The sequence below is a fragment of the Dendrobates tinctorius genome, unplaced genomic scaffold (genome assembly GCF_039654945.1).
Source record: "Dendrobates tinctorius isolate UK_male_01 unplaced genomic scaffold, ASM3965494v1 ptg000152l, whole genome shotgun sequence".
In the NCBI taxonomy this organism is placed as follows: domain Eukaryota; kingdom Metazoa; phylum Chordata; class Amphibia; order Anura; family Dendrobatidae; genus Dendrobates; species Dendrobates tinctorius.
In genome coordinates, this window is record NW_027361819.1 from 1,634,789 (window position 1) to 1,706,877 (window position 72,089).

At 45.7% G+C, this 72,089-nt stretch overlaps 2 protein-coding genes, 1 long non-coding RNA gene and 1 pseudogene across 3 annotated transcripts in view; 3 read left to right on the forward strand and 1 right to left on the reverse strand.

The window, feature by feature from the left end:
• The window catches only part of LOC141050696 (uncharacterized), a 4,671-nt gene extending 3,370 nt beyond the window's left edge, over nucleotides 1–1,301 (reverse strand). The window contains exon 1 of the long non-coding RNA XR_012220523.1: nucleotides 1–1,301. This exon is cut by the window's left edge and continues 1,300 nt beyond it. This is a non-coding gene — a long non-coding RNA (uncharacterized lncRNA).
• Nucleotides 1,302–14,838: 13,537 nt separating this feature from the next.
• On the forward strand, nucleotides 14,839–16,978 carry LOC141050636 (tripartite motif-containing protein 75-like; annotated as a pseudogene).
• Nucleotides 16,979–27,190: 10,212 nt separating this feature from the next.
• Nucleotides 27,191–29,456, forward strand: LOC141050697 (E3 ubiquitin/ISG15 ligase TRIM25-like). The gene has a single exon (XM_073547289.1). The coding sequence runs from the start codon at nucleotides 27,682–27,684 to the stop codon at nucleotides 29,248–29,250; it is 1,569 nt and encodes a 522-aa protein (XP_073403390.1). The 5' UTR covers nucleotides 27,191–27,681; the 3' UTR covers nucleotides 29,251–29,456.
• A 32,915-nt stretch (nucleotides 29,457–62,371) lies between these two features.
• LOC141050698 (E3 ubiquitin/ISG15 ligase TRIM25-like) lies at nucleotides 62,372–65,106 on the forward strand. Its single transcript, XM_073547290.1, has one exon. It carries the CDS (start codon nucleotides 62,606–62,608, stop codon nucleotides 64,373–64,375), a length of 1,770 nt encoding a protein of 589 aa, XP_073403391.1. The 5' UTR covers nucleotides 62,372–62,605; the 3' UTR covers nucleotides 64,376–65,106.
• Nucleotides 65,107–72,089: the final 6,983 nt, after the last annotated feature.

Below are 72,089 nucleotides of genomic sequence, written 5' to 3' on the forward strand. Positions count from 1 at the left end.
TCCATCAATTGTTTCACCAGCTCTGCATTTTTAATGGGCTTCGAATCTGTGAAAATATTAGCGACTTTACCTGCAGCGGCTCTACACGCCTCAGTGAGTGCCTTCAACTCTGCCTCCTGCGCCGACATGTGAGGAGAGAGTGGTTCCGCTCGGATTACCTCATGTGAGGATACTACTGCATATCCAGTGTAGAATCGTCCATCCTGGTGGTATCTGGGGCCATCTACAAAAAAGAAACTCAAAGTCTGCATTAGGAACAGGTTTTTCATGAATGTGTGCAAACCCAACTGTCTCCTGACTCATCAGTTCTATGCAGACATGTTCATGCGTCATGTCACAGTATCCTTCCTCACTTGCCAATACGGTCACCAATTCCCCCTTTTCTGAATCCACAGGCAGGAGGGTGGCTGGATTCAGAACGTTACATCTTTTGAGGAGTGACATACTCAGGAATTAGTAGAGCACACTCAAGTCAGAGCTGTCTGGCCATAGACAGATGTTTTGGTTGAACTTGTAGGAGTATGGCATGGATGTCATGTGGGGAATAGATTGTCAAAAGAAACGTCAGTGTCATCTCACATGCCTTCCCTATTACGTCTCCACTTTTTCCCTTGTGCTCCAGCATACATGACAGGTCGTTTTATTGTCCTTGTTTGCTCAATTTCTTTAGCTACCTTAAGGAGGTCTTTCGGATCTACATGTCTCCATTCAGGTCTGGCTGTCTGTACTGCGTCTCGTAAGTCTTTGTTCATACCGTCAATGAATGCATTCACCAGTATTCTAACATCAAGTGGGTTTATGCAAATGTACCCCATGTCTGCCCATTTCAGCTGTAACCGTCCAAGGTATATCTCTACTCTCTCTCCTCTTTGCTGTGTCACATTAGTCAGGAGTACAGACTGCTCTGATTGTTCCACTGCAGCCCATTGTCTTAGTGACTCACAGTACGTCTCCCCAGATCGTGCAGATTTATCATCCATGCCCCAAGCCTGATTCTTTGTCACATCTGTGTGTCTTAATTATATGATCTAGTGCGTCACCTGCCTTTAAACTCACCAACCTCTCTAGGTCTGCCCAGGTACACTTATATGTTTGCTGCACTTCCTTTATGTGTCTGTAAAACGGGAATGGTTGGTCTTCAGGGGCAGGCAGCTGCTTCAGCAAAGCTAGCTGGTCAGAGGGGCTCCAGGGATAATACACCTGTATCTTTCTTATTCTAGTCACACTTCTAGGTCCTGATGGGGTTGGCCATCTGATGTCTACTGTCAGCTTACTCCTCAAGGGCCAATGTCCCCACTACCCACTATCCACACTATTATTATGTCAGCTTCTTATGATCTTGTCTGGATAGGATTTAGTGCAATTCTCTTAGGTCAGTAGCACAGGTCACACAAGTAGCTATTCAGTCTGGATTTGTCTGAGTCTGACCACAGTGTTTACAAGTCCATCTGTTTTGTCTGGGTCTCTGGTTACACTTTGTCAATCAAACATTCATAATACACCTTTCACACTGCTGCACATTCTCAAGCATCATTTATTCACTTGCTATTTTCTTCCCTTGTCTGTGCCTTTTTGTACATCCAAACATTCACACTCTGGTATTTTTGCCTTTTTCAATGTTTGTCCCACTTGTTTTACTGCTTCCTTCCTTCTCTGTCTTTTGTAATTTGACACAATTTGCTATACAAATCAATCACACAACTAGAAGAAGGTTCAAACACATTAATGACCAAGCAATCACTTACAATTCCCTTCTAAATTAGGCACCATATCTTACTTTTAACTTCCAATCTTCAATTAAGTACTGTTGCTTTAAAATGCACAAATCTTTCAGCGTGTACCTTACGGATAGAATTACAGAGAATTTTGAGCACAGCTCACACTCAGCAGAGATAAGAGCGAAGGGAGAAGAAAAACTACGCAGCTCCATCCTTCCCCCCTCCCGTCAGAATGCAGCGTCGTCCTTCACAGAATTCTGTAGTTCTTTAGACTTATCAAAATCAATTTCTACAAAGAAACTCAAAATCACGGGATTTCACTGTAAGGGCAGATAACTGTATAATGAGATTAACCATGCCTTGCCCTTTTTCTGGCCAAATGCATTCAGGAAACTTTACAATGTAATGCCACATATAACACGAACTATATCATTACTCAATTCATTCAGTCTCAGATGTAGATTTGAAATATCTATAACGCATCTGTCCGGGATTCCACCACAACTAGAAAGGTCACAAATCTCTTGACACAAAAACGATGTGTGATGATTCATTCATACGTGCTCATTCACTGATTTTTTTTTTTTTTTTTACTCAATTACTCATCTCTCATCTTATTCAGAGGTTCTCATAGACATATATACAAGGATTCACACAGCCTGCCTATCTTGCACTTTGGATTTGATTAATACTTTTTCCAGGTTCTTTGCTGCACTACTTCCATATCTATCCTCAATTATATCACATAACCGATTTCCTTCTTCAGGTATCTTTCCCTGACTGTTCCCCATCTTATCTTTTATTCTTATCCTGTCTCTCTTGTTGTCTTCCTGTTAGTCCCCTGCCTTAGGTGGTGTATTGGGTAAGCTCAAGACTAGGCTCTACTATACCTCGTTACCTTCTTCCTAAGGTGCTAACAGGCTAAATGGAGTGTCTGTTCCTCGGTGTACTACGTGTTTCGTGTACTTATATGCTATGTAGCATCCGAACAGAAATACTCCCACAACACACAGGATTGTAAATAAAGTGTCCATCTTCTGGGGTTCTTCAGTCATATCCTGTCACAGGCTCATTTCACGGTCCTGTGCTCATTCGGTCACACTCTTATCTGTCACAAGGTTTATTCGTAAAGGGTGTTGATTTAAGCTTAGGCGGTGACCTCCCCGAAAGGACGCTGTCACATGACCCAGTTAGGCAATATCACCACTCTTTGAACGAATACCTACTGTGCAGCTTATTTGTCTACTTTTCACAGTCCTTCAAATCAAGGCAGTCACTCAACAACCTCCTCTATTCCTAGTGCGGAATCGTCTATTGTGAAAAACTTGTCCGTCCGGGCTGCGCAGTATGAACTGTTCACCCAGCCTTATATTCCGTAATGTCAGACCTCTCCCATTTTGATTTGCATCAGCTCTTTTTCTAAAAATAGCTGTGCACACACAGAACCTACAGTAACCTCTCATTCGAGCAGAAATTACATATGCGTGTCACACCCGATTTCCTCAGAGTTCTTATATGGACCTGATTTTACGGCCCCCTCCTCTACTAGATTCCCCTTTATACGGACCTTAGTTATAATGATAGATTATGAAGAGCAGAGAAGAGAAAAATTGATCTCTTACCTGGCCAGGTGTTTAGGTCTGCTGTTCACAATTTCATCAGTAACTGGAGTGGTCTGTAGATCGGGTAGTCTTGGAGAGGTGCCTATATCAGGTCCCTGTTTCGGGCGCCAGGAAACTGTCGGGATCCCTCAGATTACTCTTTCATCTGAAGGACCGATGTTCTTGGGTGTGAAGCATCATATGTCTCTAATTAAATCAGCTCCGTGGAGAAGAACTACACAGACACCAGCTGTATGGTACAACTCAGGATGCCTCCAAGACGCCTCTGGCTTATCAGTTAGGCTTCCGTCTTTTATAGTAAAGAATTTAAACATTTTACAGACATGCGCAGTACAAATGATTTTACAACTTGTTTTCGACAAAGAAAGTCATTTAGGCGAAAAAGCAGAGGTATTTGACCTTGGTTCACAAGGGAGATGTCTGAGACATCTCCTCGAAGAACAGATAAGGTTTTAAACAAGAGAATGCAACATAGACAGAACTCAATTTAACTCCTTCAGTTCCTATCATAATAAATAACCATAAAAAACCATAACATTGAAACCAATAACCAGTTATCACATAAATATAAAAGACCCAAGGGCTGGGCGATGTTCCCACAGGCCGCGCTCCGACGAGACGTGGCCCTCAGGACCCCACAGCCCCTTTCATCATGGCCTGAAAATCTAAATGAGAGATATCTAGAGCGGTGCCGGACAGACGTCCCCGATCTCTTCTGTGTGACCCCGGAGTGAGAAAACCATCAACCAGAACCATACAGCTTTCTAATGCTTTGTTATTCCTTTTCCTTATTTTTTCCATGAATAAAAACCCTTTTTTGACCAAATTATTCTGGGGATTTTATTCGGAAAAGACGAAACAAGTAAAAGGAAAAACTCCACTTTAATGAGCTTTTTATAGTGTAGAAAAGCTTTGATTCTGCCGTTTTTTACCTGCATTTTTTTAGTCTCCACATAGAAGACAAGAGAGAAAAAAAAAAAGCACCAAAACCGCACAGTGCAGCCGCGTCTTTAGACCACAGGGGGCGCCGCTCTCATGAAATCACACTCACTTTGCTGGAACTGCAGAATTTCCGTGCAAAAAAAGCAAAAACGCATCAAATATGGGAGAAAACGCATAAAAGAAACTCTGCAAACACGCAGTAATCAGAGGAGATTGTTATTGCGCTGTGTGGTGCAGACACCTGCCGAAAAAAACGCGGCATTTACGCTACGGTGTGAACACGGCCTCAGCATTACACTTTTATTACATTTTTAATGGTTTTTGTAGAGCAAAAATATCAATCGCAGCATATGTTTTACACCATTTACCGATTTCTGTGAATAATCTGATCGCTGTGTTGTGCTAGTCGTTACAGGGACACCATATATATCCATGTTATTGACCGATTCGTTATGTTTATTATTTAAAAAAAAAAATGCTAATTAATACTGACATTATTGTAATTGTTTTTCATTTTTTTTAGTAATTTTATAGGAAGAAAACAAATCTCTTTTATTCTCCGTCTAGAATACAGAGACATAGAGAGACACTGCTATGTCCAGATGTATCTCTATGTAATCAGCCTGCAGAGTCTGAGCCTGCAATACAGATCACGTATAAAAACAATTATCCCAGGGACATCACCAGAGCCTGTGGTGCAGTAGCTTTAGCTGTTGCCGGTAATGTTGAAGGTTGTGTATTTGAGACCTTGGAAGACTCACAAAAATAGAATTAATTTTTATAACTGCTTTTTATTATTTTTTTGTAGTTTTATTAAACAAAAAAAATCTGACTTTTTCTTCCCCTCTGTATAGAAATACAAATACAGTGCTGTATATAATGTACATGTATAATCTGCTTCTAGGGTCACTTCCTGCAATATATTCTCCTGAATGTATCATCATTGGTTTTGGCTCCTAGCTAGAGCTGCTGCTTGAGAACATGGAGATTTGAGTTGGAGTCCCGGGGAGACCCGATCACAGGAAAGGAGAACAAGTGTTAGGCCGGGGTCACACTTGCGAGAAACTCGCACAAGTCTCGCGTCTCAATCGCCGGCAATCGGACCGGAGCACTCAACTACATGCAGCCGCACACTCCAGTCCTGAGTGCCGGGTATTGAGACTCGTGTGTATTTCTCGCAAGTGTGACCCCGGCCTTAATGTTATAATTTAATTTACGTCAGTGCAGTGAGATTATACCCCCCATCCCGATGAGGAGGAGCTACATAGCAACTAGAAGAATGGAGAGAGGGTGAGTAATAGAAGCGGGGACAAAAGCCCAGACATGGTGGGACTAAGCGCCCAGATCGTGACAGTCCCGCTGAATCCGGTACGGTTGGGAGCTATGTTGTTGCGCATTACAAACACCCAGGGTCGGTATTTCTCATTTGTGTCTCTTCTATTCAGCATTGAACGTTCCCGTAGCAGTTTTGCACCTTTGTCTCATTATTGGGCCATGTTCAGTATTTGGTCAGTATTTTACATCAGTATTTGTAGCCACAATCAGGAATAGAAAAGTCTAATAGAAACTCGTCACCACTTCTGGATTTATCACCCACTCCTGGTTTTGGCCACAAATACTGATGTAAAATACTGACCGTGTGAACGAGGCCTTAGGGTGAACATAAATTGGTTGTAAGTGAAGGTAATAAATGTTTTGATTCCGGTATTTCTATCACCATAGCAAGTTATAAAGGGGCAGCAGCCGATTATTGTGAAGTAACAGATAAAACCTAAGATGGAAACAACATGAACATATCCGCTGCTATAAGTAAGTAAAAAGCAATAATGCAAATAAATAACATGGGGGGCTCGGTAATCAGTGTTATTGATGACACCAGCGACAAGGTGCAACCAGTCGGGACGGTCCTAACTTCTAGTATTAACACCTTACATGTGAGCACTACGTATAATGGCGTTACGCATAATGGCCAGTGTGAACATGCACCTACATGTTGCCTCTATGCCAACTTATACTCCAGCTCATTTCTTTTGGTTTTTATAGTGAAGAAACATACTAACTCCACTGATAGAGAACTTAAAGGGGTTGTCCAGAATTGGGCCACATTCACATGATGAGATTTAGATTTTGGGGATAGGTTTAGCGTTGGGGCGATGGTTAGTTTTTTTCCACAAATAAATGCAAGTCATATCGAAGAAATTTTCCCACTATCATGACGTACAATATGTCACAATAAAACTCAGAGTCACCGGGATCTGTTGAAGCGTTCCAGAGTTATTACCTCATAAAGGGACAGTGGTCAGAATTGCAAAAATTGGCCCGGTCATTAAGGTCAAAATTGGTTCTAAGGGGTTAAAGGGATCCTGTCACCCCCCCAGGGCGTTTTTAAATGAAGAGCCACCTTCAGCAGCACTAAGGCCGCATTCTGTGAAGGTGGCTCTTATGTTTCTGATCCCTAGTAATGCCGAAATATAGACTTTTATAAATTCCCCACCATACCTCTTGTGTGTCCGGGAGGTTTGTTTTCTCCCCCGGTGTCCAGCGTCTTAGAGCCGTCCATCATCCCCCTCTTGCGTTGTTGCGCCGCCTCCTCAGCGGTAGTGGAAATGTGAGAAGTCATATATGTCTTTCTTGTAATCTCTGCAGCTGAGTCCTGGCTGGAGAAGTTGTCATGTTGGTCTGGGCCAGATGGAAAAGACGGTAAAAGTGAATGTTTCCTTTAGAAAGAACGTCAGCTGTAAGTCACCATCTATAACTGTACTGTAATCTGCTATATGTTCTGCAGAAGTGGTATCTACCGCACCATGTGGCGGTAATAAGTGTTTTTTCTTTTTATAGAGATTAATTTTCAGTAATGCCATGATTAACGGCTGAGGTTCCCTTATGCCTAGGGCCGGCATTAGGAGTAGCCAGACCAGACAGCTGCCTAGGGCCCCCACTCCTCTAGGGGCCCTAGCCAGTGACCGCTATGGGACCCGTGAGTAAGAGGGGCCCGGTGCTGCCCCCTTCCCCCGCATTCAACTTATCAGCATAATAGATGCTGATACTGTTGAAAGCAGTGATGGAGGAGAGAGCATCACATGACACTCCTCCCATAACTCCACCTCTGCCTCAGTGTGTGCCAGCAGGGGAGCTGAGACGCTCTGCAGAGTGTAGAAGCCATGCAGGGGGAAACGAGTATACTGTCTGTGTGAATGCATTCTAGTTTGTGTGTGTCTGCTGCACTATACTGTGTGTAGGAGCTGCATTATACTGTGTGTGGGGCTGCATTAAACTCTGAGGGGACTGCATTATACTCTGAAGGCGCTGCATTTTACTGTGTGTGTGGGGCTGCACTATAATGTGTGTCTGTTTGTGGGGGAGCTGAATTATACTGTGTGTGTTTGTGGGGGGGCTGAATTATATTGTGTGTAGGGTGGCTGCATTATACTTACTTTGTGGGGCTACTTTATACTTTGAGGGGGATGCCTTATACTGTGTGTAGAGCTGCACTATATTCTGGGGGGCTGCATTATACAGTGCGTGGGGGGCTGCATCAAACTGTGTTTGTAGGGGTGCATTATACTATGTGTGTAGGGGGGGTGCATTAAACTCTGTGGGGGCTGTAATGTAAGCAGGAACATGGGATGCAGTGACGGGCAGGAGGCAAAGCAAGGGTTAACAGGTATATTATCAGGGAATACTCCATGCAGGGAGGCAATGGATTAAACGGTAAAAACAGTACAGTTAGCAACGGATATGGTGAGGTGAAGAAATAACGGTTCAAATACTGGCAGTTTTGATGAGTCAATGATTCCTAAGTCCATGAAATGGATAGCACTGACAACAGCTGGTGCGGTATCTTTTCCAGAAAGGTCCTGTGGGCATCATTGCCCCGTCTTCTGGTGGCAGCGGTCGGTCTCCGGTACCTTCCGCTGAGCCCTAGTCCATATACTGATGTGGCCGGAGGAGTGTTGGCCACGGCACTGTCTGAGCCCGATGTGTCCCCTGCACAACTCTTCTCACAGTCTCTGTCAGCGGTGGCGGTCGTGGTGCTTGGGTGTGGGCCTACGCTGTACGGATGCTCTGGGACTGAAGCACTCACTGGTCCCTGCTGTAGTGTCTGACAAGGGTACGTGCCACAGTCCTGTACGAGCCCAACGTGGCTCGGCATATATTTACTGGCACAGTCAGAGTGCAAGTGTCTGTCCTGTCCCCGGTCACTCTTATGGGGCACGTGTGTTGTACTCATGGACATGGAACATTCTCTGCTTTGCTTTCTGGTAGTCACTGGCACACTGCACCTCTCTCTGTAGTCACCAGGCACACACTGCATGTTCCTCTCCCTCTCTGGTCTGCTGCTCATGCTGGACACACAGATCCCTGTCCTTCAGGTCTGCTGCAGCAAGCCTGGCCCTTCTCTGTGCTGCGGCCCCTCTGCAGGTGGTGGGGCCTGTCACAGCGCTGGTACTCTCTGGAGGGATGGGACATGACGCTCCTCTTTCTGTGTGCTGCCCCAGTTTCGCACCAAAACTCCCCTGCTTTGTGCGCTTTTCCTCACTCTCTCTTCGCCTCCCCAGGTCAGCAGAAAGGTCCGCCTCTCTCGGCCTTCACCCAGGCAACAGGGGAAGGTCCGGCACACTAAGGCTTCCCCCCCGGAAACTGGGGATGCAGCCTCAACATTTCTGGACCCGGCATGCAGGTACCCGCGGTCCGGTCGTCCCCCTTACAGTATTATACTCTGAGGGGGCTGCATTGTACTCTCAAGGGGCTGCATTACACTCTATGAGGGGACTACATTATACTCTGAGGGAGCTGCAGTATAATCTGCGGGAGGCTGCATTATACTCTGTGAGGGGGGCTGCATTATACTCTGTGAGGGGTCTGCGATATACTATATGTACTATATGGGACCTGCATTATACTGTTTCGAGGACTATCTGTACCCATCATTCTTCCTCACCGGTGTAAAGAGGCAGGGAAACAAGTGTCGAATGACTTAAATATTGTCGATCACACTCATTTAGCGGCCTGAACTCAGCGCATGTAAATACAGCATAAATATTTCTTTGTGATAGTGCACGATGTGAGCATTTGGGGCCCCACTTTAAACTTTTGCCCAGAGCCCTACTTTGTCTAAAAGCGGCCCTACCTATGCCAACAATTAGGGTGCCCCACCATCGTTTTAATCAGGGTTATTTAGAGGCCCAGTCAGATGTTTTGCCCTCCCTGAGCTAAACCCCTAGCCATGCCTTTGCTCAGAAGAGAACACTTTTCTGCACACCTAAAAAGACAGACACTGCCAGATCACAGGCCAGACGGCATCCACAGTGCCTCCTTCTGCCTCATTATAGGGAATCTTCCGCCAGGGGTTCTCACTGAATCATGTATTTTCATAGATTTACATGGAAACCCCGGTGTAAGTGCTCAATGCAGAGCGCAGGATAAATGTGCACCGAGCCTTACTGAGATCTTTAGGAGGCAGAATGAAAAAATCAACAGCAGGTGAAGAGTTGGTTTTATTTATTTTAATGCCATTCCTTGCGCAGTATAAGTGATTAGATAACTTTCTTCTTTGGGTCAGTATGATTACAGCAATACTAAATTTATATAGTTTTTTTATGTTTTGGTGCTTGTATACATTAAAAACAATTTTATATGAAAAATTTTTTGCATCGCTTTATTCTGAGAGCTATAGCTTTTTTATGTTTTAGCTAACAGCTATATGGCAGCTTGTTTTTTGAGGGACAAAACGATATTTTCAGCTATACCATTTCAATTTCCATTCGACTTTTTTATCGCGTTTTATTCCACTTTTAGTTCCGCAGTATGATGATAAAAAAGTGGCAAATAAACGATGCTTTATTTTTTTTTCGGTATTCATGGAAAGGATTAACCAGTAGGGCAGTTTTATAGGTTGGGTCGTTATGGACGTGGCAATACAAAAAATTTTTTTTGTATAAATATTGTATGTGCATTTATTGGTAGAAATTTTTTTTTTTTTTGGTTATTTTGTGATTTTGTTTTTTCAAATATTTTTACAATTATTTTTACTTGGTTCCTCTATAGGACTTTTTTTTACTCTGATCACTGGTATAGCACACTGCAATGCATTATACCCGTGAAAGCTGCACAGAGAGAAGCCACTTGGACCATGCTCCTAACATGGCCTAACAGGCTTGGTATAGCTGGCTGAACTTGAGGTCGTGGCAACGATTGGGCCCTGGTGATGACATCATGGGGACGCCGGTCAAAAGGAAGAGGGAGTCACCTTCCTTTCCCAGCCATCTAAGTGCGGGCAATGCTCCTGGCAATGACAGCCAGGTTCCGCTTTAACTTAAAGAAGTTGTCCTTTACTTGGACAACACTTTTCATCCCCCACGCTTGGCCCCGATAAAATAAAGCCTACACTCCCCTCTCGTGCCGGCGCTGTTCCCATGTTGTCAGCACTCGTTCTCCCCGAAACTCTCATGCTGTTGTTGTGACACGTGACCCAGGCACCCAATCCACGCTGGCGTTACTGTCCTCGCCTCCTGTCGAATTGAACATGAAGAAGTCAGAGATCAGCTACAGCCCGGACTTCATCATGCTCAATTTGCCCGAAGGCAGAGACAGTGATGCCTGCGCTGATTGGGCACCAAGCTAACTTGTCACAAGACCACTCGATAGTCCCAGGACCATGAGTGCCGACACCACTGGAAATGCATCGGCATGGTAGGTGAGTATAGGCTTTTTTATTTTATCGGGGCCAAATATTTTCTTCAGTAAAGTGTTGTCCTTGTAGTGGACAACCCCTTTAAGTTGAGCTCCTGGTGGCAACCACGGGGGGCACATCTCCTGTGTCTCCGCACAACTGCCATGACATCAAAAGGCGTGAAGGGGATAACTGCCCAAACTCCTGCCTGCTGTGGGTCTGTGCAATTTTGGTGCATTTTTTTTTTTGACTAGCCTTAAAAAAACATGAAACATACAGGGAAAAACTGTAATTGAAAGATTTACACCTGTTCTGTGCTTTGGAGTTGCTACTTGTTTTGGAACAGAAATACTGATAAAATTCTGATTAAAAATACTAATGTGTGACTGAGGTCTAATATGATCAGGTGGAGTCACTACAACTCCTAATCCCACACCAGATCCTCATGGCTGATCAGTAAGGGGATGTGCAGATGATCAGTAATCGGCAGCGCTTTGGACGCAGCTCATGTCCGCTGCCGGCTATAGAACGCAGGTGAATCCCCATGTGATCATAGAATCATAGAATCGTAGAATTGGAAGGGACCTCCTGGGCCATCTGGTCCAACCCCCTGCTCAAAGCAGGATTCGCTAAATCATCCCAGTTAGATGTCTGTCCAGCCTCTGTTTGAAGACTTCCATTGAAGGAGAACTCACCACTTCTCGTGGCAGCCTGTTCCACTCATTGATCACTCTAACTGTCAAAAAGTTTTTTCTAATATCTAATCTGTGTCTCCTCCCATTCAGCTTCATCCCATTGCTTCTAGTCTTTCCTTGTGCAAATGAGAATAAAGTTGATCCTTCTACAATGTGACAGCCCTTTAGATATTTGTAGACAGCTATTAAGTCTCCTCTCAGTCTTCTCTTTTGCAAACTAAACATTCCCAAATCCTGCAACCTTTCCTCATAAGACAGGGTTTGCAGACCGGTCACCATTCTGGTCGCTCTTTTCTGAACTTGCTCCAGTTTGTTGATGTCTTTTTTCAAATGTGGTGCCCAAAATTGGACACAATATTCCAGATGAGGTCTGACCAAAGAGGAGTAGAGGGAAATAATTACTTCACGTGATCTAGACTGTATGCTTCTGTTAATACATCCTAGAATTGCATTTGCCTTTTTTGCTGCTGCATCACACTGTTGACTCATATTCAGTCTGTGATCTATTAGTATACCCAAGTCTTTTTCACATGTGCTGTCACTTAGCCCTATTCCTCCCATTCTATATATGCTTTTTTCATTTTTATTGCCCAGATGTAGTACTTTGCATTTCTCCCTGTTAAAAACCATTCTGTTAGTTGCTGCCCACTTCTCCAGTTTATTTAAATCTTTTTGAATCCTCTCTCTCTCTTCTCTAGTATTAGCTATCCCTCCTAGCTTTGTGTCATCAGCAAATTTAATCAGTTTACACTCAATTCCTTCATCTAAATCGTTGATAAAGATGTTGAACAATACAGGGCCCAGGACAGAGCCCTGTGGTACCCCACTTGAGACATTCTTCCAACTGGATGTGCAGCCATTTACGACCACTCTTTGGGTCCGATCACTAAGCCAGTTATGAATCCACCTAACAGTTGCCTTGTCCATTCCATACTTAGTCATTTTTTCAATAAGGATTGTATGAGAGACTTTGTCAAATGCTTTGCTGAAGTCAAGATATACTATATCTACAGCATTTCCTTGATCCACCCAATCAGTGATACCGTCATAGAAGGAAATTAAGTTAGTCTGACATGACTTATTAGTTACAAACCCATGCTGACTCTGTTTAATCACTTCATTCTTATTCAGGTATTGACATACATGTTGTTTAATAATTTGTTCAAAGATCTTTCCTGGTATAGAAGTCAGACTCACCGGCCTATAGTTGCCTGGGTCCACCTTCTTCCCCTTTTTGAAGATAGGAACAACATTTGCTCTTCTCCAGTCTTCTGGCACTTCTCCTGTTCTCCAAGAATTTTCAAAGATTATGGGGAGGGGTTCAAAAATTTCTTCTGCTATCTCCTTCAGTACTCTGGGGTGTAATTCATCTGGACCTGGAGACTTGAATACATTTAGGTTAGCTAAGTGTTTCCTCACTATCATTCTGTTTATAGATATCCTGGATTCTTCTATTCCCTTAATAGGATAGTGAATAACAGTTGATGTTACATTTCCTTTCTGAGAGAAAACAGATGCAAAATAGGAATTTAAAAGTTCAGCCTTCTCAACATCCTGTCTTACCATTTCATCATTTTCATCCTGTAAAAATCCTATAGCATCTTTGACTTTTCTTTTACTTTTGACATATCCCCAAAATCCTTTATTATTGCTTTTGACATCTCTTGCAAGCCTCAATTCATTTTCAGCTTTAGATAATCTGATTTGTGCCTTGCAGGTTCTGCAGACAGCATTATATTCTTCTTTAGATATGCCTCCTTCTTTCCATTTTATAAACATTTTTTGCTTCCTTTTTAGCATGTGCTTAAGTTCTGTGTTCATCCATCCTGGTTTCCTTAAATGCTTCCTATTCTTCCCTCTTCGGAATTGTTAACAACTGTGCTTTGAGAATTTCATTTTTCAAGATTTCCCATCCTTCCTGGACATTTTTGTCTTTAAGGATATCCAGCCATTGGATCCCTCCAATTCTCTTTCTGAATCCCTTAAAATCTGCCTTTCTGAAATCTAACCTTGACGTCTGAGTCTTCACAGGTCTTCCGCCTCTAGTTATCCAAAATTCTAAAATAGCATGGTCGCTACCTCCTAGGGTCCCAGCCACTTTTACCTCCTCAACCATTTCCTCCCTGTTTATAAGGATTAGATCCAAGGTAGCAGTTCCCCTTGTTTTCTCCTTTACCTTTTGGAAGATAAAGTTGTCAGCAAGAGAGGATAAGAATTTCCTTGACCTGTTAGTTTTGCCTGAGAGAGATTCCCAACAAATGTCTGGATAGTTGAAATCTCCCATGACAACTATGTCATATTTTTTGGAGAACTTGGCCATTTGATGCATAAAGAGTTCATCCATATCTTCAGCTTGCACAGGCGGCCTGTAGTAAATGCCTACAATGGTGTCCTTTCCATTGTTCTGTCCTTGTATTCTTACCCAAACAGTTTCCACAGAACTCCCAGTCTCTGAAGCTTCAATCTCTGTGCAGATATACGCATTTCTAACATACAATGCGACACCCCCTCCTCGTTTATCAAGTCTGTTTCTTGCAAATAAGTTGTATCCTTCTAGTCTTGTATTCCAATCATGTGTATTGTCCCACCAAGTTTCAGTGATTCCAATGACATCATATTTCTTTTCCTGTGTTAGTAGTTCCAATTCTCCTTGTTTGTTGCCCATGCTTTGTGCATTAGTATAGAAACATTTTAGTTTGTGATTGGTTTCTCTTTCTCCAATATTTTTTTTTATTAGATTCTTTCGTCTTTGTTCTTCCTTTCCACTTCTAATAGCAGAGTTCTCAGTAGCATTTGTCAGGTGTATGGCTTTTTCTGGTCTTTTGCTTCCCTTCCCATGTTGTTCTAGTTTAAAGCTCTCCTTACAAGTGTAGCAAGGCGACTTCCAAATACATGCTTTCCAGTCTTCGTAAGGTGCACCCCATCTCTAGCAAGTAGTCCATCGTATAAGTAGTTCACTCCGTGATCCAGAAATCCAAATCGTTGCTGACGGCACCATCGACGTAGCCAGTTGTTCACCTGCAGAATCTTATTCCACCTCCTTGTTCCATGGCCATCCACTGGGAGGATGGAAGAGAAGACCACCTGCGCTCCCAGTTCTTTCACTTTCTTGCCTAAGTCTTCAAAGTCTCTGCAGATGGTTTCCAGGTCGTTTCTTACGGTGTCATTTGTGATCACTGAATGTGAGGAATCACCGCATCCAATACATTGTACAGGTGAAATTTATCTTGCGGAAGCTCGCGTCTCTGCAAAATAGACTTACTGTGGTCTGGAAAGACACACCGCATGTCCGTCTCCGCAGGTAGCCACAGGTATCGGTGCACGCTTAGCGGGTATAGGATTTCTTGAAATCCCATCCACTATGCTGTAACATCTGGACGATGTGGATGTACGCAGTGTCTAACCCGCAGCGTTTACTGACCGTGTGCCCCTACCCTAAGTGCTTTCTTCCTAAATATGGATCAGCATTCAGCAGTGATCACAACCAAGGAGCTGTAGGGGTTAATGATCCTGCACAGACTCTCCGCCTTCCTACTGAGAGGAAACTCTTTCACTTTCAGTTCCTGCTCTTCCCACTACAATGGTGTCTGCGGAGCTGAGGAATGAGCTGAACTGCTCCATCTGCCTGAGCCTCTATACAGATCCCGTATCCCTGAGATGTGGACACAACTTCTGCCGCTCGTGTATTGTGAGTGTGCTGGATGCCCAGGAGGCGGCTGGAGGGTATTCCTGTCCTGACTGCAGAGCAGAATATCCGGAGCGTCCGGCCCCGGAGAAGAACCGAAAGCTGGAGAACATAGTGGAGCGTTTCTCATCTACTCAGCCTGATATGGAGGAGACCAGGATCTTCTGTGCTTACTGTACAAAGTCTCCTGTACTGGCTGTAAGGACATGTCTACAGTGTGAGACCTCTCTATGTGACGACCACCTGACAGCTCACAACAAGACAATGGATCATATATTAATAGATCCTACATGATCTTTTGGCAGCAAAAAATGTTCCCATCACAAGAAGGTTCTGGAATATTACTGCCCGCAGGACGCGCAGGTTGGTGAACACCGAGGACACCAGGTGGAACTTCTAGATGAGGCTTCTGAGAAGAAGAAAAAGGAACTGAGGAGATATCTGGATGAACTAAACCCACAAAAAGTAGAAATTCAGACAAGAGTCCAGAATCTGCAAGATCATAAAGAAAATATCCAGGAGAAAGCCTCCGATAAGAGGAAGAACATCAGTAAGATATTTATGGACATTAAGGAGCAACTGGAAATGGCAGAAAAGAAAGCGCTGAGCGAGGTCTCCAGGCAGGAGGAGAAGATTATGTCCCAGATATCTGATCTGATCAAGAAACTGGAAATACAGGAGGACGAGCTGTCCAGGAAGATGCGTCACGTGGAGGAGATGTGTGGTGTCACCGACCCAATAAGACTCTTACAAGAAAGTGACATTACAGTATGTAGTCATGGAGGTGATGAGGACATAGGAGGAGATGGTGGAGAGGTCAGTTCTGAGGAGGATCTGGATGAGGTTCTGATCTCACTGACCTTACACCGATCTATGAGTGATATTGTCACCACTGTAACATCAGAGCTCGGGGTCCATGTCCCAGACATATTGCTGGATGTGGACACTGCTTACGAATGTATGAAGGTATCAGAAGATCTGAAAACAGCAACAATATCAGAAGAAAAACAGGAAATGCCAGAATCACCAGAGAGATTTGTGGATTACTCCCAGGTGTTAAGCAGATGTGGCCTCTCCTCAGGACGACATTACTGGGAGGTAGAGTGGGACCAGATGGGAGACTGTGCCATCGGATTGTCCTATCCCAGTATAGAAAAGGATGGCGATAAGTCTGCTATTGATTCTAATGATAAATCCTGGTGTTTGGATGTGAATAATGAAGAATATAATGTATGGCACAACTCAGTTGTATTAACCATCAGTGTAAAGCCAACATGTCCAACACTTGGGGTCTTCTTAGACTATGAGGCCGGGCGTCTGTCCTTCTATGAGCTGTGTGACCCCATCAGACACTTACACACCTTCACCGCCTCCTTCACTGAACCCCTACATGTTATCATCTATGTGAGTGATGGAGCCTCTGTTACAATAAGAAGCTGAGGCCGATGTCGTCCTCGTCACATTATAATGACATTATTCCTTGTCACATGGACACATCTGTATATAGTGAGTTATCAGCGGGACCCTCTAATAATACAATGTATATGGCGGAGTCATGGGGGGATTGTTCCTATTGTTTTTTCCTCTTCCCTGTAGAAGAGGAAGAATCAATGATTGAGCAGAATGTAAAACTGAATCACTGAATTGTTGTGACACTGATAATTGTTCAGTAAAGGGTTAATCCTGGTATATAGCTGGGATATGTCAGCACTCTCTTACTCCTGGGACCCCAACCGATCCTAAGGCTGAGTGCAGACGGACTTTTTGGCCCTGCGGATTTTTCCGTGCAGAATGGAAGAAATCCGCAGGTCAAATGACCCGCATTTTTCCTACGGATTTCTTCCATTTTTCATGCCGTTTTCTTGTGGTTTTTGTGCCGTAACATGCTGTGGATTTTGTACCACGGAAAAATCCGCAGCGTCTGCACAATGTTTTTTTTTTTTTTTTCCATTGATTTTAAGGCTACTGTACATCACAATGCAGATATGCAACGTTTCTAAGCGGTAAAATCCGCTGCGGAACCGCTTCAAATCTGCATGGTGTGCACACAGCCTTCGACTAAAGGGGCTGCAGCATTAATTCAGCCTCCTGCACATCGGAGCTCTGGACTCCCCCGATGCAGGAGCTGCAGTACGGCCGCAGTGGATGGGGGGCACATCGGGGGTCCGGAGCTCCACACTAAATCAGCACTGTGGCTCCTCCATTCTCGGGGTCTGTGGGGTCCGCACCAGTCAGACACTGATGGTATACTCTAGCTATATACCACCATGTGAAATGTCCTGTAATCTCCCGATGTCTCCAGCAGTGTTACAGGACCCCGGTGACGTCTGATCTGTGTGATCTGATCGCCCGGACTGTGGAGGATGATGGGAGTTGTGGTCTCCGTTGTGTATTTTTTATTAGATCTTCTCAGAATTATATGAAATTAAATAAAGATTTCCTTTAATCCCACCAGAAACATCTCATATATAGGAGGAGGTGTGATCAGTAATCAGGGGACGAGGGCAGGGACCCCAGTGATCCTGAGATCGGGGGTCCTGTGTGCGCTCAGCCGCTTCTCTATCCCCCTGTATCTCTGTAGTCACTAAGGCGCCGTACACACAGCAGAGCCGGATACACGGAGGCCGCACAGGCTCTGGTGGGGTCCTATGTGCAGAGATCCCCCATAGATGCAATGTGTGCTATATCCAGACTGCAGACAGATCATCATGGCGCCGCGGGCTCTGAGCTTCACACTGGTTCTGTGTTCTGGTGGTTCTCTGTTGGGGGATGTTCACACCACTTCTTTTTCAGTCGGGTTTGGAGCCGGTTCACTTCTGAAAATTGCCTTAAAAAGTGCTGAGAAAATGCTGCGTAGAATGGACGTATTTCTGCTGTGTGAACACGACGCGCGTCACGTGCTCAGGAATTTCCGGCTCTTGGGTTGGGTGAGGGCTTATTGTTTTCCGCCTTGAGGTGACTTTTGAATTGATGCCATTTTGGGGCAGATTCGATGTTTTGATCGTCTGTTGCACATTATTGCGGAAACCAAACAATGTGTAATTCTGGGAATTTGATTTTTTTTTTTTCTCTCCTTACACTGTTTAATTCTTTAATCAGTCATGAAGGGGTTAAATGGCCTCTATCAGCGCAGAACAACTGTTCACACCAAGTCCGGGCGCTCGGGGCATCATGGCGGCCAATCATTTATAGTGAACCCTCCCACCTGCTTGTTTTCCCGCTATCTCCGCCCCTTCTACTTTGATTGACAGTTCTGACTTCATAGTGCTGAGAAGGACGGAGATAGATGGGAAGCTGCACGGAGCTGGCTGGCCGCCATGATGGAGCCTGGGCTTGGTGTGAACAGTCGTTCGGTGCTGACAGTCGCCCTTTAGTGTTACATTTACATGGTAATACGGTAACCAAGGTAACCAGGTGACTTCTCTAAGGTAACAGGGTGAATGGTAACCCATAGCAACCAGCACAGGGTAGTCTCGGAGAGCCCTGAAGAGAACCATGGTAGGTGGCATCACACCTGGTGTCAGGAGGAGGATGGCGGCTCATTTCCATCTCTTGCGATGAGGTTTTCTTCCATGTATCTGACAGATTCACAGACATTTCCTCATATCGATGGTGTAATTGTGTGTTCAGAGCTGATAAATGGCGCGGCCGGCTGTGTGTTATGTGCAGGAAGAGGCGGTTGTGACCCCTCACACAACAGCTGAGACGCCATTTCAGGAGCAGAATCCTGGTCGGCCATTTTGTAGCTGTGCTCGGTGTAACGGAGGCTTTATGGTCAGTGACAGAAATGATCTCTGAGGAGACAGTTTGTGTAGGACGGAGGCCGGCCGCCATATTACAGGGTTTCCAGAATTCTGTGTCACTAATCGCTTTATGTGAAGGCGCTGGAGACCCCGGCTGTACGGAGCGCGGGCAGCCATGCTGGATCTCCACAGGGAGATGAGCGCACCAGGGTGACACAGACGTCTGACATCGATGACCTATGTGAGGAAAGTTAGGGCCGCACACCCTTAGTGTTAATGTACAGGTGACCAATACACGGCGTGGCCACAACTTCCTGTCAGCGGAGCTGTGTGACGGCTGTGTCTGCTGGGACAAGCTGTGGTTTCCATTGGTGTCTTTCTGGGGTACATGGGACTGTGTCATCACCTTATATTAACCCTGTAGAGGCCAAAATAACAAAAAACAGCAATTTCCGCCCGTTTTTGTTGCAGATTTTTCTCCAGTCACGGTAACACAAATCCTACATACTAGATAAAGAAAAGACCTGATTGGGGTAAAAATCAGTCACTTGGATTATATTTAATAAATAACCATAAAAACCCATAACATCGACACCAATAACCAGTTATCACATAAATATAAAAGACCCAAGGGCTGGGCGATGTTCCCACAGGCCGCGCTCCGACGAGACGTGGCCCTCAGGACCCCACAGCCCCTTTCATCATGGCCTGAAAATCTAAATGAGAGATATCTAGAGCGATGCCGGACAGACGTCCCCGATCTCTTCTGTGTGACCCCGGAGTGAGAAAACCATCAACCAGAACCATACAGCTTTCTAATGCTTTGTTATTCCTTTTCCTTATTTTTTCCATGAATAAAAACCCTTTTTTGACCAAATTATTCTGGGGATTTTTCTCAGAAAAGGCGAAACAAGTAAAAGGAAAAACTCCACTTTAATGAGCTTTTTATAGTGTAGAAAAGCTTTGATTCGGCCGTTTTTTACCTGCATTTTTTTAGTCTCCACATAGAAGACGAGAGAAAAAAAAAAGCACCAAAACCGCACAGTGCAGCAGCGTCTTTAGACCACAGGGGGCGCCGCTCTCATGAAATCACACTCACTTTGCTGGAACTGCAGAATTTCCGTGCAAAAAAAGCAAAAACGCATCAAATATGGGAGAAAACGCATAAAAGAAACTCGGCAAACACGCAGTAATCAGAGGAGATTGTTATTGCGCTGTGTGGTGCAGACACCTGCAGAAAAAACGCGGCATTTACGCTACGGTGTGAACACGGCCTCAGCATTACACTTTTATTACATTTTTAATGGTTTTTATAGAGAAAAAATATCAATCGCAGCATATGTTTTACACCATTTACCGATTTCTGTGAATAATCTGATCGCTGTGTTGTGCTAGTCGTTACAGGGACACCATATATATCCATGTTATTGGCTGATTCCTGATGTCTATTATTTAAAAAAAATGATAATTAAAACTGACATTATTGTAATTGTTTTTCATTTGTTTTAGTAATTTTATAGGAAGAAAACAAATCTCTTTTATTCTCCGTCTACAGTACAGAGACATAGAGAGACACTGCTATGTCCAGATGTATCTCTATGTAATCAGCCTGTAGAGTCTGAGCCTGCAATACAGATCACGTATAAAAACAATTATCCCAGGGACATCACCAGAGCCTGTGGTGCAGTAGCTTTAGCTGTTGCCGGTAATGTTGAAGGTTGTGTATTTGAGACCTTGGAAGACTCACAAAAATAGAATTATTTTTTATAACTGCTTTTTATTATTTTTTTGTAGTTTTATTAAACAAAAAAAATCTGACTTTTTCTTCCCCTCTGTATAGAAATACAAATACAGTGCTGTATATAATGTACATGTATAATCTGCTTCTAGGGTCACTTCCTGCAGTATATTCTCTTGAATGTATCATCATTGGTTTTGGCTCCTAGCTAGAGCTGCTGCCTGAGAACATGGAGATTTGAGTTGGAGTCCCGGGGAGACCCGATCACAGGAAAGGAGAACAAGTGTTAGGCCGGGGTCACACTTGCGAGAAACTCGCACAAGTCTCACGTCTCAATCGCCGGCAATCGGACCGGAGCACTCAACTACATGCAGCCGCACACTCCAGTCCTGAGTGCCGGGTATTGAGACTCGTGTGTATTTCTCGCAAGTGTGACCCCGGCCTTAATGTTATAATTTAATTTACGTCAGTGCAGTGAGATTATACCCCCCATCCCGATGAGGAGGAGCTACATAGCAACTAGAAGAATGGAGAGAGGGTGAGTAATAGAAGCGGGGACAAAAGCCCAGACATGGTGGGACTAAGCGCCCAGATCGTGACAGTCCCGCTGAATCCGGTACGGTTGGGAGCTATGTTGTTGCGCATTACAAACACCCAGGGTCGGTATTTCTCATTTGTGTCTCTTCTATTCAGCATTGAACGTTCCCGTAGCAGTTTTGCACCTTTGTCTCATTATTGGGCCATGTTCAGTATTTGGTCAGTATTTTACATCAGTATTTGTAGCCACAATCAGGAATAGAAAAGTCTAATAGAAACTTGTCACCACTTCTGGATTTATCACCCACTCCTGGTTTTGGCCACAAATACTGATGTAAAATACTAACCGTGTGAACGAGGCCTTAGGGTGAACATAAATTGGTTGTAAGTGAAGGTAATGTTTTGATTCCGGTATTTCTATCACCATAGCAAGTTATAAAGGGGCAGCAGCCGATTATTGTGAAGTAACAGATAAAACCTAAGATGGAAACAACATGAACATATCCGCTGCTATAAGTAAGTAAAAAGCAATAATGCAAATAAATAACACGGGGGGCTCGGTAATCAGTGTTAATGATGACACCAGCGACAAGGTGCAACCAGTCGGGACGGTCCTAACTTCTAGTATTAACACCTTACATGTGAGCACTACGTATAATGGCGTTACGCATAATGGCCAGTGTGAACATGCACCTACATGTTGCCTCTATGCCAACTTATACTCCAGCTCATTTCTTTTGGTTTTTATAGTGAAGTAACATACTAACTCCACTGATAGAGAACTTAAAGGGGTTGTCCAGAATTGGGCCACATTCACATGATGAGATTTAGATTTTGGGGATAGGTTTAGCGTTGGGGCGATGGTTAGTTTTTTTCCACAAATAAATGCAAGTCATATCGAAGAAATTTTCCCTCTATCATGACGTACAATATGTCACAATAAAACTCAGAGTCACCGGGATCTGTTGAAGCGTTCCAGAGTTATTACCTCATAAAGGGACAGTGGTCAGAATTGCAAAAATTGGCCCGGTCATTAAGGTCAAAATTGGTTCTAAGGGGTTAAAGGGATCCTGTCACCCCCCCAGGGCGTTTTTAAATGAAGAGCCACCTTCAGCAGCACTAAGGCCGCATTCTGTGAAGGTGGCTCTTATGTTTCTGATCCCTAGTAATGCCGAAATATAGACTTTTTTAAATTCCCCACCATACCTCTTGTGTGTCCGGGAGGTATGTTTTCTCCCCCGGTGTCCAGCGTCTTAGAGCCGTCCATCATCCCCCTCTTGCGTTGTTGCGCCGCCTCCTCAGCGGTAGTGGAAATGTGAGAAGTCATATATGTCTTTGTTGTAATCTCTGCAGCTGAGTCCTGGCTGGAGAAGTTGTCATGTTGGTCTGGGCCAGATGGAAAAGACGGTAAAAGTGAATGTTTCCTTTAGAAAGAACGTCAGCTGTAAGTCACCATCTATAACTGTACTGTAATCTGCTATATGTTCTGCAGAAGTGGTATCTACCCCACCATGTGGCGGTAATAACAGTGTTTTTTCTTTTTATAGAGATTAATTTTCAGTAATGCAATGATTGACGGCTGAGGTTCCCTTATGCCTAGGGCCGGCATTAGGAGTAGCCAGACCAGACAGCTGCCTAGGGCCCCCACTCCTCTAGGGGCCCTAGCCAGTGACCGCTATGGGACCCGTGAGTAAGAGGGGCCCGGTGCTGCCCCCTTCCCCCGCATTCAACTTATCAGCATAATAGATGCTGATACTGTTGAAAGCAGTGATGGAGGAGAGAGCATCACATGACACTCCTCCCATAACTCCACCTCTGCCTCAGTGTGTGCCAGCAGGGGAGCTGAGACGCTCTGCAGAGTGTAGAAGCCATGCAGGGGGAAACGAGTATACTGTCTGTGTGAATGCATTCTAGTTTGTGTGTGTCTGCTGCACTATACTGTGTGTAGGAGCTGCATTATACTGTGTGTGGGGCTGCATTAAACTCTGAGGGGACTGCATTATACTCTGAAGGCGCTGCATTTTACTGTGTGTGTGGGGCTGCACTATAATGTGTGTCTGTTTGTGGGGGAGCTGAATTATACTGTGTGTGTTTGTGGGGGGGCTGAATTATATTGTGTGTAGGGTGGCTGCATTATACTTACTTTGTGGGGCTACTTTATACTTTGAGGGGGATGCCTTATACTGTGTGTAGAGCTGCACTATATTCTGGGGGGCTGCATTATACAGTGCGTGGGGGGCTGCATCAAACTGTGTTTGTAGGGGTGCATTATACTATGTGTGTAGGGGGGGTGCATTAAACTCTGTGGGGGCTGTAATGTAAGCAGGAACATGGGATGCAGTGACGGGCAGGAGGCAAAGCAAGGGTTAACAGGTATATTATCAGGGAATACTCCATGCAGGGAGGCAATGGATTAAACGGTAAAAACAGTACAGTTAGCAACGGATATGGTGAGGTGAAGAAATAACGGTTCAAATACTGGCAGTTTTGATGAGTCAATGATTCCTAAGTCCATGAAATGGATAGCACTGACAACAGCTGGTGCGGTATCTTTTCCAGAAAGGTCCTGTGGGCATCATTGCCCCATCTTCTGGTGGCAGCGGTCGGTCTCCGGTACCTTCCGCTGAGCCCTAGTCCATATACTGATGTGGCCGGAGGAGTGTTGGCCACGGCACTGTCTGAGCCCGATGTGGCCCCTGCACAACTCTTCTCACAGTCTCTGTCAGCGGTGGCGGTCGTGGTGCTTGGGTGTGGGCCTACGCTGTACGGATGCTCTGGGACTGAAGCACTCACTGGTCCCTGCTGTAGTGTCTGACAAGGGTACGTGCCACAGTCCTGTACGAGCCCAACGTGGCTCGGCATATATTTACTGGCACAGTCAGAGTGCAAGTGTCTGTCCTGTCCCCGGTCACTCTTATGGGCATGTGTGTTGTACTCATGGACATGGAACATTCTCCGCTTTGCTTTCTGGTAGTCACTGGCACACTGCACCTCTCTCTGTAGTCACCAGGCACACACTGCATGTTCCTCTCCCTCTCTGGTCTGCTGCTCATGCTGGACACACAGATCCCTGTCCTTCAGGTCTGCTGCAGCAAGCCTGGCCCTTCTCTGTGCTGCGGCCCCTCTGCAGGTGGTGGGGCCTGTCACAGCGCTGGTACTCTCTGGAGGGATGGGACATGGCGCTCCTCTTTCTGTGTGCTGCCCCAGTTTCGCACCAAAACTCCCTTGCTTTGTGCGCTTTTCCTCACTCTCTCTTCGCCTCCCCAGGTCAGCAGAAAGGTCCGCCTCTCTCGGCCTTCACCCAGGCAACAGGGGAAGGTCCGGCACACTAAGGCTTCCCCCCCGGAAACTGGGGATGCAGCCTCAACATTTCTGGACCCGGCATGCAGGTACCCGCGGTCCGGTCGTCCCCCTTACAGTATTATACTCTGAGGGGGCTGCATTGTACTCTCAAGGGGCTGCATTACACTCTATGAGGGGACTACATTATACTCTGAGGGAGCTGCAGTATAATCTGCGGGAGGCTGCATTATACTCTGTGAGGGGGGCTGCATTATACTCTGTGAGGGGTCTGCGATATACTATATGGGACCTGCATTATACTGTTTCGAGGACTATCTGTACCCATCATTCTTCCTCACCAGTGTAAAGAGGCAGGGAAACAAGTGTCGAATGACTTAAATATTGTCGATCACACTCATTTAGTGGCCTGAACTCAGCGCATGTAAATACAGCATAAATATTTCTTTGTGATAGTGCACGATGTGAGCATTTGGGGCCCCACTTTAAACTTTTGCCCAGAGCCCTACTTTGTCTAAAAGCGGCCCTACCTATGCCAACAATTAGGGTGCCCCACCATCATTTTAATCAGGGTTATTTAGAGGCCCAGTCAGATGTTTTGCCCTCCCTGAGCTAAACCCCTAGCCATGCCTTTGCTCAGAAGAGAACACTTTTCTGCACACCTAAAAAGACAGACACTGCCAGATCACAGGCCAGACGGCATCCACAGTGCCTCCTTCTGCCTCATTATAGGGAATCTTCCGCCAGGGGTTCTCACTGAATCATGTATTTTCATAGATTTACATGGAAACCCCGGTGTAAGTGCTCAATGCAGAGCGCAGGATAAATGTGCACCGAGCCTTACTGAGATCTTTAGGAGGCAGAATGAAAAAATCAACAGCAGGTGAAGAGTTGGTTTTATTTATTTTAATGCCATTCCTTGCGCAGTATAAGTGATTAGATAACTTTCTTCTTTGGGTCAGTATGATTACAGCAATACTAAATTTATATAGTTTTTTTATGTTTTGGTGCTTGTATACATTAAAAACAATTTTATATGAAAAATTTTTTGCATCGCTTTATTCTGAGAGCTATAGCTTTTTTATGTTTTAGCTAACAGCTATATGGCAGCTTGTTTTTTGAGGGACAAAACGATATTTTCAGCTATACCATTTCAATTTCCATTCGACTTTTTTATCGCGTTTTATTCCACTTTTAGTTCCGCAGTATGATGATAAAAAAGTGGCAAATAAACGATGCTTTATTTTTTTTTCGGTATTCATGGAAAGGATTAACCAGTAGGGCAGTTTTATAGGTTGGGTCGTTATGGACGTGGCAATACAAAATTTTTTTTTTGTATAAATATTGTATGTGCATTTATTGGTAGAAATTTTTTTTTTTTTTGGTTATTTTGTGATTTTGTTTTTTCAAATATTTTTACAATTATTTTTACTTGGTTCCTCTATAGGACTTTTTTTTACTCTGATCACTGGTATAGCACACTGCAATGCATTATACCCGTGAAAGCTGCACAGAGAGAAGCCACTTGGACCATGCTCCTAACATGGCCTAACAGGCTTGGTATAGCTGGCTGAACTTGAGGTCGTGGCAGCGATTGGGCCCTGGTGATGACATCATGGGGACGCCGGTCAAAAGGAAGAGGGAGTCACCTTCCTTTCCCAGCCATCTAAGTGCGGGCAATGCTCCTGGCAATGACAGCCAGGTTCCGTTTTAACTTAAAGAAGTTGTCCTTTAGTTGGACAACACTTTTCATCCCCCACGCTTGGCCCCGATAAAATAAAGCCTACACTCCCCTCTCGTGCCGGCGCTGTTCCCGTGGTGTCAGCACTCGTTCTCCCCGAAACTCCCATGCTGTTGTTGTGACACGTGACCCAGGCACCCAATCCACGCTGGCGTTACTGTCCTCGCCTCCTGTCGAATTGAACATGAAGAAGTCAGAGATCAGCTACAGCCCGGACTTCATCATGCTCAATTTGCCCGAAGGCAGAGACAGCTTGGTGCCCAATCAGCGCAGGCATCACTAACTTGTCACAAGACCACTCGATAGTCCCAGGACCATGAGTGCCGACACCACTGGAAATGCATCGGCATGGTAGGTGAGTATAGGCTTTTTTATTTTATCGGGGCCAAATATTTTCTTCAGTAAAGTGTTGTCCTTGTAGTGGACAACCCCTTTAAGTTGAGCTCCTGGTGGCAACCACGGGGGGCACATCTCCTGTGTCTCCGCACAATTGCCATGACATCAAAAGGCCTGAAGGGGATAACTGTCCAAACTCCTGCCTGCTGTGGGTCTGTGCAATTTTGGTGCATTTTTTTTTGACTAGCCTTAAAAAAACATGAAACATACAGGGAAAAACTGTAATTGAAAGATTTACACCTGTTCTGTGTTTTGGAGTTGCTACTTGTTTTGGAACAGAAATACTGATAAAATTCTGATTAAAAATACTAATGTGTGACTGAGGCCTAATATGATCAGGTGGAGTCACTACAACTCCTAATCCCACACCAGATCCTCATGGCTGATCAGTAAGGGGATGTGCAGACGATCAGTAATCGGCAGCGCTTTGGACGCAGCTCATGTCCGCTGCCGGCTATAGAACGCAGGTGAATCCCCATGTGATCACTGAACCGTGAGGAATCACCGCGTCCAATACATTGTACAGGTGAAATTTATCTTGCGGAGGCTCGCGTCTCTGCAAAATAGACTTACTGTGGTCTGGAAAGACACACCGCATGTCCGTCTCCGCGGGTAGCCACAGGTATCGGTGCACGCTTAGCGGGCATAGGATTTCTTGAAATCCCATCCACTATGCTGTAACATCTGGACGATGTGGATGTACGCAGTGTCTAACCCGCAGCGTTTACTGACCGTGTGCCCCTACCCTAAGTGCTTTCTTCCTAAATATGGATCAGCATTCAGCAGTGATCACAACCAAGGAGCTGTAGGGGTTAATGATCCTGCACTGACTCTCTGCCTTCCTACTGAGAGGAAACTCTTTCACTTTCAGTTCCTGCTCTTCCCACTACAATGGCGTCTGCGGAGCTGAGGGATGAGCTGAACTGCTCCATCTGCCTGAGCCTCTATACAGATCCCGTATCCCTGAGATGTGGACACAACTTCTGCCGCTCGTGTATTGTGAGTGTGCTGGATGCCCAGGAGGCGGCTGGAGGGTATTCCTGTCCTGACTGCAGAGCCGAATATCCGGAGCGTCCGGCCCTGGAGAAGAACCGGAAGCTGGAGAACATAGTGGAGCATTTCTCATCTACTCAGCCTGATATGGAGGAGACCAGGATCTTCTGTGCTTACTGTACAATGTCTCCTGTACCGGCAGTAAGAACTTGTCTGCAGTGTGAGACCTCCCTATGTGACGACCACCTGACAGCCCACAACAATACAGTGGATCATATATTAATAGATCCTACAAGATCTTTTGGCAGCAAAAAATGTTCCCATCACAAGAAGGTTCTGGAATATTACTGCCCGCAGGACGCGGCTTGTCTGTGTGTGTCTTGCTGTCTGGTTGGTGAACACCGAGGACACCAGGTGGAACTTCTAGATGAGGCTTCTGAGAAGAAGAAAAAGGAACTGAGGGAATATCTGGATGAACTAAACCCACAAAAAGTAGAAATTCAGACAAGAGTCCAGAATCTGCAAGATCATAAAGAAAATATCCAGGAGAAAGCCTCCGATAAGAGGAAGAACATCAGTAAGATATTTATGGACATTAAGGAGCAACTGGAAATGGCAGAAAAGAAAGTGCTGAGCGAGGTCTCCAGGCAGGAGGAGAAGATTATGTCCCAGATATCTGATCTGATCAAGAAACTGGAAATACAGGAGGACGAGCTGTCCAGGAAGATGTGTCACGTGGAGGAGATGTGTCGTGTCACCGACCCAATAAGACTCTTACAAGAAAGTGACATTACAGTAAGTAGTCATGGACGTGATGAGGACATAGGAGGAGATGGTGGAGAGGTCAGTTCTGAGGAGGATCTGGATGAGGTTCTGATCTCACTGACCTTACACCGATCTATGAGGGATATTGTCACCAATGTAACATCAGAGCTCGGGGTCCATGTCCCAGACATATTGCTGGATGTGGACACTGCTTACGAATGTGTGAAGGTATCAGAAGATCTGAAAACAGCAACAATATCAGAAGAAAAACAGGAAATGCCAGAATCACCAGAGAGATTTGTGGATTACCCCCAGGTGTTAAGCAGATGTGGCCTCTCCTCGGGACGACATTACTGGGAGGTAGAGTGGGACCAGATAGGAGACTGTGCCATCGGATTGTCCTATCCCAGTATAGAAAAGGATGGCGATAAGTCTGCTATTGGATATAATGATAAATCTTGGAGTCTGGATATGTATAATGGAGGTTATAAAGTATGGCACAACTCCAATGAACTAACCCTCAGTGTAAAGCCAACATGTCCAACACTTGGTATCTTCTTAGACTATGAGGCCGGGCGTCTGTCCTTCTATGAGCTGTGTGACCCCATCAGACACTTACACACCTTCACCGCCTCCTTCACTGAACCCCTACATGTTATCATCTATGTGAGTGATGGAGCCTCTGTTACAATAAGAAGCTGAGGCCGATGTCGTCCTCGTCACGTTATGATGACATTATTCCTTGTCACATGGACACATCTGTATATAGTGAGTTATCAGCGGGACCCTCTAATAATACAATGTATATGGCGGAGTCATGGGGGGATTGTTCCTATTGTTTTTTCCTCTTCCCTGTAGATCAGATGCAGAATCAATTATTGAGCAGAATGTAAAACTGAATCACTGAATTGTTGTGACACTGATAATTGTTCAGTAAAGGGTTAATCCTGGTATATAGCTGGGATATGTCAGCACTCTCTTACTCCTGGGACCCCAACCGATCCTAAGGCTGAGTGCAGACGGACTTTTTGGCCCTGCAGATTTTTCCGTGCAGAATGGAAGAAATCCGCAGGTCAAATGACCCGCATTTTTCCTACGGATTTCTTCCATTTTTCATGCCGTTTTCTTGTGGTTTTTGTGCCGTAACATGCTGTGGATTTTGTACCACGGAAAAATCCGCAGCGTCTGCACAATGTTTTTTTTTTTTTTTTTCCCATTGATTTTAAGGCTACTGTACATCACAATGCAGATATGCAACGTTTCTAAGCGGTAAAATCCGCTGCGGAACCGCTGCAAATCTGCATGGTGTGCACACAGCCTTCGACTAAAGGGGCTGCAGCATTAATTCAGCCTCCTGCACATCGGAGCTCTGGACTCCCCCGATGCAGGAGCTGCAGTACGGCCGCAGTGGATGGGGGGCACATCGGGGGTCCGGAGCTCCACGCTAGATCAGCACTGTGGCTCCTCCATTCTCAGGGTCTGTGGGGTCCGCACCAGTCAGACACTGATGGTATACTCTAGCTATATACCGCCATGTGAAATGTCCTGTAATCTCAATAATCAGGGGACGAGTGCAGGGACCCCAGTGATCCTGAGATCGGGGGTCCTGTGTGCGCTCAGCCGCTTCTCTATCCCCCTGTATCTCTGTAGTCACTAAGGCGCCGTACACACAGCAGAGCCGGATACACGGAGGCCGCACAGGCTCTGGTGGGGTCCTATGTGCGGAGATCCCCCATAGATGCAATGTGTGCTATATCCAGACTGCAGACAGATCATCATGGCGCCGCGGGCTCTGAGCTTCACACTGGTTCTGTGTTCTGGTGGTTCTCTGTTGGGGGATGTTCACACCACTTCTTTTTCAGTCGGGTTTGGAGCCGGTTCACTTCTGAAAATTGCCTTAAAAAGTGCTGAGAAAATGCTGCGTAGAATGGACGTATTTCTGCTGTGTGAACACGACGCGCGTCACGTGCTCAGGATTTTCCGGCTCTTGGGTTGGGTGAGGGCTTATTTTTTTCCTCCTTGAGGTGACTTTTTAATTGATACCATTTTGGGGCAGATTCGATGTTTTGATTGTCTGTTGCACATTATTGCGGCAACCAAAAAATATGTAATTCTGGGAATTTGATTTTTTTTTTCTCCTTACACTGTTTAATTCTTTAATCAGTCATGAAGGGGTTAAATGTCCTCTATCAGCGCAGAATGACTGTTCACACCAAGTCCGGGCGCTCGGGGCATCATGGCGGCCAATCATTTATAGTGCACCCTCCCACCTGCTTGTTTTCCCGCTATCTCCGCCCCTTCTACTTTGATTGACAGTTGTGACTTCATAGTGCTGAGAAGGACGGAGATAGATGGGAAGCTGCACGGAGCTGGCTGGCCGCCATGATGGAGCCTGGACTTGGTGTGAACAGTCGTTCGGTGCTGACAGTCGCCCTTTAGTATTATATTTACATGGTAATACGGTAACCAAGGTAACCAGGTGACTTCTCTAAGGTAACAGGGTGAATGGTAACCCATAGCAACCAGCACAGGGTAGTCTCGGAGAGCCCTGAAGAGAACCATGGTAGGTGGCATCACACCTGGTGTCAGGAGGAGGATGGCGGCTCATTTCCATCTCTTACAATGAGGTTTTCTTCCATATATCTGACAGATTCACAGACATTTCCTCAGATCGATGGTGTAATCGTGTGTTCAGAGCTGATAAATGGCGCGGCCGGCTGTGTGTTATGTGCAGGAAGAGGCGGCTGTGACCCCTCACACAACAGCTGAGACGCCATTTCAGGAGCAGAATCCTGGTCGGCCATTTTGTAGCTGTGCTCGGTGTAACGGAGGCTTTATGGTCAGTGACAGAAATGATCTCTGAGGAGACAGTTTGTGTAGGACGGAGGCCGGCCGCCATATTACAGGGTTTCCAGAATTCTGTGTCACTAATCGCTTTATGTGAAGGCGATGGAGACCCCGGCTGTACGGAGCGCGGGCAGCCATGCTGGATCTCCACAGGGAGATGAGCGCACCAGGGTGACACAGACGTCCGACATCGATGACCTATGTGAGGAGAGTTAGGGCGGCACACCCTTAGTGTTAATGTACAGGTGACCAATACACGGCGTGGCCACAACTTCCTGTCAGCGGAGCTGTGTGACGGCGGTGTCTGCTGGGACAAGCTGTGGTTTCCATTGGTGTCTTTCTGTGGTACATGGGACTGTGTCATCACCTTATATTAACCCTGTAGAGGCCAAAATAACAAAAAACAGCAATTTCCGCCCGTTTTTGTTGCAGATTTTTCTCCAGTCACGGTAACACAAATCCTACATACTAGATAAAGAAAAGACCTGATTGGGGTAAAAATCAGTCACTTGGATTATATTTAATAAATAACCATAAAAAACCCATAACATCGACACCAATAACCAGTTATCACATAAATATAAAAGACCCAAGGGCTGGGCGATGTTCCCACAGGCCGCGCTCCAACGAGACGTGGCCCTCAGGACCCCACAGCCCCTTTCATCATGGCCTGAAAATCTAAATGAGAGATATCTAGAGCGATGCCGGACAGACGTCCCCGATCTCTTCTGTGTGACCCCGGAGTGAGAAAACCATCAACCAGAACCATACAGCTTTCTAATGCTTTGTTATTCCTTTTCCTTATTTTTTCCATGAATAAAAACCCTTTTTTGACCAAATTATTCTGGGGATTTTTCTCAGAAAAGGCGAAACAAGTAAAAGGAAAAACTCCACTTTAATGAGCTTTTTATAGTGTAGAAAAGCTTTGATTCTGCCGTTTTTTACCTGCATTTTTTTAGTCTCCACATAGAAGACGAGAGAAAAAAAAAAAGCACCAAAACCGCACAGTGCAGCAGCGTCTTTAGACCACAGGGGGCGCCGCTCTCATGAAATCACACTCACTTTGCTGGAACTGCAGAATTTCCGTGGAAAAAAAAGCAAAAACGCATCAAATATGGGAGAAAACGCATAAAAGAAACTCGGCAAACACGCAGTAATCAGAGGAGATTGTTATTGCGCTGTGTGGTGCAGACACCTGCCGAAAAAACGCGGCATTTACGCTACGGTGTGAACACGGCCTCAGCATTACACTTTTATTACATTTTTAATGGTTTTTATAGAGCAAAAATATCAATCGCAGCATATGTTTTACACCATTTACCGATTTCTGTGAATAATCTGATCGCTGTGTTGTGCTAGTCGTTACAGGGACACCATATATATCCATGTTATTGGCTGATTCGTGATGTTCATTATTTAAAAAAAAAATGATAATTAAAACTGACATTATTGTTTTTCATTTTTTTTAGTAATTTTTATAGGAAGAAAACAAATCTCTTTTAGGCTGGAGTCACATTAACCTGCGCAAAATACGGTCAGTATTTTACATGCGTAATACGGATGACAGACCCCTAAATAGTGCTCCGTATGTCATCCGTAATCAAGGTGTGGTTGCGTATTTTGCGCATGTAAGCATCCGTATGTAATCCGTATGGCATCCGTATGGAGAGATTTTCTCGCAGGCTTGCAAAATGGACATATAATGGAGCCCTATGACAGTTTTAATAAAGAAATGAAAGAATAGATATAGACACATAGAATGCATATATATATATATGTATTCTATGTGTATATATCTATTCTTTCGTTTCTTTATTAAAACTGTCAGTGTGAGTTTACTGTATAGCGCACTGAATTGCCGGCTTTGCTAAAAGACACCGGGTGCGTATTTCTCGCAAGTCACATGTGTGGTCCGTGTGCAATCCGTATTTTTTGCGCACCCATAGACTTGCATTGGCGTACTACGGGCGTAGTACGCTGACAATCGCAGCATGCTGCGAGTGGCACGGAGCGGAGGATACGGAGGAGAAATATACTCCTGGTGCGAGTGACCCCATAGAGAATCATTGGTCCGTGTCTAATGCGTGCTTTTTGCGCCTCTCACGCACCCGTATTCCTCGCCAGTGTGACTCCGGCCTTATTCTCCGTCTAGAATACAGAGACATAGAGATACACTGCTATGTCCAGATGTATCTCTATGTAATCAGCCTGCAGAGTCTGAGCCTGCAATACAGATCACGTATAAAAACAATATAAAAACAATTATCCCAGGGACATCACCAGAGCCTGTGGTGCAGTAGCTTTATCTCTTGCCGGTAATGTTGAAGGTTGTGTATTTGAGACCTTGGAAGACGCACAAATTATTTTTAGTAGTTTTATTAAACAAAAAAAATCTGACTTTTTCTTCCCCTCTGTATAAAAGCACAAATACAGTGCTGTATACAATGTACATGTATAATCTGCTTCTAGGGTCACTTCCTGCAATATATTCTCCTGAATTTATCATCATTAGTTTTGGCTCCTAGCTAGAGCTGCTGCCTGAGAACATGGAGATTTGAGTTGGAGTCCTGGGGAGACCCGATTCCAGGAAAGGAGAACAAGTGTTAGGCCGGGGTCACACTTGCGAGAAACTCACACGAATCTCGCATCTCGATCGCCAGCACTCGGACCGGAGCACTCAGCCGCACACTCCAGTCCCGAGTGCCCGGGTATTGAGACTCGTGCGTGTTTCTTGCAAGTGTGACCCCGGCCTTAATGTTATAATATAATTTACATCAGTGCAGAGAGATTATACCCCCCATCCCGATGAGGAGGAGCTACATAGCAATTAAAACAATGGAGAGAGGGTGAGTAATAGAAGCGTGGACAAAAGCCCAGACATGGTGGGACTAAGTGCCCAAATTGTGACAGTCCTGCTGAATCCGGTACGGTTGGGAGCTATGTTGTTGCGCATTACAAACACCCAGGGTCGGTATTTCTCATTTGTGTCTCTTCTATTCAGCATTGAACGTTCCCGTAGCAGTTTTGCACCTTTGTCTCATTATTGGGCCATGTTCAGTATTTTACATCAGTACTTGTAGCCACAATCAGGAATAGAAAAGTCTAAGGCTATGTGCTCACGTAGCGTTTTAAAACGCTCACTAAAAACCGGACTCCTTCCCAGAAATCGCACGTTTTTTTTCCGCGCGATTTCACGGCGATTATGATCGCGATTTTGCCGCGATTTTCGCGTGCGATATTCAAGCACTTTCCAAGCGATTTGAAGCATCGCTTGAAAAGTGATTGACAGGTTGGTCACACTCGTCAAACATAGTGTTTGACAAGTGTGACCAGGTTTTTACTATTGAGGCCGCCTATGCGGCCTCAATAGTAAAAGATAGAATGTTAAAATGCTAAAAAAAATAAAAAAATCAGTGTATATTTACCTTCCGGCGTCCCGCGCTGCATTCCCGGGCCTCAGCGTTCCCAGTAATGCCTTGCGAGACCTGTGATGACGTAGTCTCGCGTTGCTATAGCGATCTCGCAAGACTACGTCATCACATGACCTTGCCGCAAGGCATTACTGGGAACGCTAGGCCGGGAATGCAGCGCGGGACATCGGAAGGTAAATATACCCCGATTTTTTATTTTTTATTCTTTTTTTTACAGGGGGATGGTACCCAGGGCCTGGAGGACAGTCTCCTCTCCTCCACACCATGGGTACCAACCGCACATGAGACGCTTAACTTCCCGCATGGTGGGCATAGCCACATGCGGGAAGTAAGCGATTCTCATGCATTCCTATGGGTGCGGAATCGCGGCAATTCTTTGCGATTCCGCACAAAAGAATGAGCATGCTGCGATTTTTTTTCCGCGATGCGATTCCGGCGCAGAAAAAAGCGCAGCATTAGCACAGCATGTGCGGAATGCCATAGGAATGCATGGGGGGCGTTCTGTACACGATTTTTAAATGTTTTCGCGCCGAAAATCGCAGCAAAAACGCTTAAAAATCGCTACGTGTGCACACAGCCTAATAGAAACTCGGCACCACTTCTGGATTTATCACCCACTCCAGGCTTTGGCCACAAATACTGATGTAAAATTCTGACCGTGTGAACGAGGCCTTAGGGTGAACATAAATTGGTTGTAAATGAAGGTAATAAATGTTTTGATTCCGGTATTTCTATCACCATAGCAAGTTATAAAGGGGCAGCAGCCGATTATTGCGAAGTAACAGATAAAACCTAAGATGGAAACAGCATGAACATATCCGCTGCTATAAGTAAGTAAAAAGCAATAATGCAAATAAATAACACGGGGGCTCGGTAATCAGTGTTATTGATGACACCAGCGACAAGGTGCAACCAGTCGGGACGGTCCTAACTTCTAGTATTAACACCTTACATGTGTCAAAAATGACAAAACTGTAAAAAGTGATCAGAAGTGTACGGCTGAGCACTACGTATAATGGCGTTACGCATAATGGCCAGTGTGAACATGCACCTACATGTTGCCTCTATACCAACTTATACTCCAGTTCATTTCTTATGGTTTTTACAGTGAAGTAACATACTAACTCCACTGATAGAGAACTTAAAGGGGTTGTCCAGAATTGGGCCACATTCATATGATGAGATTTAGATTTTGGGGTTAGGTTTAGCGTTGGGGCGATGGTTAGTTTTTTTCCACAAATAAATGCAAGTCATATCGAAGAAATGTTCCCACTATCATGAAGTACAATATGTCACAATAAAACTCAGAATCACCGGGATCTATTGAAGAGTTCCAGAGTTATCATCTCAAAAAGGGACAGGGGTCAGAATTGCACTAATTGGCCCGGTCATTAAGGTCAAAATTAGTTCTAAGGGATTAAAGGGAACCTGTTACCCCCCCAGGGCGTTTTTTAAATGAAAGAGCCACCTTCAGCAGCACTAAGGCCGCATTCTGTGAAGGTGGCTCTTATGTTTCTGATCCCTAGTAATGCCGAAATATATACGTCGTGTGTGTCCAGAAAGTGTGTTTTCTCCCCCCGGTGTCCAGCGTCTTAGAGCCGTCCATCATCCCCCTCTTGCGTTGTTGCGCCACCTCCTCAGCGGTAGTGGAAATGTGAGAAGTCATATATGTCTTTGTTGTAATCTCTGCAGCTGAGTCCTGGCTGGAGAAGTTGTCATGTTGGTCTGGGCCAGATGGAAAAGACGGGAAAAGTGAACGTTTCCATCAGAAAGAACATCAGCTGTAAGTCACCATCTATAACTGTACTGTAATCTGCTATACGTTCTGCAGAAGTATCTACCGCACCATGTGGCGGTAATAACAGTGTTTTTTCTTTTTATAGAGATTTATTTTCAGTAATACCATGATTAACGGCTGAGGTTCCCTTATGCCTAGGGCCGGCATTAGGAGTAGCCAGACCAGACAGCTGCCTAGGGCCCCCACTCCTCCAGGGGCCCTAGCCAGTGACCGCTATGGGACCCGTGAGTAAGAGGGGCCCGGTGCTGCCCCCTCCCCCCGCATTCAACTTATCAGCATAATAGATGCCTATACTGTTGAAAGCAGTGATGGAGGAGAGAGCATCACATGACACTCCTCCCATAACTCCACCTCTGCCTCTGACTCAGTGTGTGCCAGTGGGATTCCCTCACACCCAGGGCTGTGGGGTACTCGGTACCGGGCCCGGTGGATCTCAATGGAAGTTGTCACGGTAGCTGTGACGCGTCCCGTGGCCCTTTGCGCCCATTGTAAATGTTCAGTGTGAATGAATAAGTCATGACGCCACCTGAGGTGTTCAGCAATGTAGATGCTAGGCCGATGCTGCAGACAGATCCTCTGGGACAGATGGTGTGGTGCAGCAGTGATGGTATAGTCCTCCACAGGCAGGGCTGTAGTCCCAGGGCAGAGTAGATATGGTGACACTTACATGGTGTAGTGTCAGGCGCAGGGGAGGTAGCAGTGCTGGGCAGGTTGACGCAGGTATAAGTGGAGGACACCAGGGCATGTAGTTCCAAAGCTTTACTCACAGTCTGTCGTACAAACAGGTGCCTGCCTCCGTGCCGTGTCCTCCGGGTCTGGGACTCAGTCAACCCCCAGGCCAGATGGAATACTCCTTTCCAACACTCCGCCAACTTGTGCCTTTCTGAACGTCTCCTCTTATAGCGCCTTTAGATGAAGTACTTCTAGTACTGAGTTACACTGGAGTTCCTCCTGTCTGATGTTCCTATGAACTCTACTTGTACTGCAGACAGCTGTAGCCTGCTTCGGGGACTCCTTGCTACTAAGTCCCGGCTCACTATCCAGTTGCTGTTGTGCCCCCAAGTCTTGTGTGGGAATAAAGTGGTCTCTACTTCTATTCCTCCGGTGTCTGCTGCAGGACCATTAGTATCCGTTCAACCTCGGGGACCAGGGACCGGCCTTGCGCTTAGAACTTGTAGGAAGGGTTCTCTTCTCACCCACGTCCTCTGTTCTCTTCTACGCCTCATGTTCCGTACTAATCCTTTCTTTCTATGGTGAGTCAAGCTTTCAGTCTATGTTGCTCTGTCTTTCTCTCTTTCCCGTGCCAGCAGACCCAGATCACTCGGATCTGCTGCAGCACTTCCATCCATCTATCCCTCTCTCTAGGGATCTTCTCTCTCCAACCAACTACTGACTAACTGACTTAAACTCTTCCCGCTCCTTGAAATGTAATCTAACCCCACCCACCTCCCAGCACGTTTCGTGTTCCAAGCAGGGAGCCACCAATGGGTGCTTTGCTATACTCCAAGCAGGGAGCCGCCGAAGGTGCTTTGCTACACTACTTTGTGGTGTCAGGTGCAGGTGTTGGGAGCGTGGTCAGGAGTCTCCACCTTACCTGGATGGTGGGGTACCACACCTCAGGAGGAGGTGCAGTACCTCTGTGGCGACTAAGCCTCAGGGGCGCCACACCAGCAGGGGAGCTGAGACGCTCTGCAGAGTGTAGAAGCCATGCAGGGGGGAACGAGGAGGAGAGGTAAGCATTGTGTGTGTCTGCTGCACTATACTGTCTGTGTGAATGCATTCTAGTGTGTGTATGTGTGTGTCTGCTGCATTGTACTGTGTGTGGGGCTGCATTAAACTCTGAGGGGGCTGCTTTATACTCTCGGGGGCTGCATTATACTCTGAAGGCACTGCATTATACTTTGTGTGCGGGGCTGCACTATAATGTGTGTCTGTTTGTGGGGGAGCTGAATTATACTGTGTGATTGTGGGGGGGCTGAATTATACTGTGTGATTGTGGGGGGGCTGCATTACACTGTGTGTGTTTGTGGAGGGGCTGAATTTTATTGTGTGTAGGGTGGCTGCATTATACTTTGTGGGGCTACTTTATACTTTGAGGGGGCTGCCTTATACTGTGTGTAGAGCTGCATTATATTCTGAGAGGGCTGCATTATACAGTGTGTGGGGGGCTGCATCAAACTGTGTGTGTGTGGGGGGTGCATTATACTATGTGTGTAGGGGGGGTGTATTAAACTCTGTTGGGGCTGTATTGTAAGCAGGAACATGGGATGCAGTGATGGGCAGGAGGCAAAGCAAGGGTTAACAGGTATATTATCAGGGAATACTCCACGCAGGAAGGCAATGGATTAAACAGGGTAAAAACAGTACAGTTAGAAACGAATATGGTGAGGTGAAGAAAAAACTGTTCAAATACTGGCAGTTTTGATGAGTCAATGATTCCTAAGTCCATGAAATGGATAGCACTGACAACAGCTGGTGCGGTATCTTTTCCAGAAAGGTCCTGTGGGCATCATTGCCCCGTCTTCTGGTGGCAGCGGTCGGTCTCCGTTACCTTCTGCTGAGCCCTAGTCCATATACTGATGTGACCGGAGGAGTGTTGGCCACGGCACTGTCTGAGCCCGATGTGGCCCCTGCACAACTCTTCTCACAGTCTCTGTCAGCGGTGGCGGTCGTGGTGCTTGGGTGTAGGCCTACGCTGTACGGATGCTCTGGGACCGAAGCACTCACTGGTCCCTGCTGTAGTGTCTGACAAGGGTACGTGCCACAGTCCTGTATGAGCCCAACATTTCTTTGGGGGCCATGCTAAGTAATCTACCCAGGTTCTTCGGCAGCAATACTATGCTGTAGAACTGGCGGAGCGAATGCGTGGGTTATTCAGGATGCATCCGCTTACCCTTGACCTAGAGGCAGAAGTGGCCCTGATGGCGTTGGACGGGGAAGCCCGGGATACCGTAATGTTGAGGCCCTGGGGGCAGCGAAACACCTTTGTCAGGGTGTTACAGATCTTAGAAGAGGCCTATGGGGACCCGACCGATAGAGTTGAGCGAAACGGGTCGAACAATTTCAAAAGTCGCCAACTTTTGGCAAAGTCGGGTTTCATGAAACGAAACCCGACCCTAGGATGAGGTCGGCCACGAGGTCGGCGACTTATGCGCCAAAGTCGCGTTTCAAAAGTTTGTTTAGCGCTCTTTTTCAGCCAATCAGGATCCACGGACACTGTGGGCAACGTGATGACATAGGCAGGGGTCACCACCATCTTTCAGAAGGGCATGCAAGTGATTGGCTTGCTTTGGTGGGCGTCACAGGGGTTATAAAAGGGCGTGCACGCCGACCGCCATCTTACTTCTGCCGATCTTAGCATAGGGAGAGGTTGCTGATTCTGTAGGGAGAGCGTTAGGCCTCTTTCACACATCAGGTTTTCGCCGTCAGGCGCGATCCGGCGCTTTTGACAGAAACCGGATCCGGCGAAATGCAATGCCGGATCCGGTTTCCCCCCCATTGACTTGCATTTGCGCCGGATCGCGCCGGATGGCCATGCGTTTCATCCGGTTTTCGCCGGATCCGGCAATGTGTCGCAATGTGTCGCGATCCGGCGTCTGGAAAAAACGTCTACTGTAACGTTTTTTGTCTCCGGCGAAAAAGCCGGACACGCCGGATCCGGCGCGTCCGGCTTTTTCACACAATGAAAGCCTATGAGCGCCGCAATGCGCCGGATCCGACGGCCGGATCCGTATTTTTGGTCTGAGCATGCTCAGTAGCTCTGCCCACAAGACATATATAAAAGCAAGACAGTGGGACCCACAGCCACACCCAACATGCCACCCAAGACAGCAACCAGGCGCAGGAGAAGGCAGGAGACATCTGCAGCAGCACCATCAGCACCACCCCAATTGGAGCAGCATGCTGAACAACGGGAGGGGAGTCCAGCAGCAGATGAGAGACGGTAATTATCAAATCACCCATTCCTCCAAACTAGGGCTATTGAATATCAAGATATTCATTGGCCCTTTGTTTCTCTTCATTCAACAGCCGCCCAATAGATGCAGCAGCAGCAATGGCAGCAGCTTGAACACCACCCACAGGCATGGAGTGTGGCCACCAGGAAGACAGCACATCATCTTCTGGGAGCCCTCCCTCGCATCGTCAGCGTTTGACGGTAAGTTTTTATTTCCAAAATCCATCTTCTCTGTAATATATGTCTATTCATGGCCTTTTATTTCAAAACAGGAATCACAAGATGAAGAGGAGCTCCCAGAAGAAGAAGGAAGGGGTGGACAGACACCTGGAGTGGGCTCACAATTGGTAAGTTTTTTGCATCAAACGCAGAAACACAACATCACACTACACACAACACATAGAAAACAATGTTCTGCAGACCACACACAGCAAACAAATGCCTACATCCAAAGACATAACATTTTTTGTTTTCTTCTCTAGTCTTCCCAATCTGGTGCTTGGCCAAGAGGTCCTCGCAGTGCCTCCCAGGGTCGTCGGCGACAGCAACGCGGCGGTCACCAGCGTGTAAGTATAAATATTTTTGCTTTGTTTTTTTGCACTTTTTATTTCATTTCTTTTGTGGAGGCTAATTATGTTATTTTTGTCTTTTTCTTTAACAGCCTTCACAGCGTGCTCCCGACTCTGACGGTGAGGATGGAGGGATTGATGTGGACCGCCTCATCAATCTCGTCAGAGAAAGGGAGCCGCTCTGGAATATGGCTGACCGCCGCCACGCTGACCTGATCGTTACCCGACGACTCTGGGAGGAAATCTGTTCGCTCCTTGTGGGCCGCTGGGAGGACCTCGAAGCTCGGGCCCAGATTAAAGAGCGTAAGTATATACAGTACCGGTTGCTTGATGTAAACCAGTGTTTCCCGAACTCCAGTCCTCGTGGTCCCCACGGATCATGTGTTCAGGATTTCTATTTACTATGGAAATCCTGAAAACATGACCCCTGGGGACCATGAGGACTGGAGTTTGGGAAACACTGATGTTGTATACTAACCACTCCTTTCTCGTTTCAGGGAACAGAATTGTGAATCGGTGGCGGTCTGTGAGAGATCGTTTCAAGAAGGAGTTCAATAAAGAGATGCGGGCCCCGAGTGGATCTGGAGGACGCAGGAGCAAGTACAAGTACGCAGAAGCCCTGTCGTTCCTCCGGGAAACAATGGTCACCAGAAGGTAAATATTACACACCACATATAAAAAAAAAATGTTAGATGTAAATTTTTTTTTTCAGCCAGGGCCATACCATGTCAGTATTTTAATTGTTTTTTTTTCTCTTTATTCCACAGCACGGTGAGCAGCACTCGGGAGCCGGCACGATTGGACCCTTCTGAGGCGATCCCTGAGGAGACCGGCACCGAGGGACACTTCGACCGCCCCGGTACATCTGCACCTTCCCAGCCTTCCAACACATTCGACCCATCTGTCCCATCCACCAGCACAGGAGCATCGTGGCCGCCTACATTACATGAAGCTGCTGGTGAGGAGATCGCTTTCCCTTTACCCCACCCTTCTGCCCCTGCCACCTCTAGTACACCTGCGGGTACTGGGCGGCAGCGGCAGAGGGGTCAGGAAAAGACTTATGCGCCAGAGTTCTTGCATCTGAATGCATCTTTCCAGAACTGTCTAAAAGTCTTGTCAGAGCAAATCTCCGCAGGCTATCAGCAGATCAACTCCAGCATTCTGGAGGTGAAGACACTTCTGCAAACCATGCATTCAGAAGCAAGATCTTCGCCAAACCACACCTTTTTCAGGTCTGTTGTGGAGCGCATGGAAACGCTCTCTCCTGCCCAGCAGATGCATGTAATGCATTCATGCCATGCTGCTCTCCAGCAAGTTACCTCCCAACCTCCTCCTCCTCCCACCACAGTAGTTCCTCCACCTGCACCCCCTCCAGCCACTTTCCATCCTCCCCCTCCTATTACATTTACACCCCCTCCAGCCACTTTCCATCCTCCCCCTCCTATTACATCTACACCCCCTCCAGCCACTTTCCATCCTCCCCCTCCTATTACATACCATCCACCTCCAGCCACTTTCCATCCTCCCCCTCCTATTACATACCATCCACCTCCCCAGCACCATCCACCTCCCCAACACCATCCACCTCCCCAACACCATCCACCTCCCCAACACCATCCACCTCCCCAGCACCATCCACCTCCCCAGCACCATCCACCTCCCCAGCACCATCCACCTCCCCAGCACCATCCACCTCCCCAGCACCAGCCACCTCACCAGCACCTGCAAACTCCCCAGTACCAGCAACCTCCCCAGTACCAGACATCTCCCCACTTCCAGCAACCTGCCCCGTACCAGACATCTCCCCACTTCCAGCAACCTGCCCCGTACCAGACATCTCCCCACTTCCAGCAACCTGCCCCGTACCAGACATCTCCCCACTTCCAGCAACCTGCCCCGTACCAAACTCCTTCCCCATACAACTTGCCATCAACATCATCTGCTCCTACAGTCCCTGCCCAACCCTCCACTCCACCACCCACCACCTCTTCTGCTTCCCACATGTCCACCCATTCTGTAGTTTTTTCCACACCTTCACCTCTAACTGTTCCTTCCCCACCACGATCCCAGTCCTCTCTCCACACTCCCAGTGTCGAAGTGTCCCGCAGCCCCTACAGCAGTATTTCCACCACACACTACACAGAATTATAATGTGTGTATTTAAATAAAAATGACCAGTTTTATGGTTTCAGTTTTATAGTTTCAAAGTTTTATTAAACAAGTTTATTAAAATTTTAAAAAAGTTTACTAAAAAAAACATTTTTCAATAAAAGTTAAATTATTTTACACTGGTTGTCTGTCATTTCTTTCTGCGGCGAAAAAGGTTAAATACAGGGTATTTAAAAGGTGAAATGGTATTCAAAACTAGGTATATAACTGTGGGTAAATTTTAGCTTTTTGCCACAGTTGTGTTCCTGGTTGTGTTTGAAGCAAAGTATTTCACCTAAAAAGTTGTGTTTATTGTTGGTGATTTCCTAACAATGTACACAACTTTTGTTAAAAGGTGAAATACTTTGCATAAAACACAACCAGGTACACACCTGTGGCCTAAAGCTAAAAATAGAGACCATGACAAGATAGCCAACTTTGGTTGGCAAAGGTATATACTGTTGGTACAGAAGGTACACAAGTTTGGTTAGGGCACAAATCTTTCACACTCTGTCATCCTGCCAGTGTACTCTGCCTTGAGGTGACATAAAGTATAGTACAAAATTGTCCCTCATTACTGAAACCGTCACAGAACTTCTAGTGGTAATGTCATGGTAATCTTGCAAGGTGGTTTCTTCAGAGGTGTCCTCAATGGAAATGGGTTCCTTGCAGATAACAAAATTGTGGAGTACCACGCACGCTTTGATCACCTCGTCCACAGTTTCTGTCTTGAGGTTGATCGCAGTCAATAGGACCCGCCATTTGGCTGTCAGAATACCAAAGGTACATTCAACCATTCTTCTTGCTCTTGTGAGGCGGTAATTAAAAATGCGTTTTGGTCTTGTCAATCCTCTGCTAGAGTACGGTTTCAAAAGGTGTTCTGACAGCTGGAAGGCTTCATCCCCTACACAGACAAATGGCATAGGTGGACCAGATGTTTGCGGCAGCGGTCTAGGTGGTGGGAACTGGAAGGTGTTTCCATACAGTTTACGCCCCATGGCAGACAGTTTGAAAACTTGAGAGTCATTGGAGCGGCCATAGGCCCCAATATCAACCGCAATAAATTTGTATTCCACGTCAGCGATGGCCATGAGGACAATTGAAAAATATTTCTTGTAATTGAAATATTCCGATCCCGATCCAGCTGGCTTTACAATGCGGATATGTTTCCCGTCCACAGCGCCCAAGCAGTTTGGAAACTGACATATCTGTTGAAACTTGTCAGCAATTTCAATCCACCTCTCTGTTGTGGGCTCTGGTAAAAACTCTTCAGCTAAGGAGTCCCACAGTGCACGGCATGTGTACTTCACAATTCCAGATATGGGGGAAATCCCGAGTCTGTACTGGAAATGCAGTGACGAAAGGGATTCTCCAGTTGCAAGAAATCTGTGGGGAATTAAAAAACAATAAATTAGTTTTAAATCACAGCATTACATACCAAAACTGACCTATTACACTTGGAGATACAAATTACCACCAACAAGATTGCAGTGAAAGTGTGCTCTGATGTGATCATATCCAATAAATGTGGCTTACCTTAAAGTCACCATCAGACGCTCTGCGGGTGAAACAGAGAAGCGGCAATAGGTGTCCGCTTTTCTTATGAGGTGTGCAATGCGCTCCACCAAGTAATCAAAATTCTCCATTTTCATCCTAACATATCCAAAAAATGTATCCGGGTTTCGTCGAAGGTCCATGCATAGTGTAGAATAGACCCCACGCGTCATTCTCTTGGCTGTGATGGGGTGGATCCACAAACGTCGTCTACGATGCCTGATGCGCTGCTGTCTCGCTCTCTCCTTCTCCAGAGCAATCACCCTCAAACGATTTGCCTCCGCTGTAAAATCCGCCAAATTCTTCAAAATATTTCCAATGACAACATCCATCTTCGCCAGTAACTTGCTCTTCTCTCCAACCTGCACTTTCTCCTCTACAACCTGTCAAAGAAGGGCTGTAGGAACATGCTATATATAGTTTTCCAGTAGCCAATCCCGTTCGGAAGGCCACAAGGGTCAATTTTAAAAACCGGATCCGGCGTAATCCGTCGAAAAACGGATAGAAAAATGGATGAACCGGATGAGACGGATCCGGTTTTGTCTGTCAAGAAAAAGACGGATCCGGCAGAAAACTGGATCCGTCACATCCGGTTTTACTAAACATTTGCCGGATCCGGCGTTCCGGCACGACGCCGGATCGCGCCTGACGCCGAAAACCTGATGTGTGAAAGTAGCCTTAGGCAGGGAAGAAGAAAAAAAAAACTGCTTCTGCTGCTAGCGATTTTGCCTGTGCAACACACCAGTCACTGTGTGTGCAGTGCAAGGGGAGGCTATATTGTGGTGGATCAGCGGTGTTGGTTGTTAGGCTGCCTTCTAAGGCTTCCTGACAGCTGCATCGCTGTTTCCCCACTGCTCTGCAAACTGCTTTTTTAAAAGCAATCCCAATTTTTTTTTTTTGTCCTGCTGAGGTACTGAGCGTGCATTTATTCACACCATACAGCGGTGTACGCTCCTCACACAGTACCGTGTAACGGCTGTTATCACAGCCACAGTGAAGCTATCTGTCACTGTGGAAGGATAAGTGGAGGACTTGTTCCGTTCTTACAGACCTACACTCTAGGGAGATTCCTATTCTGCCCAATTCTACAATTCACTTTTTTCACACCTGTGCCATCGAGCCTGTGACATAGCGCTCTGATATTCAGTGGGCCTCACACAATCCAAAAGTTTCCAGTGTCTACAAGTGTCTGCAGAAATTCAAAATCTCCCTTATCCTGTAGTCACTTTTTTCACACCTGCTGCATCAAGCCTGTGACATAGCGCTCTGTTATTCAGTGGGCCTCACACAATCCAAAAGTGTCCAGTGTCCACAAGTGTCTGCAGAAATTCAAAATCTCCCTTATCCTGTAGTCACTTTTTTCACACCTGCTGCATCGAGCCTGTGACATAGCGCTCTGATATTCAGTGGGCCTCACACAATCCAAGTGTCCAGTGTCCACAAGTGTCTGCAGAAATTCAAAATCTCCCTTATCCTGTAGTCACTTTTTTCACACCTGCTGCATCGAGCCTGTGACATAGCGCTCTGATATTCAGTGGGCCTCACACAATCCAAGTGTCCAGTGTCCACAAGTGTCTGCAGAAATTCAAAATCTCCCTTATCCTGTAGTCACTTTTTTCACACCTGTGCCATCGATCCTGTGACATAGCGCTCTGATATTCAGTGGGCCTCACACAATCCAAAAGTGTCCAGTGTCCACAAGTGTCTGCAGAAATTCAAAATCTCCCTTATCCTGTAGTCACTTTTTTCACACCTGCTGCATCGAGCCTGTGACATAGCGCTCTGATATTCAGTGGGCCTCACACAATCCAAGTGTCCAGTGTCCACAAGTGTCTGCAGAAAATCTAAATCTCCCCTGTCCTATAGACACCTTGTACCTTGTTTTACATTACTATATAGTTTGTTGGATTTTGTCTACATTTCTACCAAAAATGAGGAAGGCTGGTGGAAGAGGCCGTGGAATTGGGCGGGGGTTGGCAGCTGGTAATGATGGTGTTGGTGGTGGATCTGATGGTAGTGGCAAAAGCAAAATAGGACCGAATGCAGGAGGTGTTGAGCCTGCGTCATCGTCTGGCTCCATAAGGCTTCGAAGGCTTAGTTTTCTAGGAGTTGGCAAACCGCTTTTAAAGCCAGAGCATCAGGAAAAAGTTTTGTCTTACATTGCTGACTCAGCCTCCAGCTCTATCGCCTCCTCTTCTGAAGTTGTAAAAAGTAAAAGCACTGAGTCGTCATTGGAGGCTCATGTTCATGAACCACACCTTTCCTTGTGTCCTTCACCCCAACCAAGATTGAAGGATGACGCAGGCCATACTACTGATTACTCCATGGAGCTGTTTTCACATACCATGCCTGGATTATCAAGTGAAATGGTGAATTACCCAGGCCAAGATGAATCTGACATGGAGTGCACTGATGCACAGCCGCTGATAGATGATTCTGCTGGTACATTCACTCAGAGCACTACATTGTCCTCACAGTGTACAGAGCCAGATTCTGACCCTGATGAGACTCAGGTGCCCCTTCCCGCACACTATACCACCATACACGGTGACACAGAGGAAGGTGCACATGACATTGAAGAGGAGGTGATGGATGACCCAGTTGTTGACCCAGATTGGCATCCATTGGGGGAAGAGGGTGCTGCTTCCAATAGCTCAGATGAGGAGCATCCACAGCAGACATCGACATCGCAACAGCTGCTATCTGGCAGGCCCGGAGCACTCCAAAGACAGGTTCCAAAAATCAAAAGAGTTGCTGGACAGCTTGTCCAGAGGGTCAAAACATCACAGCGTGCTAGGCCGCAAAATGTCTGCCAAAGTAGGAAGAGTGCAGTGTGGCACTTTTTTGAACAAAATCCTCATGATCAGGCCAAGGTTATCTGTAAGAAGTGCGCAAAGACCTTTAGCCGAGGGAAAAATCTGAAAAATTTGAATACCAGTTGCATGCTTAGACATTTAACCAGCATGCACTTGCAAGCGTGGACACAACACCAAACCTCAAGTGCCACATGTGCAACTGATCACAAAGAAGGTAGTCAGCAACGCTACATTGTTTCCCCCACTGTAAGCCCACCGGTTAGCACAGCAGCAAATGTTGAGGTGTCGTTGCAAGGCCACAGCAGTCAGGGAATCCCACTGTTATATCAACGAAATACTGAATCTAGGCCATCAGAAAGAACACCAACTCCATCACCATCATCAACCCTCTCTCAATCCGCCCTGTCCACCGCTACTTCCACCATATGCAGCTCTCAAGTCCCAGCTCACCCTCCCAGACACTATGAGTAGGTCAAGAAAGTACTCAGTCTCTCATCCGCGTACACTGGGTTTGAACGCCCACATTGCCAAACTAATCTCGTTTGAGATGATGCCCTATCGGTTGGTGGAAAGCGCAGCTTTCCGCGAACTCATGGCCTATGCAGTACCACGCTATGACCTACCCAGTCGCCACTTCTTCTCTCGCAAAGCCATCCCAGCCCTCCACCATCATGTGAAAGACCGCATTGTCCATGCACTCAAGCAGTCAGTGAGTGGAAAGGTGCACCTCACAACTGATGCATGGTCCAGTCGGCATGGCCAGGGCCGTTACGTGTCCATCACTGCGCACTGGGTTAATGTGGTGGATGCAGGGTCCACAGGGGACAGCGGTGGTGGGACAGTGCTGCCTAGCCCACGGTATAGGAAACAGCTGGCTGTAGGCGTTCCACCCTCCTCCTCCAGAAGCGAAAGCTCGTCCACAGAGCGCAGTCGTACGAGCACTCCATCTGCAGCTGCCACTGTTGCACACGAGGTGTCCCCCTATCGAGCAGCTAGTGGAAAGCGTCAGCAGGCTGTGTTGCAGATGATGTGTTTGGGCGACAGACACACCGCCGAGGTGCTGGCCGAGTACTTGAAGCGACAAACTGAGTCATGGCTGGGCAGTGTACATCTTGAGGCAGGCAAGGTAGTTAGTGATAACGGCCGTAATTTTGTGGCAGCCATAGCCCTTTCAAAACTCAGCCACATACCTTGCTTGGCTCACACCTTGAACCTGGTGGTGCAGTGCTTCCTCAAAAATTATCCGGAGTTAACAGCCCTGCTCCATAAGGTGCGAAGACTGTGCGCGCACATCCGCCGGTCGCCTGTACACTCCGTTCGTATGCAGAAGCTGCAGCGATTGCTCCACCTTCCCAACCACCGCCTCATTATCGACATTGCAACAAGGTGGAACTCCACCCTGCACATGGTGGAGCGGCTGTGCGAGCAGAGGCAGGCCATAATGCATTTGTGGGAGGATACACGGCCAGGCACTTTGAGAACAGACATGGAGTTGACAGGTGTGCAGTGGTCGAAGCTGAAAGACCTCTGTAAAGTCCTTCAGTGTTTTGAGGAATGCACACGGCTGGTAAGCGCAGACGACGCCATCCTAAGCATGAGCATCCCACTTATGCGTCTGCTCATGCAAACTTTGACGCACCTTAAGTAGCAGGCGTCTGCAGCCAATGTTGATGAGGAGGAAGAGGAGGAGGGAATCCTTGATGACATTTAGCCATTGTCTGCTCAGGGACCTCTCCTGGACGAGGAGGAGGAGGAGGATGCATCTCGTGGGGCAAGTGAATATGTTCGCGTGGCAAGGTCTGGTACAAGGTTTGTGCGTGACTGGAGGGATGTGGATTTGCCAGAAAGTGCTCCTCCAACCAGCACTCGCAGTGCATCATTGACACCGGGAACATTGGCCCACATGCCAGATTATGCCTTGCGGATCCTAAAAAGGGACCCCCGCATTGCCAAAATGATGAACGATGATGACTACTGGTTGGCCAGCATCCTGGATCCACGCTATAAAGGCAAATTACAAAACATCATGCCACAGAAGAACCTTGACCTAATATTGGCTAATAAACAAGCAACTCTGGTAAATCGGTTGCTTGAGGCATTCCCAGCACACAGCAGCGGTGATGGTTCTCACACGAGCCGTACGGGCCGGGGGCAGCTTGGCAGAGGTGTTCATGGTGCACACAGCAGAAGTGGCGTTGGAGACAGGGGTTTCATGACAATGTTGTGGACTGATTTTTCAAGTACCGCTCACACAACTGGTAATACAGCATCGATGGAAAGTGACAGGAGACAGCAGTTGTCAACTATGGTTACAAACTACTTTTCCTCCCATATCGATGTTCTCCCACACAGGTCATTCCCCTTTGACTATTGGGCCGCTAAACTGGACACCTGGCCTGAATTGGCACAATATGCCTTACAGGAGCTCGCTTGCCCAGCTGCAAGTGTGCTATCGGAAAGAGTCTTCAGTGCAGCTGGATCAATCCTGACAGAAAAAAGGACCCATCTGTCAACCCAAAATGTGGATGATCTAACCTTCATTAAAATGAACCATGCATGGGTTTCCAAGGATTTTGTCCCACCTTCCCCTGATGACACATAGGGTGACAGAAAAATGGCTTGCTTTGGTCCACCTCTTCCTGGGACTTGACCTATTTCGCCTTTTGCATCAGCTGAATGTCCAACATCAACATATGCCACTTTCTAAAACTCCCTAACTGTGCAGCCTCCCCCCCCCATGGCCGGGGTCACCACCTAGCGCACGACACCGTGCGAGTGCCGTTGCCCTGGACAGGTGGGTAGGCCGACTCTTGGGCGTGGGCACTGGCACAGGGTCCCTCATAGTGCTATCAAGTGTCTCTGACGGTGGTGGTGCACACCCGCCGTCAGACACACCGCCGTACTATGAGGGGCCCAGTGCCAGTACCGACGCCCACGAGTGGGCCCCCCTTGCTTGGGCAGAGCCCCAGCATTTGCAATATTTACCTCTCCCTGCTCCTCCGCTGTGTAGTCTGGGCTGTCAAATCCATACTGTGCCTGACACCGTCTGAGCCTGCCTCCTGATGTATAGACATATATTTTGAATGTGTACGCTATCCATACATGTTATCCGGGGATACGGTACCATTTCTCACCTTTGTGCAATCACGTGCAAGCCATACTGGGCCTAAAACCATCTGAGCCTGCCTCCTGATGTATAGACATATCTTTTGAATGTGTACGCTATCCATACATGTTATCCGGGGATACGGTACCCTTTCTCACCTTTGTGCAATCACTTGCAAGCCATACTGGGCCTAACACCGTCTGAGCCTGCCTCCTGATGTATAGACATATCTTTTGAATGTGTACGCTATCCATACATGTTATCCGGGGATACGGTACCCTTTCTCACCTTTGTGCAATCACGTGTAATCCATACTGGGCGTGAGAACGGCTGGCGAGCTGTTAAGCAAGCTACAGCACCTGTGGTTTGCACACGTAAGTTTTTCATTTTTTCAGGAATGTCGGTTAGGCCTAATTCCGGAACTGCGGTTGACCTACACTTACTGGGAAATCATCGTTCGCGAGTAATAATTGTAATCAGTGATCCCCATCACTAACGTTGTTCAGCGGGTTATCTGCACCTGTAAGCGACAAACGCTGGCCTTTTCAGTGTAGCGCACATGCAGCCACGGACATGTAAGGGCATGACACACCAGTTATTGGCCAATCTCATGTGCCAGAGCCTCACGTGTCCCTCTAGTAAGCCGGACTCGGACCGCGGGGCACGACGGAGTCTCGTTCGTTAACGGAATTAAGCTTGCAATGTGTGCATCTGTTCTGTAGCTGGCATGGTTGAGGTTGCCCGTGTTGAGTCAAATTACGCCGTAGGCTCCACTCCTGGTGGTGCCCTTCTGGACATTCCTTTAAGGTTCAGCTTTGCAACCATACTGCCCACGTAAAACAAACACTTTGCCATTATGAACGCTGTTTGGAGGGTCATGACTCGTGGGAATAACGCCGCCCAATCAGTTAACCTGCTAGAGAGATCCTTCGTTGCTCCCAAGCATGACATCACACTCCCTAGGAGGAAGGTAATGCCACTGTGGCGACCGTACTGGGGGCGACACAAGTGCACTGATGCCCAGCCACTGCTCGATGAATCTGCTGGTACATTGACCCAGACCACTACATTCCCCTCGCACGCTACACGGCCTGAATCTGACCCTGATTAAACTCAGGTTACCCTTCCAATATACAGTTCCATCTTACACGGTGACAAAGAGGAAGCTGCAGATGAAAGTGCAGGTTCAGCCCACCCGCCATCAGACACACCACCGTACTATCAGGGGCCCTGTGCCAGTGCCGTCGCCAACGAGTGGGCCCCCCCTGCTTGCTCAGGATCACAGCACTTGCAAGGTTGAAATACTGTGCAGTGAGATGGAAGATGGGGACGTCGAGGAGTCCAGACTAGTACAGGGATTCCCTAGCGAGGAGACTTATTTGATTGTTTTCAATGTTGGGACAGCAATTTTTGGGGAGCACTATACTCTGGAGAATGATAGATGGGGCCCACCATACACTGGAACATTCCAAAGGTGGACATCAGACACTGGAGCAGCATTTACAGGGCCCATTATACACTAGAGCATTAGAAATGGGGCCCATTATGTTTGGAGCATTATTTGGGCCCATAAGACAGTGGAGCTTCATCCATGGGGACCAACATATACTGTAGCATTATGTGGAGCGCATCATATACTGTTTCAAACATTATATGGGACCAATGATTCTGTATGGAGAAATAGATGGGCCTCGTCATGAGATGTAAAAAGTGAAGTATTTTTCATTGTACTATACCGCTATTTCTCTGCCGTATCATAGAATCATAGAATCATAGAATCGTAGAGTTGGAAGGGACCTCCTGGGCCATCTGGTCCAACCCCCTGCTCAAAGCAGGATTCGCTAAATCATCCCAGTCAGATGTCTGTCCAGCCTCTGTTTGAAGACTTCCATTGAAGGAGAACTCACCACTTCTCGTGGCAGCCTGTTCCACTCATTGATCACTCTAACTGTCAAAAAGTTTTTTCTAATATCTAATCTGTGTCTCCTCCCATTCAGTTTCATCCCATTGCTTCTAGTCTTTCCTTGTGCAAATGAGAATAAAGTTGATCCTTCTACAATGTGACAGCCCTTTAGATATTTGTAGACAGCTATTAAGTCTCCTCTCTGTCTTCTCTTTTGCAAACTAAACATTCCCAAATCCTGCAACCTTTCCTCATAAGACAGGGTTTGCAGACCGGTCACCATTCTGGTCGCTCTTTTCTGAACTTGCTCCAGTTTGTTGATGTCTTTTTTAAAATGTGGTGCCCAAAACTGGACACAATATTCCAGATGAGGTCTGACCAAAGAGGAGTAGAGGGAAATAATGACTTCACGTGATCTAGACTGTATGCTTCTGTTAATACATCCTAGAATTGCATTTGCCTTTTTTGCTGCTGCATCACACTGTTGACTCATATTCAGTCTGTGATCTATTAGTATACCCAAGTCTTTTTCACATGTGCTGTCACTTAGCCCTATTCCTCCCATTCTATATATGCTTTTTCCATTTTTATTGCCCAGATGTAGTACTTTGCATTTCTCCCTGTTAAAAACCATTCTGTTAGTTGCTGCCCACTTCTCCAGTTTATTTAAATCTTTTTGAATCCTCTCTCTCTCTTCTCTAGTATTAGCTATCCCTCCTAGCTTTGTGTCATCAGCAAATTTAATCAGTTTACCCTCAATTCCTTCATCTAAATCGTTGATAAAGATGTTGAACAATACAGGGCCCAGGACAGAGCCCTGTGGTACCCCACTTGAGACATTCTTCCAACTGGATAAGCAGCCATTTACGACCATTCTTTGGGTCCGATCACTAAGCCAGTTATGAATCCACCTAACAGTTGCCTTGTCCATTCCATACTTAATCATTTTTTCAATAAGGATTGTATGAGAGACTTTGTCAAATGCTTTGCTGAAGTCAAGATATACTATATCTACAGCATTTCCTTGATCCACCCAATCAGTGATACCGTCATAGAAGGAAATTAAGTTAGTCTGACATGACTTATTAGTTACAAACCCATGCTGACTCTGTTTAATCACTTCATTCTTATCCAGGTATTGACATACATGTTGTTTAATAATTTGTTCAAAGATCTTTCCTGGTATAGAAGTCAGACTCACCGGCCTATAGTTACCTGGGTCCACCTTCTTCCCCTTTTTGAAGATAGGAACAACATTTGCGCTTCTCCAGTCTTCTGGCACTTCTCCTGTTCTCCAAGAATTTTCAAAGATTATAGAGAGGGGTTCAAAAATTTCTTCTGCTATCTCCTTCAGTACTCTGGGGTGTAATTCATCTGGACCTGGAGACTTGAATTCATTTAGGCTAGCTAAGTGTTTCCTCACTATCTTTCTGTTTATAGATATCCTGGATTCTTCTATTCCCTTAATAGGACAGTGAATAACAGTTGATGTTACATTTCCTTTCTGAGAGAAAACAGATGCAAAATAGGAATTTAAAATTTCAGCCTTCTCAACATCCTGTCTTACCATTTCATCATTTTCATCCTGTAAAAATCCTATAGCATCTTTGACTTTTCTTTTACTTTTGACATATCCCCAAAATCCTTTATTATTGCTTTTGACATCTCTTGCAAGCCTCAATTCATTTTCAGCTTTAGATAATCTGATTTGTGCCCTGCAGGTTCTGCAGACAGCATTATATTCTTCTTTAGATATGCCTCCCTCTTTCCATTTTATAAACATTTTTTTCTTCCTTTTTAGCATGTGCTTAAGTTCTGTGTTCATCCATCCTGGTTTCCTTAACTGCTTCCTATTCTTCCCTCTTTTCGGAATTGTTAACAACTGTGCTTTGAGAATTTCATTTTTCAAGATTTCCCATCCTTCCTGGACATTTTTGTCTTTAAGGATATCCAGCCATTGGATCCCTCCAATTCTCTTTCTGAATCCCTTAAAATCTGCCTTTCTGAAATCTAACCTTGACGTCTGAGTCTTCACAGGTCTTCCACAGGTATCGGAGCATGATGAGTTGTGGTATGTGTTAAAGGGGCGCTCTTTCGCCCAGGGCACATGAAAACCTGGAGCCAGCCCTACCCCCCCACAACTTTAGCCAAATAACCCCCATTTTTCAGTGCGTAACTTGTATTATGAAGTTAATTAAGGTTGACCAGCTTAAGTAAGAAGAATTGATGCTTTTGGCATTCAAATGAGCACTGTAGGTGTGTTTCCTGTCCTCCTCTCACTGCCGACTTTTATTCCCCATTGACTTACATTGGGTTTCGTGTTTCGGGACGACCCCGACTTTTCCCTATAATCGGCCGATCTTGCTCGACCCGACTTTTGGAAAAGTCGGGTTTCACGAAACGAAACTCGACCATAAAAAAACAAATGTCGCTCAACTCTACCGACCGATGTGGGGGAACTGAGAACCCAGATGTTTAGACGCATGCAGAAAGAGGGGGAAACAGTGACCCAGTATATGAATGTTTTGCAGGAACTGTTTTTAGCCATTGAAAGGAAGGATGGAGTCGGCGTGGGGACCGTGGACATAACATTACGTGACCTGTTAGTGACCGGGTTACGAGACACCCTGACAAGACAGGTTTTGCGAGAGCGGGTGCGAGTGGATCCACATCTGACCTTTTCAGAGATAGGGAAGGAGGCACGGGTTCGGGAGGAGGAGCAAGAGGTGACGGTTCCCGTGGGGATGGCTCGGAGTATCAAAGCATCCATAAGCGCCCTGAGCGAACCCCACTGCGTACAAGAGGTGAAGCAAGAGATACAGAGTATTAAGGGTGAACTGGCCGAAGCCAAGAAAGCGGCCACAAAGAGTCGGCCAGGTACAGGTAAAGTACAGCACCGCCGGCGGCCATCACTGTCCCGCTCCGGTTCGCAGCAGAGGCCGGGCCTCCGCTGACCGCGGACCCCCCGTCGCAGCCGTTAGCTGCGCAGGTGGCCTGCCCTTCGCCACCACACATCGCTGCCGCTTGTCCCAGGCCAGGGGCTGCGGCCCAACCGTCCAAAGACCCCGCCAGAGCCTGTGGGACTCCAGTGTCATCAGCGCACTGGAGTGCGCGAAGACTTTGACATCGTCTCAGCAACTGCGCCCAGCAACTACTACGCTGAAATACCACTAACCCGAATGGCGAGGGACATCTGGACGGCTAAGTTGACTTTATAATTAAGGAGCCGTAGTCGGCCATACCGCAGCCCTATAGTCACCGGCTGTTGCCGGAAGTAGTCGTGTTCTACTGTTTTGTATGTGCCTGTATAGAGCCCCTGCGAGGGCAACCCTTGTTACCCCTGTTTTTTTGGTGATCAGGCCGGGACTGAGGAAAGTTCCCTCTGGCCCTATAAACGTTAATACAGAAAGCACCTACTTGTCTCGCGACTCGTCACTGCATCCTGCGCACCTGCGAATACCACATAGCGGCCTGAACTCAGCGCATGTAAATACAGCATAAATATTTCTTTGTGATAGTACACCATGTGAGCATTTGGGGTCCCACTTTAAACTTTTGCCCAGAGCCCTACTTTGTCTAAAAGCGGCCCTACCTATGCCCACAATTAGGGTGCCCCACCATAGTTTTAATCAGGGTTATTTAGTTAGGGGCCCAGTCAGATGTTTTGTCCTCACTGAGCTAAACCCCTAGCCATGTCTCTGCTCAGAAGAGAACACTTTTCTGCACACCTAAAAAGACAGACACCGACAGATCACAGGCCAGACGGCATCCACAGTGCCTCCTTCTGCCTCATTATAGGGAATCTTCTGCCAGGGGTTCTCAATGAATCATATATTTCATAGATTTACACGGAAACCCTGGTGTAAGTCCTCAATGCAGAGCGCAGGATAAATGTGCACCGAGCCTTACTGCGATCTTTAGGAGGCAGAATGAAAAAATTAACAGCAGGTGAAGAGTTGGTTTTATTTAATTTTACGCCATTCCTCGTGCAGTATAAGTGATTAGATAACTTTCTTCTTTGGGTCAGTATGATTACAGCAATACTAAATTTATATAGCTTTTTTTATGTTTTGGTGCTTTTATACATTAAAAACAATTTTATATGAAAAATTTTTTGCATTGCTTTATTCTGAGAGCTATAACTTTTTTACGTTTTAGCTAACAGCTATATGGCAGCTTGTTTTTTTGAGGGACAAAACTATGTTTTCAGCTATACCATTTCAATTTCCTTTCAACTTTTTTATCGTGTTTTATTCCACTTTTAGTTTCACAGTATGATGATAAAAAAGGGACAAATAAATGATGCTTTATTTTTTTTTTTCGGTATTCACGGCACGGAAAGGATTAAACAGTAGGGCAGTTTTATAGGTTGGGTCGTTATGGACGTGGCAATACAACATTTTTTTTTTTATAAATATTGTATGTGCATTTATTGGTAGAATTTTTTTTTTTTTTCGTTTTTTTGGTTATTTTGTGATCTTGTTTTTTCAAATATTTTTACAATTATTTTTACTTTTTTACTTGGTTCCTCTATAGGACATTTTTTTACTCTGATCACTGGTATAACACACTGCAATGCATTATACCTGTCAATGCTGCACAGACAGAAGCCACTTAGACCATGCTCCTAGCATGGCCTAACAGGCTTGCTATAGCTGGCTGAACTGGAGGTCGTGGCAACGATTGGGCCCTGGTGATGACATCATGGGGGTGTCTGTCAAAAGGAAGATGGAGTCACCTTCCTTTCCCAGCCTTCTAAGTGCGGGCAACGCTCCTGGCAATGACAGCCAGGTTCCGCTTTAACTTAAAGAAGTTGTCCTTTACTTGGGCAACACTTGTCATCCCCCATGCTTGGCCCTGATAAAATAAAGCCTACACTCCCCTCTCGTGCCGGCGCTGTTCCCGTGGTGTCGGCACTCGTTCTCCTGGAATCTCCCATGCTGTTGTTGTTATTGCAAAAAAAGGGGGAGACAAAAAAGCGCAAGAGGGTCTTATCCACGTTACAAAAGACAGTATATCATGAAATATGCTCACCTGGTTAGGATGAGATAAGAGCGTGTAGGTAGCGGCTGCTGCAGATCCACAGGTCTTCAGTGACCAAAGAAATGATGAATCCAAAGGGAGTTTGTAGCTATATTCCGCGCTGCCGCTTTAGACAAATTCCAGGAGAATGCTGTATGATTGCAGTGGTTTTATTCTACGCGTTTCAGGGGTCTCATGAACCCTTCATCAGGAAATGGTGGTATTTCCTGATGAAGGGTTCATGAGACCCCTGAAACGCGTAGAATAAAACCACTGCAATCATACAGCATTCTCCTGGAATTTGTCTAAAGCGGCAGCGCGGAATATAGCTACAAACTCCCTTTGGATTCATGCTGTTGTGACACGTGGCCCAGGCACCCAATTCGTGCTGGCGTTACTGTCCCCGCCTCCTGTCGAATTGAACATGAAGTCAGAGATCAGCTACAGCCCGGACTTCTTCATCATGCTCAATTTGCCCGGAGGCAGAGACAGTGATGCCTGCGCTGATTGGGCACCAAGCTAACTTGTCACAAGATTGATAGTCCCAGGACCATGAGTGCCGACACCACTGGAAATGCATCGGCATGGTAGGTGAGTATAGGCTTTTTATTTTATCGGGGAATAAAAAATTTTGTTCAGTAAAGGGTTGTCCTTGTAGTGGACAACCTCTTTAACCCCTTCACTACCAAGGGTGGTTTGCACGTTAACTCCCGGGCCAATTTTTACAATTCTGACCACTGTACCTTTCTGACATTGTTTTCTCATGACATATTGTACTTCATGTTAGTGGTAAAATTGCATTCAAATAACTTGTGTTTATTTGTGAAAAAAACGGAAATTTGGCGAAAATTTTGAAAATTTCGCAATTTTCCAACTTTGAATTTTTATGCCCTTAAATCACAGCGATACAGCACACAAAAAACTTAATACATAACATTTCCCACATGTTTACTTTACATCAGCACAATTTTGGAACCAAAATTTTTTTTGTTAGGAAGTTATAAGGGTTAAAAATTGACCAGCGATTTCTCATTTTTGCAACACCATTTTATTTTTAGGGACCACATCACATTTGAAGCCACTTTGAGGGGTCTATATGATAGAAAATACCCAAAAGTGACACCATTCTAAAAACTGCACCCCTTAAGGTGCTTAAAACCACATTCAAGAAGTTTATTAACCCTTTAGGTGCGTCACAGGAATTTTTTGAATATTAAAAAAAAATGAACATTTAACTTTTTTTCACAAAAAAAATACTTCAGGTTCAATTTTCTTTATTTTACCAAGGGTAACAGGAGAAATTGGACTGCAAAAGTTATTGTGCAATTTGTCCTGAGTACGCTGATACCTGATATGTGGGGGGGAACCACTGTTTCGGCGCATGGCAGACCTCAGTAGGGAAGGAGCGCCGTTTGACTTTTTCAATGCAAAATTGGCTGGAATTCAGATCGGACGCCATGTCGCGTTTGGAGAGCCCCTGATGTACCTAAACAGTGGAAACCCCCCCAAGTGACACCATTTTGGAAACTAGACCCCCCAAGGAACTTATCTAGATATGTGGTGAGAACTTTGAACCCACAAGGGCTTCACAGAAGTTTATAACGTACAGCGGTACAATTAAAAAATCATATTTTTTCCACAAAAATGATCTTTTCACCCCCAATTTTTATTTTTCCAAGGGTAACAGGACCCTAAAAGTTATTGTGCAATTTATCCTGAGTGCGCTGATACCCCACATGTGGGTGTAAACCACTATTTGGGCGCATGGCAGAGCTCGGAAGGGAAGCAGCGCCATTTGACGTTTTATGGCTGGAATTGAGATCGGACACCATGTCGCGTTAGGAAAGCCCCTGATGTACCAAAACAGTAGAAACCCCCCACAATTTACACCATTTTGGAAACTAGACCCTCCAAGGAACTTATCTAGATGTGTGGTGAGCACTTTGAACCCCCCCCAGTGCTTCACTGAAGTTTATAACGTCCGGGCGTGAAAATAAAAAAATCGTATTTTTTCCACAAACATGATCAATTAGTCTCCAATTTTTTTATTCTCCCAAGGGTAACAGGAGAAATTGGACCCCAAAAGTTGTTGTCCAATTTGTCCTGAGTACACTGATACCTCATATGTGGGAGAAAACTACTGTATGGACACACGTCGGGGCTCGGAAGGGAAGTAGTGACGTTTTGGAATGCAGACTTTGATGGATTGGTCTGCGGGTGTCATGTGCGTTTGGAGAGCCCCTGATGTACCTAAACTATTGAAACTCCCCACAAGTGACCTCATTTTGGAAACTAGACCCCCCACGGAACTTATCTAGATGTGTGGAGAGCACTTTGAACCCCCAAGTGCTTCACAGAAGTTTATAACACCTGGGCGTGAAAATAAAAAAAACATTTTTTTCCGCAAAATTATATTTTTGCCCCCAATTTTTTATTTTCCTAAGGGTAACAGGAGAAATTGGACCCCAAAAGTTGTTTTGTAATTTGTCCTGAGTAGGCTGATACCCCATATGTGGGGGTAAAACACTGTTTGGGCGCATGGCAGAGCTTGGAAGGGAAGGAGCACCATTTGACTTTTTCAACGCAGAATTGGCTGGAGTTGAGATCAGACGCCATGTTGCCTTTGGAGAGCACCTGATGTGCCCAAACAGTGGAAACCCCCCAATTATAACTCCAACCCTAACCGCAACACACCCCTAACCCTAATCTGAGCCCTAGCCCTAACCCTTACCCTAGCCCTAGCCCTAACCCTAGCCCTAACCCTAGCCCTAACCCTAGCGGGAAAATGGAAATAAATACATTTTCTTTTAGTTTTATTATTTTTCCCTAACTAAGGGGGTGATAACGGGGGGTTTGATTTACTATTTATGGCGGTTTTTATGTTTGGCAGCTGTCAGACGCTAAAAGACGCTTTTTATTGTAAAAATAGTTTTTGCATCACCACATATTGTGAGCTATAATTTTTCCGTATTTTGACCCACTGAGTCATGTGAGGTCTTATTTTTTGCGGGACGAGTTGACGTTTTTATTGGTACCATTTTCGGGCACGTGACATGTTTTGATCGCTTTTTATTCCAATTTTTGGGACGCAGAATGAACAAAAGCCAGCGTTTCATGAATTTCTTTTGGGGGGGTGCGTTTACACCGTTCCGCATGCGGTAAAATTGATAAAGCGGTTTTATTCTTCGGGTTAGTACGGTTACAGCGATACCTCATTTAGGTCGTTTTTTTATGTTTTGTCGGTTTTTTGCAATGAAAACAATTTTATATAAAAAATAATTATTTTTGTATCGCTTTATTCTGTGAGCTATAACTTTTTTATTTTTTTGCGGATGATGCTGTATGGCGGCTCGTTTTTTGCGGGACAAGATGACGCTTTCAGCGGTACCATGTATATTTATATGCGTCTTTTTGATCGCGCGTTATTGCACTTTTTGTTCGGTGGTATGATAATAAATCATTATTTTTTTATTTTTATTTTTTAAGGGGTTCGCTAAAGGGGTTAACTAATGGGACAGTTTTATAGGGCGGGTCGCTACGGACGCGGCGATACCAAATATGTGTACTTTTATTTTTGTTTTTTTTTATTTTGAAAAAATGGATTTATTGGGGAATATTTTTTTTTTTTTTTTTACTAATTTATTTAGCGATTTTTTTTTTTTTTTAATTATTTTTAACACTTTTTTTTTTTTTTTTTTTAACTTTATTACCTTGTCCCAGGTGGGACATCACTGTCCTGTGACAGATCGCTGATCTGTCACATCACAGATCACTGTGACAGATCAGCAATCTGTCACAGGCACTGCTGCAGACTTCCTCATGCCTGCGCTTTGCAGGCAGTGAGGAAGTCAGCTCCCTGCAGGCCCCTGAAGGCCCCCGTCGCCATCTTGGATCCGGGGGCCTGTAGGGAAAGAGGCCCCCGCAGCAGCGCTGCACATTGCGCTGCCGTGGGGGGCTCAGGGAAGCACGGAGGGAGCCCCCTCCCTGCCGATGCTTCCCTTTAACCCCCCCGGTACACCGCGATCGCGTTTGATCGCGGTGTACAAGGGGTTAACGTGTCGGGGGCGGTCCGTGACCACCCCTGACACATTGTGCCGGGTGTCAGCTGTGATAATCAGCTGACACCCGGCCGCGATCAGCGGCGCTCGCCACTGATCGCTGGGACATAATATTCCGTCAATGGTAGTTAGGTCCAGGGTCACATGGACGGAATATTACGTCCATTGTAGGTAAGGGGTTAAGCTGAGCTCCTGGTGGCAACCACGGGGGCACATCTCCTGTGTCTCCGCACAATTGCCATGACATCAAAGGGCGTGAAGGGGATAACTGTCCAAACTCCTGCCTGCTGTGCGTCTAAAGACGCTGCTGATCTGTGCAATTTTGGTGCGTTTTTTTTTTGACTAGCCTTAAAAAAACATGGAACATACAGGGAAAAACTATAATTGAAAGATTTACACCTGTTCTGTGTTTTGGAGTTGCTGCTTGTTTTGGAACAGAAATACTGATAAAATGCTGATCAAAAATACTAATGTGTGAATGAGGCCTAATATGATCAGGTGGAGTCACTACAACTCCTAATCCCACACCAGATCCTCATGGCTGATCAGTAAGGGGATGTGCAGACGATCAGTAATCGGCAGCGCTTTGGACGCAGCTCATGTCCGCTAACGGCTATAGAACGCAGGCGAATCCTCGTGTTCACTGAACCGTGCGGAATCACCATATCCAATACATTGTACGGGTGAAATTTATCTTGCGGAGGCTCGCGTCTGCAAAATAAATAGATATGCTGCAGTCTGGAAAGACACACCGCATGTCCATCTCTGCAGGTAGCCACAGGTATCGGTGCACGCTTAGCGGGCATAGGATTTCTTGAAATCCCATCCACTATGCTGTAACATCTGGGCGATGCGGATGTACGCAGTGTCTAACCCGCAGCGTTTACTGACCGTGTGCCCCTACCCTAAGTGCTTTCTTCCTAAATATGGATCAGCATCCCGCAATGAGCACAACCAAGGAGCTGTAGGGGTTAATGATCCTGCACAGACTCTCCACCCTTCTTATGGAAACAAACTTTTCCACTTTCATTTCCTGCTCTTTCCCACTACAATGGCGTCTGCGGAGCTGAGGGAGGAGCTGAACTGCTCCATCTGCCTGAGCCTCTATACAGATCCCGTATCCCTGAGATGTGGACACAACTTCTGCCGCTCGTGTATTGTGAGTGTGCTGGATGCCCAGGAGGCGGCTGGAGGGTATTCCTGTCCTGACTGCAGAGCAGAATATCCGGAGCGTCCGGCCCCAGAGAAGAACCGGAAGCTGAGGAACATAGTGGAGCATTTCTCATCTACTCAGCCTGATATGGAGGAGACCAGGATCTTCTGTACTTACTGTACAAAGTCTCCTGTACCAGCTATAAGGACATGTCTGCAGTGTGAGGCGTCTTTTTGTGAAGAGCACCTAAGCAGACACAGTAAGTCACCAGAACATATGTTAGTTGACCCCACTGATACACTGGAGGAAAGAAAATGTTCCCATCACAAGAAGGCTCTGGAGTATTACTGCCCGCAGGACGCGGCATGTCTGTGTGTGTCTTGCTGTCTGGTTGGTGAACACCGAGGACACCAGGTGGAACTTCTAGATGAGGCTTCTGAGAAGAAGAAAAAGGAACTGAGAAAATATCTGGATGAACTAAACCCACAAAAAGTAGAAATTCAGACAAGAGTCCAGAATCTGCAAGATCATAAAGAAAATATCCAGGAGAAAGCCTCCGATAAGAGGAAGAACATCAGTAAGATATTTATGGACATTAAGGAGCAACTGGAAATGGCAGAAAAGAAAGTGCTGAGTGAGGTCTCCAGGCAGGAGGAGAAGATTATGTCCCAGATATCTGATCTGATCAAGAAGCTGGAAATACAGGAGGACGAGCTGTCCAGGAAGATGCGTCACGTGGAGGAGATGTGTGGTGTCACCGACCCAATAAGACTCTTACAAGAGGGTGACATTACAGTATGTAGTCATGGAGGTGATGAGGACACAGGAGGAGATGGTGGAGAGGTCAGTTCTGAGGAGGATCTGGATGAGGTTATGATCTCACTGACCTTACACCGATCTATGAGGGATATTGTCACCAATGTGACATCAGAGCTCGGGGTCCATGTCCCAGACATATTGCTGGATGTGGACACTGCTGAGAGATATGTGAAGATATCAGGAGATCTGAAAACAGCAACAAAATTAGAAAATGAACAGAATAGACGAAAATCCCCAGGAAGATTTGTGGATTACCCCCAGGTGTTAAGCAGATGTGGCCTCTCCTCGGGACAACATTACTGGGAGGTAGAATGGGACCAAATAGGAGACTGTTCTATCGGATTGTCCTATCCCAGTATAGAAAAGGAAGGAGATAAGTCTGCTATTGATTCTAATGATAAATCCTGGTGTTTGGATGTGAATAATGAAGAATATAATGTATGGCACAACTCAGTTGTATTAACCCTCAGTGTAAAGCCAACATGTCCAACACTTGGGGTCTTCTTAGACTATGAGGCCGGGCGTCTGTCCTTCTATGAGCTGTGTGACCCCATCAGACACTTACACACCTTCACCGCCTCCTTCACTGAACCCCTACATGTCGTCTTCTGGGTGTATGATGGGGCCTCTGTTACAATAAGAAGCTGAGGCTGATGTCGTCCTCGTCACATTATAATGACATTATTCCTTGTCACATGGACACATCTGTATATAGTGAGTTTTCAGCGGGACCCTCTAATAATACAATGTATATGGCGGAGTCATGAGGGGATTGTTCCTATTGTTTTTTCCTCTTCCCTGTAGATCAGATGCAGAATCAATGATTGAGCAGAATGTGAATATTAATGGGTGAATTGTCCTGAGACTGATAATTGTTATTCAGTAAAGGGTTAATCCTATCTGATACAGTGCTGGTATATAGCTGGGATATGTCAGCACTCTCTGACTCCCGGGACCCCCACCGATCCTGAGAATAAAGGGGCTGCAGCATTAGTTCAGCCTCCTGCACATCGGAGCTCTGGACTCCCCCGGTGCAGGAGCTGCAGTACGGCCGCAGTGGATGGGGGGCACATCGGGGGTCCAGAGCGCCGCTGTGGAGGGTAAACAGTGAAGGGACGCAGCACTAAGCTCTGTGGCCCCTTCATTCTCAGGGTCTGTGATATATGGAAAGTATAGACCATAAATATATAAAAGGTACAAATTCTACGTACAGGACTCTCACCTCCACCAATCCGCTCTTCGTCTGTGGCCCTTGAGGAGTTTCTGTTGTATTTTTGCTGAATAAAAAATGCAGCGTCTTGGACTATGTTCACACAGTGATTTTTTTTTCCACAGGAACAATCTGCTCTCCTGGCAGTAATAAAATTGCTTAAAAATCAGGTCTTGCTTAGTTTTTGTTGCATTTTTTCCTGTGTTTTTGTACATTTGTTTCTTGTGAATGCTGATAAAGTTCATAAAAAAAATTTAATTCACCATCAGGTTCTGGCACAAAAAAAGTTGCAAAACCTGATCCCTGCGTCTTTTCAGGGTTTTTCTATGACCCATTGCTTTCTATAGGTGAAAAACATTGGGAAAATGCTGAGACGTGACCTGCTGCATCCTGCAAAATCCGAGGTATTCCACAAAATACTGAGAACAGACTGAGCCGTGTGCAGGAGAATTCTGACATCTCATAGACTTTGCTGGGACAGTAAAACGCAGCTAAAATTTGCATAAGAAAACCAAGAAAAAACATAACGTGTGAACATAGCCTTAAGGTACTGTCACACTTAGCGATGTACCAGCGATCCCGACCAGCGATATGATGCGGTCAGGATCGCTGGTACATCGCTAAGTGGTCGCTAGTGAGCTGCCACACAGGCAGATCTCACCAGCGACATCGCTGGGGACGGGGGTCGCTACTTACCTGTCACACTAGGCGATCCTGCGTCCTCCCGCCCGGCTCCACGCGTCGCTCGTCTCTCCACAGGAAGCGCCGCAGGAAGCGGACGACGAGAAACAGTCCAGGACGTTCTCGTGCGATCAGCCACAACCAGCGGGGGAGCGGGTCGTAGGTAAGTATCACACACAGAGATATCGCTTAGTGTGACAGGCCCTTTACAGTGCTAGCAAAGTGGATGAGATTCACAGAGATTTTTTGCCCTCTGTGCTTCCTTTTTACGCAGCGTAATTTACGTGCGTGTTTCTGCACTCTGTCAATTCCTCTTGCGGCTCTGCTGAGTTTTGTGTAGATTTTCTCCATAGAATTGTATTACGGTAGATGTGGAAAATCTGTGGCATAAAACACATGATCCCATGACTGTGTCAGAGTTTTGTCAAATTCTAGCGAGTTTCAAAAACAAAGCAGCTTTATTTAAAGCATGACAAACCACAAAGACAAAAACCACAAAATCAAAAATGTGATAAAAACACATATAAAAAGCCGCACTCCAAAATGTAATGTAGGTAATTAGTGCAGAAAATCTACAACATCAGAAACTCCCCGATTCCTCCTCTCGGGCATGTGGCCTCAGGCTGAGTTCACACTGAGTTTTCTCTACAAGGATTTAGAAAGCGATTCTGCTCCTAAAACCTCATAGAACTCTGCGCAGTAGTGAGGTGGTCGTCCTCGTGTAGACGGCTGCTGCACCTGTGAAAGCCGACTCATTAAAACAATGGCGAGGCAAAAAATGAGAAAAGAAATGCTTGTGTCTCGTTGCCCGAAGGGTTTTATATTTCTTAAATATCATAGTTGATTTCTTGGGAATTATATTCTTTAGAATCGGATCACCACGGACAATGAACCAATGCCGGCATAATATCTTCCTAGCGGAGGCTCGGCCTTCACTACAGGAGGTGATGACACAAAATTGAAATTCAGCCATATTCTCAGTAGTTTTAGCATTTTTCCTCATCTAATCTCCTGTCCTTTTCTCTTTACTACATTCCTTCTGGGACGTCCGTCTGGTCTTCCTGTAGGCGTCTGTAAGGATATCTTCAGGGCGGCCATTAGTCAGAAACCTCTCTTTGTAGGCGACGTGCCTGTGTATTAAAGGCAATCTGTCACCGGAAGTTGGAGGCCTATGTAAATGGCCTGTGTCAGGTACGATGGGCGGTGTTTCTTCTTTCTCCACCCCATCCGTGGCCCCATCCACGATCTTTGCCGGTATTAGAGAAGTTCAACTCCATAGTTCGCATGTGCACAAAGCAATCTTGCTTCGCGCACGTGCAGTATGCTTTGCCCAACTGCGGGCAAAGCCAAAAATCATTACAGCGCATGAGCCAGTACTCTATGTCCCGGAACACAGCGAAATACTTCTGGAGTTGAACTTTAATACTGGCAAAGATCACGGACAGGGGCCACGGATGGGGTGGAGAAAGAAGAAACACCGCCCATCGGACCGGACACAGGCCATTTACATAGGCCTCCAACTTTCGGTGACAGATTCCCAGTCCACATCTTAGGTGCCATTTTTTCTGATTCCCCGATACTGTCCGTATGGGACATGTTTTATCCACTCCAGGAGACAACCATCACATTCTAGAAAGCTGATAATATCCACATTTCTAAGTAATATATATGATACAATTTTGTCTGTAGGATCTTGTGTGATTGTGAGATCTAGAAATTGGACAGAAGAATAGGTCGGATTAAACACCAGACCTCACGGGATCAATGTCAATCACGGGACATAACATTCAGCTTCATGAACAGTAACTGAGCAAATGACAAATAAATCATCAATAAAAGGTTTATTAAAACAGATGTGAGCAATGAACAGGGACTCAAAATGCCCCAGTAACAAGTTTATATAACCGGGCGTGAAACGAGACCCCATCGCACAACCCCTCATCTGCCGGTAGGTCACATCCCCAAAGGAAAAATCATTGTGGTTCTAAATAAATCTAATACCCTGGATCACAACCCCAATCTGATCCTGGGAAAGTTCTGTTATTGTACAAATATATTTCTATGTCTTCTCCACCCAAATTAGGCTGAATATTAGAGTCTAAAGATATTACATCTAAAGTGAAAATTACACAGTGAGATGGTTCAGATGTGACCGAATTCATCTATAAGATGGGAAGAATCCTGTGAAAGCGATGGTGATTGTGAAAGAAAGGACGGAAGAAATAAATCGGTGTAGTGGGATAAATTCCAAGTGATTGACCCAATCCCTGAAATGATGGGACGTCTGGGGATTACTAATATCTGTATGCAGGTTTGGCAAATAATAACAATGAGGTATTTGTATAGTTCTTTATGAATAACAAATCTCTGTCTTTTATTTAGAATTTCCGCCCGCTCTGCTGATAAAATCACATTCCGATACTGGATAAATGGCAATCAGAGGAAATAGTCTGATAATGTCTTATCCCCCGATATTCGCTGGGATTCAGAGATGTTTGCAGTGAGATCCCAGATAGCGGCTCCTCCACCTTCATCAGCGGCCCTTATAATTTATCCCCAGTGCTCCTTAACCCCTTCACGACATATGATGTACAGTTACGCCGTATGTCGGGTCCCTGCCTGTGATGGGGGATACGGACACAACGATTGTAATACACATGTAACGCTGAGGCCGTGTTCACACTTAGTGTAGATGCTGCGTTTATTTGCTGAAGATGTGAATCCGCCTTTTTCACAGTTTTTAATGGTGTAGAAAAGCTTTGATTCTGAGCTTAAAAATGCAGCAGCGTTATTTTACATGCTTTTCTTTAGGCTCCAGATAGAAGTCTATAGAGGGGAAAAAGCACCAAAACCGCAGAGTTCAGCAGGGTCTTTGGACCACAGGGGACGAAGATTTCAGGAGATCACGTTCACTTTGCTTAGACATTTAGACCATGTTCACATGTAGCAGAAATGTAGATTATTTTTTCAGCATAAAAATTCTGCTGTTTATCTCCAAGCAAAGTGGATGTGATTTTATGAAAATTGCGCCCCCCGGTGGCCTAAAGACGCTGCTGAATTCTGCAGATTTTGGAGCTGTTTTCTTCTCTTTTGTCTTCTATGTGAAGCCTAAAAAAACACAAGTAGAAAACCGCAGATACTTTATTAAGTGCAGAATCAAAGCTTTTCTGTACTATAAAAAACACATTAAAAAAGCGGCCTCTAGTGATGAGAGAATGTGTTCGGTGAGGTGTTATCTGAGCATGCTCGGGTGCTAGCAGAGTGTCTTCAGCGTGCTCCAAATATATATTAGAGTCTCCGCGGCTGTTAGACAACCACAAGACATGCTGGGATTGCCCATTTGTTAGACAGCCGACCTGGAGACAGCGGACAGTCCCGGCGGTCTACTGCCAGGGTAGAACGAAATGGTAAATGGGCGTGGTTAGTGGTGTGGCCATGGGCGTGCTCAAACGTAGCCATGGCGCACTGTGCACAGCATAATTTCTTCCTCTTTCTGTTTTTAAACAGTTGGGAATGCTGAACATGTGAGCGTGGCCTTAGACACAGCGGGCAGCAGTTCTCATGAAATCACATCCACTTTGGACAGTTAGGTCGTGTTCACACGTAGCAGAAATGCTGCTTTTTTTCTGCAGAAAATCTGCTGCGTTTAACTGTCCATGCAAAGTGGATGTTGTAATATCCACATGTTATGACGAATTCAAGGTATTAAACTTTAGATATGTTTTATTCTTCGTCCTCCAGCACACAGCATAACAGTTGCATTCCCATGCTACACAGAAGTGAAAGTGAAACTTCCCTTCTCATCCCTCTTGTCTCCACCCCCCAAGTCCCATAAGTCTGGCTTGCTTAAAGAGACAGATCTAATTATTATACATTACATCATCCCTTTTTTTTTTTTTACTATAAATAACCCATATTACTGATAAATGCAACAACATGAAAACGTCCAAAGAAATCATATGTCCGTTTTGTCTTATTTGTTCAATTCAAAAACCAGAGAAACAAACAAAAAACAAAACAACAAAACTGTAGTTACACTTCTTCAATAAGCCTCGGTGGAGCTCTTCTCTCTCGTGTAGGATAACGTCTGGGCTCATTGAGAGGGTTCATTATTGATGGACCAGCTACCTCTTGTTGGTTCTCTCCACCATCGGATACCAAATCTTCCACCAAAGAGAGTTCATTGTCATCATTCTGCGGTATGACTTTAAAATATGAAGAATTTCGCGTTATGGAGTGTCCATCTCGTTCAGCTGTGATCATGCTGCCTTTCCTTTTAGTAACATAATATTTTGTAGGACCATATACAGGAGAGGTCTTGTTGGTTGGTCTTTGACGTACCACCACGACATCCCCTCTTTCGATGGCACTTGACTGTGTCCTTCGCCTTCTGTCCGCATAACGTTTCATGGCTTGTTTGTTGGAGAAATCTGTGGATCTCACTGAGGAGTCACTCGGTCGGGGATGGCTGGTCACATCAGGGAGACGTATACGCAGGGTTCTGCTGAACATTAAATGAGCTGGAGCAGCATTAGTAGTGGAGTGTGGCGTATTGCGGTAATTACGCAGGAATTTGTATAATGACTGTTTCAGTGGGATGTGCTCCAGACTCGCTGCCTTGATACGTTTCCCCAGAGTACGCATAAAACGTTCCACAATTCCATTGGCTTGCGGCCAGCAAGGTGTGATTTTCCTGTGATTGAATCCCAAGTATTCAGAAAATTGTGTAAACACATGTCCATTGAATGGAGGTCCATTGTCTGTTTTGACCACTCTTGGAATACCATATGCCGAGAAAATGTCGTCCAGCTCTGGTATGACATTATTAGCAGATGTTGAAGAGATAAATGAAATGACAGGGTATCGAGAATATTCATCAATTGTTACGAGAATGTATTGGCCATTTGGCAATGGTCCATATATATCGACTGCCACTTCCTCCCAGACAGCAGTGGGTAACGGAGACATTTGTAATGGCTCTAAGTTTGATGAAGGAGTGATTAATTGACAAGTAGAACAGCGTCTAATCTTTTCTTCCACCAAGTGATCCATATTTGGGAACCACACTTTTTCTCTGAGTAACTTCTTTGTGCCAACAATTCCTAAATGACCTTCATGTGCTATCTGTATGACTAAGTTATGCAGTCTTAGGTACAACTAGTTTGGTACCTCGAAGAATGAGGTGTTCTTCAGTGACTGATAATTCCTCACGTACATTTGAGAATAGTTTTAACTCTTTCAGATCAATCTCAGAATCAGGAAATTTTTCCTTTTGAATTTCATGCCACCTTCGATTTTGGATGATTTGTATTAGGGCACAGAGTGTCTTGTCTTTTGTTGTTTCATTTATAAATTGATCAAGAGAAAGTGCTTTTGGCACAGCATGATCTGTAACAAAACGTAGGTATTCTTCAATGGAGGAATGCACAGGTATATCATCATTAGCAGGATGTCTTGAAAGATAATCAGCCGGATTGCTGTATTTTCCAGGTTTGTGAACAATTTTATAGTTGTAGTCCTGTAGACGTAGGCCCCATCGTTCAATTCGTGCAGGCATTTTAGCTCTGGGATTTCCAAAAATTGTAAGAAGTGCTTGATGATCTGTGACAATGGTGAAGGGAGCTCCATAGAGAAATAAGTGAAAGTGTTCACATCCCCAGACAACTGCCAAGCTTTCTTTTTCAGGTTGAGAATATTTTCTTTCAGTGTTTGTTAAGCTCTTACTTGCATAAGAAATGATGTGAGGATTTTGATTGTTATCCTTGTACTGCGCTAGAATAGCACCCAGTCCCACGGGACTGGCGTCCACAATCAGTTCAGTTCGAAGAGCTGGATCAAAATAAGCCATAGTGGTTGTCGAGCAGAGTTCATTTTTAATTGTTTCAGAAGAGGCCTGACAGTCTTGAGACCATTGAAAAATACAACTTTGTTTTGTAAGTTCCCATAGTGGATTGCTGATTGTTGAAAAATTCGGAATATATCTAGCACAGTAACTTGCCATTCCAAGGAAAGAACGCACTTCACTGGTATCCTGTGGAATTTAGGCTGTTCTGATAGCTTCCACTTTCTTGGGGTCTGGTTGTACTCCTTTTGCCGAGAAGATGTGACCATAGAATTCTAATGAACCCTTGTCAAACTCGCACTTCTCTTTGTTTAAAGTGAGTCCAGCAGAAAGCAGACATTTGAAGATAGCATATAGAGCACGATTATGCTCAGCTTGAGTTTTACCAAAAACCAATATGTCATCACTGTAATTAAAGGCATTTGGGATGTGTTGAATGACACTCCTTATTGCATCCTGAAAAATTTCTGCTGCTGAGCAGACTCCAAAAGTCAATCTTTTGTATCTTCTGAGGCCCACATGGGTGGAAAATGTGGTCAAGTATCGGGACTCTGGACTCAGTTCTAATTGATGATATCCCTTATTGAGGTAGAGCTTTGAGAAGACGGTGGCTCCATTTAATGAATGAA

What these genes read in the sequence shown, in the direction of transcription:
- LOC141050698 (XM_073547290.1), top strand. Translation starts at nt 62,606, where the DNA reads ATGCGGATGTACGCAGTGTCTAACCCGCAGCGTTTACTGACCGTGTGC.
- LOC141050697 (XM_073547289.1), top strand. Translation starts at nt 27,682, where the DNA reads ATGGCGTCTGCGGAGCTGAGGGATGAGCTGAACTGCTCCATCTGCCTG.